The 57,635-nt window shown below is 33.8% G+C and overlaps 6 protein-coding genes across 7 annotated transcripts; 2 read left to right on the top strand and 4 right to left on the bottom strand.

Annotated features, from left to right (window-relative positions):
- The first annotated feature begins 2,973 nt into the window (after window positions 1–2,973).
- On the top strand, window positions 2,974–6,831 carry LOC132037048 (biogenesis of lysosome-related organelles complex 1 subunit 2). Its single transcript, XM_059427482.1, has 3 exons — window positions 2,974–3,120; window positions 5,661–5,766; window positions 6,365–6,831. Exons 2-3 carry the CDS (start codon window positions 5,689–5,691, stop codon window positions 6,629–6,631), a joined length of 345 nt encoding a protein of 114 aa, XP_059283465.1. The 5' UTR covers window positions 2,974–3,120; window positions 5,661–5,688; the 3' UTR covers window positions 6,632–6,831.
- A 1,209-nt stretch (window positions 6,832–8,040) lies between these two features.
- On the bottom strand, window positions 8,041–11,448 carry LOC132037037 (uncharacterized). The gene is made up of 6 exons (XM_059427476.1): window positions 11,143–11,448; window positions 10,705–11,018; window positions 9,374–9,410; window positions 9,056–9,292; window positions 8,902–8,949; window positions 8,041–8,674 (listed from the first exon to the last, which is right to left on the bottom strand). The coding sequence occupies exons 1-6, from the start codon at window positions 11,212–11,214 to the stop codon at window positions 8,384–8,386; spliced, it is 999 nt and encodes a 332-aa protein (XP_059283459.1). The 5' UTR covers window positions 11,215–11,448; the 3' UTR covers window positions 8,041–8,383.
- Window positions 11,449–20,524: 9,076 nt separating this feature from the next.
- LOC132048040 (GDSL esterase/lipase 7-like) lies at window positions 20,525–23,739 on the bottom strand. The gene is made up of 4 exons (XM_059438988.1): window positions 23,352–23,739; window positions 22,616–22,864; window positions 21,750–22,002; window positions 20,525–20,909 (listed from the first exon to the last, which is right to left on the bottom strand). Exons 1-4 carry the CDS (start codon window positions 23,712–23,714, stop codon window positions 20,695–20,697), a joined length of 1,080 nt encoding a protein of 359 aa, XP_059294971.1. The 5' UTR covers window positions 23,715–23,739; the 3' UTR covers window positions 20,525–20,694.
- Window positions 23,740–27,415: 3,676 nt separating this feature from the next.
- Window positions 27,416–36,510, top strand: LOC132037031 (E3 ubiquitin-protein ligase At3g02290-like). Its single transcript, XM_059427467.1, has 5 exons — window positions 27,416–27,621; window positions 28,514–28,866; window positions 29,508–29,931; window positions 30,049–30,158; window positions 36,172–36,510. Exons 2-5 carry the CDS (start codon window positions 28,750–28,752, stop codon window positions 36,196–36,198), a joined length of 678 nt encoding a protein of 225 aa, XP_059283450.1. The 5' UTR covers window positions 27,416–27,621; window positions 28,514–28,749; the 3' UTR covers window positions 36,199–36,510.
- Window positions 36,511–38,121: 1,611 nt separating this feature from the next.
- LOC132037015 (truncated transcription factor CAULIFLOWER A-like) lies at window positions 38,122–42,573 on the bottom strand. Of its 2 annotated transcripts, XM_059427452.1 has the most exons (9): window positions 42,372–42,573; window positions 41,836–42,047; window positions 41,654–41,735; window positions 41,114–41,178; window positions 40,143–40,242; window positions 39,771–39,881; window positions 39,094–39,135; window positions 38,864–38,994; window positions 38,122–38,416 (listed from the first exon to the last, which is right to left on the bottom strand). In XM_059427452.1, exons 2-9 carry the CDS (start codon window positions 42,018–42,020, stop codon window positions 38,305–38,307), a joined length of 828 nt encoding a protein of 275 aa, XP_059283435.1. In that variant the 5' UTR covers window positions 42,021–42,047; window positions 42,372–42,573; the 3' UTR covers window positions 38,122–38,304. The 2 variants fall into 2 exon arrangements, with proteins under 2 accessions (XP_059283435.1, XP_059283440.1); XM_059427457.1 differs by lacking the exon at window positions 42,372–42,573 and having other exon boundaries at window positions 39,771–39,812; window positions 41,836–42,097.
- A 7,550-nt stretch (window positions 42,574–50,123) lies between these two features.
- On the bottom strand, window positions 50,124–54,092 carry LOC132048038 (probable UDP-arabinopyranose mutase 2). Its single transcript, XM_059438987.1, has 4 exons — window positions 53,740–54,092; window positions 52,758–53,008; window positions 51,651–51,819; window positions 50,124–50,851 (listed from the first exon to the last, which is right to left on the bottom strand). Exons 1-4 carry the CDS (start codon window positions 54,043–54,045, stop codon window positions 50,510–50,512), a joined length of 1,068 nt encoding a protein of 355 aa, XP_059294970.1. The 5' UTR covers window positions 54,046–54,092; the 3' UTR covers window positions 50,124–50,509.
- Between the last annotated feature and the right edge of the window lie 3,543 nt (window positions 54,093–57,635).

Raw genomic sequence — 57,635 nt, 5'->3', positions numbered from 1 at the left:
TTGTAAAAGATTATAAGTTTTAAAAATTGTAATCAGTCCCAATTTAAGTTAATCACATTTTTAAGACAAGTTTGACCTTGGCTGGTCAAACTTGTCACCATTTCTAATTATCACACTTTTTTGTCACCACAACTAAAATTACCGATGTTTCTCCATAGTTGGAACAAAAAGATGAAAGAACTCGAAAGATTCTTGAATATATTGAGAAAAGTTAAATATCTCTTTTGCCCTTGAGCTAAATGACGGATTTGCCCTTGAAGCATGTTGACGATCCTATTCTCAAACCCATGCTTCTATTATATTATAGTAGACTAGCGGTCTATACGCGCACTTTGCCCAACACTTGCACATATAGTGCATCTACGTGTATATAGTTGTCTTTGAATGGTGATTATATATATATATATATATATATATATATATATATATATATATATATTATGTTCAAAGCACAATTAATATAACATTGTAGTTTGTGTTCCGTATCTAAAATTTTATTATATTAATGGTTGCTATTAATACAAAATCGGCAAATTTATTAATATTTTTTAAAAGAGAAGACTTGTTTAAAAAGAAACTATTTTCGTCTCTTTGAGATAAAATAATAGCAATATTTAAGACGTTGATACTTTTAATTTTAATTCGATTAATTTAAAAGTGTAAAATACTTATTATTTTTTATCAAATTTTGATTTGGATAATTCTAATTTAAATTATTAAATTAATTTTACGTGTTTAAAACAAAACAAAGTAGAAATTGATTTTCTATTTAAATGAAGAAATACTATTTTTTAATTTTTGGTAAATATTCTCGCTTTTTTAGCTCATTTTACTTGTCATGTTGTCTTTTGCATATTTTTTAAGAAAAACGTCGATTAGAATTATGATTTGACTAATTTACCTTATTCATTATTTGATTTCCATTTGATATATATTTTTCTACGACATTAATCTCTTTCACTTTTATTGGAGTAAGAATAAAAATAAAAAAGTAATTAAATTCTATCTTATTTTAAAATATAAATATTTTAAGTATATTTATTTTAGTAAACATAACAAATAAATGACATGGCGGAATAGCAATACAACGCTTAATAAATAATAGATCTGTGCTAATAAAAAAAGAAAGAAAATTGTATGGTTTGACTACCTAACCTTTTGAAGAAAAGAATTTCATTTGCTCCCACTTAATTAATTGATACGCACGCGCAACGAATCCATCATTATTGACTCAATGGATACTTTGAAATTACATGAATATTGTTTGATTTTTTAATATGGGGTGCATTTTTTTTTTGGACATTATTAATTTGCACTATTTTTATGCATATATATATATATATATATAAATATACACACACACACACACTATGTTCAAAATACGATTAATATAACATTGTAGTTTGTACTCCGTATCTAAAACTTTATTATATTAGTGTTACTACGAATACAAAGTCTCGTACTTTTTTTTTGACATTATTTTTTTTTAATATGGGGTCTCACTTTTTTTTATATTGCTTGATTTTGTTAATATGGGGTCCACTTTTTTTTATCGTGAGTTTGGAGATGGTGGAGTTCCATTTTTTACTTTTTTTTTTTTTATATATATATTGTGATGTTGTTTAGTATGGGGTCCACCCTTTATGGGGTGCACTTTTTTTTTTTTGGACATTATTAGTTTGTCTTATTTTTATGCATATAATATATATACATATATTATGTTCAAAACACGATTAATATAACATTGTAATTTGTTTCGTATCTAAAACTTTATTATATTAGTGTTTGCTACGAATAAAAAGTCTGCACACTTTTTTTTTAATATTATATTTTTTAATATGGGGTTCAATTTTTTTTTTTAATATTGCTTGATTTCGTTAATATAGGGTCCACTTTATTTTTTTCCATGAGTTTGGAGATGGTGAGTTCCAATTTTTTTCTTTGCTCCGTGTTATTTAGTATGGGGCCCACCCTTTTTTTTTTTTGGGGACGAACGGACGATGAAGCATGAGTCTAAACCCATGCTTTATATAGTTTCTTCCTTTTTTTTTATTTTCATTTTTTATATTACTTGGTGTTATTTAGTATGGGGCCCACCTTTTTGGACATTATTAGTTTTATTATTTTTATGTATATATATATATATATAGACTATGTTCAAAATACGATTAATATAATATTAGTTTGTCTTCGTATCTAAATCTTTATTATATTAGTGTTTCTACTTAATACGCATCGTGTTTAATATGGAGCCCACATTTTTTTTAATGTGTTTGTTTTTTAAATATGGGATTCACTTTTTTTTTTTTCAATATTACTCGATTTTGTTTAATATGGGTCCACTTTTTTTTTTTTTCCTTCGATTTTGGATGGTAGCCTTTTTTTTTTTAATGTTTTCGATGTTGTTTAATATGGGGCCCACAATTTTTTTTTTAAGGGCTTGATTAATATGGGGCCCATTTTTTTTTTTTTTTTTTTTAGGGGTTGATTAATATGGGGCCCTAAAAAATTTTTTTTTTTTTTTATAGGCGGTACACAGACGGACGACGAAGGTGCCACTTACTGGCTCTTCTAAAGGATAGAAGAAAAAATAATAATTTAGTACATATCGACTAACTTTGGAAAAAATTTCATGATTTTTATAATTATTTAGAATATTTTGACTAACTTTGACATGTCAAGTTTAATTATGATTCATTGTTAAATTTACTGAATGTTTTATACCATTCAGATTAAGCTTGATAATTTTAATCATAGTAATGTACTAATTAATGTTAGGATCAATCTATGCTCATCCAATAACCTGATACATGTAACTTGCGACCTTCTATCAGCATAGACGTCATTTTAGCCTTAATTTTGTACACTAACATATATACAAAAAATTTATACATCTAATTAAGTTGACCTACAATTATATAAAAAAAATTAATATAAAAAATCTAAAAGATTGAAATAATAATTATTTTCACATTAAATTGGATAAATAGTGGGAAAAATGGTTCTCTTCTCCTAGTTTGTATATGGAGTATAAAATGACTTAAATACATTCTTGTGTTTTGTCATCAGCGGAAGACGACTCTCCATTTCATACTTGTCTTTCTCCGGTCATCAACAAAGGTATTTATACTTTAAGCTTCGTATCGTCTCTCGATTTGTTAAGTGTTTCTGTTTTTCATCAAATGGGGGAGAATTACTGGACCCAATTGATAGCTAAATTAACTTTCCCGAACAAAAATGGGGAAAAAAAATGGAAGATTTGGTTAGAATCTCGTGTGCTTGGGGGTGTTATTTTTATTGTTTATATAAGGACTGTCAACAATTTTTTGTAGTTAGTATAATCAATGCACTAAATATAGGCTGTTTCAAGAAAACCAGATATGGGTTCGATAGTTGACCTGCAGTCCTGTACATAAGTACTGAAAATAGCCTTGTGTGTTGGTTGATGATTCGTTGCAGAATCTGCTTTAAAGAATATATTACCAGGGATGATTGTATTGATTAAATAGGAAAATTCCCCTGTATACAAGTGGTATACAAAAAGTAGAAACACTACTCTTAACATCCAGTCATCTATACTAAATGGAACCTCATGGTTTCACAAGAAACAAAAGGACTTCTCTTTCCATTTTTTTGGTTCAACTTGGAAAGAGGTTAAGAGTCTGAGGGTGTGTTTGGTATGAAGGCAAATGTTTCCCATGGAAAATGGTTTTCTAGAAAATCTTTTCTTGGAAAACAAGTGGATTTCTTACTTATTTTTTAGTGTTCGGTAAATAAGCAAAAAAATATTATCCCAAGGGAATTTATATGTAATCTAGCTTAATAGCGGGGTGGGGGGAGGGGTTGGAATTGTCAAGGGATGGGGGTTGGTTGGGTGGGAAGGAGACAATGAACTTGGAATGTCATTTATGGAACTCGTTTTCCCTACATCCATTACGGAAGTCATTTTCCTCATTTTGAAGAAACTTGTTTTCCTAGAGAAAACGTTTTTCAGAACATTTTGACCAACCAAAATGCCAAACACACCCTAAGCGTTCAGCTTGGGAAGGGATAAGAGTCTTTAGATATTCTTCTCTCCATCTAGTGGGATAAACTAATATTTGTGTTTGACACTAGTGTCTATGGTGTCCATGCCTGAGATAGTACATTACCAAGCAAGAACGAGTGAGTGTCAATCTTGTGATGTAGTTTAAGTTCTTGGGTAAATTGAAAGGGGAGATGTTAATATCACAGGTTCTTGCATAGTTCATGACAGATGATCCTTACAAAAAGTTGGTTCATGTTGTGGTGCATTTTGAGACATGAAACAAAAGCCTTTTGTGTACTAAATTTACACCTATAGTCTAGTTAATCTGTACTTATTCTTTTCCACTCTCAAATCCCTGAACATACAAATGTGTCGCTGTGTGGGTTGCCTTGTCTCCTGCCATCTTCAGGCACTCTTATTCTTGACATTCTATCTTTTTCTTTCTCCAGATAAGTAATAAAAGGTACAAAAGTCTGCTCCCCTACTGAGCTATGTAGGGAACTAATAAATTCCATTAAAATAGCTCTATCATTTACTACTTCTAAATTACTCGGAATAAGATAAAATGTTAGTACTAAATTTCAAACTCGCGTAGGGTCTTTCTTCTTCCTTCAAAACATCTGCAAGTCCTATCCCTCAACACTACCCTCAAATGCAAGCTGGGATTGTATACCTAAGATCATAATATGTACTTATTTACTATTTAGTTTTTCCTGCTTTCCAGCTAAGTGGAGTATCTATAAGTGTCTTAGGTATCACCCACTAGATACCATATAGATTCATAAGCATGCTCCGATTCTCTGTTGCTATTGAGCGGTGCAAGGGGAGATTAATAGGACTTTCCAACTCTTTTTTTATCCAGTTGTCCTTTGTTAGGCAAGCATCATGTTAACACAATTCAACCCAAGCAAGTTACTTTAAGTGGAGTTCTAATATTCCAAAGCGTATGGAAGGGCCAAATATCATGCTTGGACAGAGTGTTGTAACAGGCCTTCGCTATAAATGTTTCTCGTCTATCACCATTCCATCTTAAGGTATCTACCCAATCATATAACCACTCCACATGGCTAGGCTTTCAATTTACCAGTCTTGACAACTCTGTATAAATCTGATACCTCAGCTATTATTTTGCTTGTATTCAGCGATGGTGGCTTCAGACATGAGGCAAAATTTGTGCAATGGTAGCAACAACTGTTCTATACATACTATCTTGATGCTTTAGTATGAAGTTTCCCTCCAGTACTCTACTTATGCTCCAAACTTTGACCTTTGCCAGTAATTTTTCTCAATTTAGATATACCTTTTTTTGGTCTTGTATCATTAGCACTCCAGCAATAATTGAAGGTGGTCAAATGTACCCTTCAAAATGTTGTCTGAAGTTACCTAGTTATTTATCTTTTCCTTGTTTACCCCTTCGGAAATAATTATTTTACAGTCAATTTCCACATTAAAAATCCCATTCTTTTATTTTTCTTCGAACATGACAAGCTATTTTGTTTCTTTTATTTGTTTACAACACTCCAACACCAAGTTCCATATCTTTTGTTTTGGTTGGTTATAAATTTTCATGAAAAAATAAAGCAACTTTAACAGTATATCTACCAACATTAACCAAGTTTTCTCACCCCCTCAGGCTCCTAAACAGTGAATTTCTGCAAAAGATGGAGCAGGACCATTTGGCTGAGTCGCTCAATGACCTTTTCACGAATGTTTCCACGATGATTAGAGGCGAACTCCAGGTATAAGAAAGTCTTTGTTTTTTGTAAAAAAAATTCAACAGTGCTGCTTTGTATATCGTCAATTCCTTTTTTCTTTTCTTTCATTAGGGATGTGAGGAGAGGGCGTTCTCATTTACTGGAGTTGATAAACTTCTGTAGAAATTAGTTTTTCTTCCTTCTGGGATGTTGTCCTACCTCCGTGTCTTACTAAATATGCAATTAGTGTTGCACTTACGTGTAGCAAGCATGGACAGAAATTTCAAAGGAAATTAACCTTTTTTTACATGTTCCTCACTCTTGTTTCTCACGGTAATCATACTTGCAAATGTTGCCATCCCAATAACAACAGGATAGTTTTCCTTAGTAGGCAGCTTAGAAATAATTTGCACAGATGAAGTGGAAGATTGTTTCTTGAAGAGTCTGACAAATGTGTAGTTCAGAAATGATCAGTTAATGGTATTTCTATTTGTTAGTGATCATACCCAGTGATATTACTATTTGTTGCAGGGAGAAAATACTGGGAAATTTTTTTCTTTATAGTTTTCATTCCTGACCTTGGTATATTAGAAACCAATATTGCAGAATACAAGCTTATGCTGCTTTGTTCATTGTATCCCAGGAAACCGACAATGTACTTGGACTTGTGGAGAAAATGAATACAAGGGTTGCTGAGGAATATAAAGGCTTTGGAGACGTGGCTTCAGGATTGAGGATCTTTGTGGAGCAATTGAAGTCTAAAAGTGGCAGCTTTGACGAGTATGTTCAACAGATTGACACGATAGAACAACAGGTTACTGAATTTGAAGCTGTTATTTCGATGCTCGATAAGTATGTTTCTCTGCTGGAATCCAAAGTGCAATCTGCTTACCAAATTCCTCCACCATGAATCAACAGTTTTATCTTTTTTTTTTTTTTTTTTTTTTTCTTTTCTGTGGCAATACCTTAAGAGCTGTTCCTGGATCTTATCAAACTTGATATTTGTATGTTATCAAGCAATGCTGTACAGATTAAAAAAAAAAAAAAAAAAAGAATGTACCAACCGTTTAATCTCAAACAGGAGGAGGATGTCTGAATGAGTTTATGTTATGTGCACTCGCAATGCATATATACCATCAGATTAAGTTGATAAATAACAAAGATCTTCAAGCTTGATATGATAACTTAGAAATAGGTGGATTATAACCTGCAATAGCAGGTTAGTTGCATGAATAATAGTGTACAATGCTCTATACAAATAGTTTAATAACTTAAATCCTTGTTAAATATACATAATACATCCATCCAATGCCCGCAAAAGGGAAAAAAAAGCTGGCGATAATTTTTGTTAGAACTTCTGGTTGGATTTTTCCTTGTTTATCATTTTGCAGTTGTATGAATACTTTTATTGTTCTTATTTACTCGTTCTTTTAAATTTATAGTATTCTCAATTCTCGTATTTGCTTCTTGATTTCGCTGGAGGGCCAAAATCACTCAATTATGAAGATTGAAGTCCGAAGTACTAATAATTTTATCTTTTTTGCAAATGAGAAGAATTCCCATGAAGGGTCACCCATGAATTGGTGCTCCTTTTTGTTGGTCATGATAATGGAATCTCAATATTCAACTAAATGATTTTTGAATAAGTGATTTTAAAATTCACAGATCTCATTAGTTTACTTTAAGAAAAAAAAATTGATACTAAAATTGAACCATAATTACTCTACCAAATTAGCTTCTTCAAAATCTTGAGTTAATCAACTGAAATAATTTAATTGGCTCTGCCCAAAGGGTAAATTGAAGGAACCAAAGAACATTACTGTCAAATGCTTCTAAAATAATGTCTTTTTCGTTATTAATCAAATAGTAGTAGCTAATAACTAAAACATCAGAACCGAATTCATGGAAGATGACTGCAACAGGAATTTGCTATCGGCCAAAACAGCGCTTCCTGGTCCCTGTTTTGAGATAATTAAGTTTTATTTTTAGGTAAATGCACATACATAATCACATAGACAATTTAATAAAATGTATAGATGGCTAGCAATCTCATCTAGCTCACTGAAAAAGTGATATGGAAGATGACTACAAAAACAAGTAAACCACCAGTAGTATCTTTCATTTGTTAAAGCAGTACAACAACAGGGTATGTAATCCCACAAGTGAGGTCTGAGGAGGGTAGAATGTATGCAAAGCTTACCCCTACCTATGCAAAGCTTACCCCTACCTTTGTGGGGTATAGAGGTGAGTTTCGATAGACCCTCAGCTCAACGACGCAGTACCAAAAACAGGTTAAACGAAAAAAATATCGGCAACAAATTGGCAAGATAACACACCAATGAAGCAATCATTTGTTAAAGCAGTTATCACACTTTATACAAGATCATGCTAATTAGTACAAGGAAACAGAAGATGAAAAACACTCTTAGCCGGCTAATATAATATGACAGATAAAAAATGTTTCTTGCTTTCTTTTGGTAGTTCTGAATTGTTATCTGCCCTTTCTGCTAGATCCATATTTTTGCTTAACGTTTCTTTCTTGCCCATGCTGGCTCTCAATATATCTCTCCGGTGTGTGCTTGTTTGTAGTTTTTCTCTCTGTTCTGTACTAGGTCCAAATTTCTCCTTCTGGTCTCTGCATGGCCTGCGTCTACAATCTCTGCTATTTCGACGTTTCAAGGTTTTTATCTATTGGGTCCATACTTGGTGCATTTTCATTGTTAGAAACCGTCAATTTCTCACCATTGGTAGAAACCGTCGATTTCTCTCCATTGGTAGAAACCGTCGATTTCTCAATAGCTGATATGAACTTCTTCAGATGTTTTATGTACTCGGGGTAGAGCTCTAAGTCACAATGGTTACCTCCTTCAACCCACAACGGGTCATACTTTTGCTTACATAGATCAAACAACTGCTTACCATGGGAAAAATCCACAACATCATCCGCTGTGCCCTAGAAATGTCAAAAGAATTCATATGGGGAGTTAGCTTGTAATTGTAGAATCATAGCCACATTGTAGTTCTTGATGCTAAAGAGTCAATTCATCCAAACTACAGGCCTTCTATCTCTACCATTCCCTCTGGTTTTGCTAATTTATCAACAGTTACTAATCCGTGAAAAAAGAAAAAATCACTTTTAAGGTTATATGATATATTTATGAAGGGAATATGGATACTCACATGAATAATGAGGACTGGACATTCGACCAATGGTATCTTGTCAATGTTCTGCATTGAGAAAAGAAAGAAAAACAGCTAATTACAAGAAGGAAGAAGAAATACTAAAATTTGGTCAAATAGAGTTCCAGATAACTGCCATGAATAGAATGTTAACCTTAAATATGTCAAACCAGTATGTCTTCTTAACTGGATGCAAGACGCGAACTCCAGAGAGTATCGGGCTATGTAGAACCACAGCCCTCAATCTTGAGAAGCGAGATGCCAAATCTAATGTTGGTCCACTGCCAACAGACTGTCCATATAATATTATATCTTCCTCTTTCACCCCATATGTCTCTTCAAGACACTTATATGCAGCTTCTATGTCGGCGTAAGTGTTCTGTTCACTTGGCTATAGAAAAATAAGAATACAGAGTCAAGTGCTTTCATCTGGAACTGCCTAAATTTAATCATCTAAAGAAATATTCCATACCTTGCCAGTGGACTGTCCATATCCTGAATAGTCATACCTGCCAGAAAAGAAAGGACACTCAGAAATTTTGAGGTAATTTGGATTTCATATATGTGTATCTTTTTCAAACTAAGAAAAGTTCCCAAAACTAACAACAAAAGTTCCCAAAACTAACAACAACTCTTGAGAAAAGTTCCCAAAACTAACAACTCTCCCTTCAAGCTTCTCCCCGCCCCAAAGGTTCCGTTCAAATAAAATTAAGCACTCAGATTAAAAGAGAGGAGAGTAAGAAATCCAGTGAACAAGGAAAAGTGAGCATCTCCTCGACTTTGAATATCAGAAAGTCTCTGATGAGCCTGAGATATTTCCAAGATGCTACACATCAATGTTACATTTCTGTTATCTTTCAAAATCCACATAGCTAAGAAGAAAACACGCATTTCACCATAAAAGAAACAAGTTTCCTCAACATTAAGGCATATCCACGAGGTCGGTCAAACGGGAGTTCCTAAACCATGTGAAAGTATCACTGCAACATCAAATTTACAAAGGGGAGAGGGTAATACCAACAACAAAGAGATCATTTGTCCACTAGTGTTCTCTTTGCATGAAATGGGCATATACAAAACAACTGGTAATAAGATCATCTTCCTGGGGTCAAAATTTACACATCAGATAGTGATACTAAAAGATTTACTGTGGCAAGCACAAGCTTATTTCTGAATCACTAGATGCATCAACTACATTAGGCTTAAGGTAGCTTAACTCTATTTTAATTTGGCAAGCCCATACATAACAGATTCCCATAGTATTCAGACACAGAGTAGAATCCAGCATATAAACAACTCACTGTTTCAAATTCAGATTATATATGTATATAGAAAATTATATAGTTCAATACAAATTTTAAAATTTTCTTTTAATATGTAAATATGCGCGCACACTCACATTAAGAAGTGCACCTACTTCTTTGAAATTCCAAAACCTCCTTAGTGGAAGTAGAGAAAATAAGTTCCACAAGTGGCATTACACATTGATTCTGTCCTCCCCACCCTCCAACACACCTCATCTTTACCCCCACGCTGATAGCCCCCATCCCCTACCACCCCATGCCTCCACCCCAACCTCCGCCTGTCTAGATTATATACAAATGTTTTTAGGATAATATTTTTCACTTAATACCGAATCCAAAAAAATAAGTAGGAAACCCACTTATTTCCCAGGAAAACATTTTCCTTCATACTGAACACACCCTGAATCTCTATATTCATTCTGCTCTATTCGGGCTTGTTTTAATCCTAATACATTATATTCCGAATGAAAAATAGCAAGAGAGAAGAATATATATATACCCCATCAAATTGACCCGGAGATGAAGACTGAGTTCTGTGAACAAATCATACATCTGCCCCAAATCAGCCGCATTTCCATGAGAGTACAGCACCGTCACCTTCGCCCCTGGATTCCTCACGTACATGGCAATAATCTCTGTCCCCTTCTTCGTCCCTAGCTTCAATATGTCCACGTCTTCCCCTTGCACAACCTCTGTCATCTTAAGTTTTCCCGTCGTTTCTTCCACCACCACCCCATACGACGGTGGATTTGGCGGAAAAAACGCAAACTTTGCCGCCATAGACGACGTTACAGCTCCCATCACTTCCCCTATCTAATGTACGTATATTAAAAAAAAAAATCTCAATCAATCAATTAGACCTTTGGACCATCTATACGTTGAGATTATGTTTGTAAAGAATGAATCATCTAGGAGATATGTTTAATTGTATACGTACAGATATGTGTTTGACAGAACAGTTTCGTCTTCCCACCAATACGTGACGAATTTTTGATGCATATACGAACATGTATGTGTATGATTTGGACAAGCCTGCAAATTTGAATGTTAAATTATGTTGTATTCAAAATTAAATTATGGCTATGTATCCATACACAAATTATGCATATGGTTGTAAGGTTTCAGGGGAGTGATTATCATGAGGGGTTGAGACGTATGGGAGCTGTACGGAGAAAACGAGATTTTTTTTTATTTGGAGACAACGAGATTTTTTCTTTCTTTAATTTGGGTGGTGTTTTTGTCTTACACGTAAGGGTGTCAACCGGTTCGGGCTAACCGGTTTTAACCAGAATCGGACCGGTTAAGCGGGAAGCAAGTAGAAGAAGGTTGCGTTAACCGGTTAACCGTTTAATTGATACTCGTCCTGCCCAATATTTTGAATCGAACCGGAGCGTTAAACCGGGTTTAACCGGTGAAAATTAAAAAAAAAAAAAAAAAAAAAAAAAAATAGCCGTTGGGCCGGCCGTTAATGGACCGTTAACGGTCCATTTGCAAAAATGGCCGTTTCCAAACGGCCATTTTGTTAATTTTTTGCCCCCAAATTTTTTTTTTTTTTAACACTTTAACCCATCCCCCACCCCTATATAAACCCTTCTTCATTTTCATTTTAATTCACACCAATTCACTCTCTTCTTCATCTTTCTCTCAAATCTCAATCTCTCAATTATAATTATTTTGCAATAACTAGCCACAAAGTCTTATTATAGTTTCAACTTTCAATTATTAATTTTGCAATTATAATATTGTTGGTGGAGTTGGTGATTTTGCAACAATCCGAAGTAGCTTTGGTGGATTTGCAATTCTAGCCGCCTTGACTTTCTTGGAAATTAATCCGGCAATTTGGTACCTTCGTTCCAACTCTATCTTTATTTTTCGCAATTTAATTTACGCAATTTAATTTACGCAATTTAATTTGTTGTAATTTATTTTCTTGTGATTTATTTGATTGTGATTTAAATTAATTCTATTTAATAATGTCAAAGAGATTAAGACGTGGTGCCGTAGTAGTAGTCGTATTGTTAGAGGTGCGCTTAATGAGGAAACATTTGTGGAAGAAACACCTAATGTAGGTATTGATGTTGGTGGAAATAATCCACTTTTAGGTCATGAGGCAATGCAACAACATTTTACCGACACTTTTAATGAAGACTTAAATGATGATGATGAAACACAACCCCCCGAAAATCCCATAGAGATACATGTCCCCGTACAATCACATACACAAGACAAACCGCCTAGAACTCGTAAGCCAACAGCTAAAATTTGGAAATTTATGACTAAGAATAGGGAAAGCCAATCGGCTACATGTAACATATGTCGACAAGTATTTAGTTTTAAGCAAGAACGGTAAGGATGGTGGAACGGGTACACTAAATTCTCATATGAGAACCAAACATATGGATGCTTGGGGAGAGCAAACGGGTTCAAATGTGGGGGATTCAAATGACGATAGACACGAACCGGTAGAAATTTTAAGTATGACAAGAAAAAGAACGCGTAGAAATAGCTAAAATGGTAGCTTATGATTGTTTACCATTTTCCTTTCCCTCGGGTTTGGGGTTTGTTACTTACATTCAACGTTGTTATAATCCGTTATTTGAGGGTATTCTAGAAGTACTTGTAGAGCCGATGTTATAGATTTGTTTAAAAATATAGATTTTATTTGCGCCACGTATTTAATTCTTTAAATTGTAATGTTTGTCTTACCGCTGATTTGGGTCTTAGTATTAACCATTTAGATTTTTTTGCTATTACATGTCATTGGGTTGATGACAACTGGGTTATGCAAAAAAGAATTATAGCTTTTTTATATGACGAAGGAAAAGGTCGTCACGATGGAAAATTTTTAGCCGATTCAATGTCTACTATTATGAGATTTTTTAACATTTATAGAAAAACACTTTGTATTGCTTTAGATAATGCTTCTAATAATACAAAGGGTTGGTCTTTTAAAAAAGAAATAAACCCTCTCTAAAAAATATTTTTCATGTAAGATGTAGTTGTCACATTTTAAATTTAATTGTTAAAGATGGTCTTGAGCATTTTGATGATTTCGTTCAAAAAGTTAGAAATCTTCGTTGCGTTTCTTTTTTGTAATGCTAATAGGGGAAGAATTAGAGATTTTAAGAATGCTTGTGTGGAAAATAACCTTAGACCTAGGAAAATTCAAATAGAAATTGAGACTAGGTGGAACTACACTTACATTATGCTACAACAAGCATATGAGTATAGGATTCCCATACAACAAGTTCACAACAAATATAATACCGATAGTCAGGATTGGTTAAATTTTATGCATTGGGAAGATGTTAAAGAATGTATTGAACTCTTAGAAAATTTTAATAATGCAACTCTTGCTTTTTCTAGATAATTTTATCCACGGTAACCGGAATTTTAGCCTACTTAGCGGAAATAGCTAGAGTTTTACAAGAGTATAAACATAAACCCGATTATCAAGTGGCTATTTTTGAAATGATAATCAAATTTAAGAAGTATTTTTTTCCCATCCCAACTTTATTTATATTGGGTTCCCTTTTAAATCCTTGTTTAAAGCTGTCTTATACTAAAAATTTGGTTAGTCAAATTTATACATTTTTAGAAATTGAAGCGGGAACTCAACCATCTTTATTTGAAGCCGAACTCGCTATTGATGATGAGTTTAGAAAAGTTTTTACTCATTATTCTAGTTTGGAAGAACGTACGGCACCCGTTGCTCCACGCCCTACTACTTCTCAAAGTAGCAAAAAGGGCTTGTCGGGTTTTAAAAGTTTTACATTCACTGACCAACTTCTTCTTCTCTCGCAAACTTTGATGAATATAATTTTTATTTGATGCACCCAAATGTAGATATCAACCAACTCTTGGATGAGGTGGACGTCTTAGCATGGTGGAAGAAGTACAAGGCAAGCTATCCGGTACTTTCAAGAATGGCTCGAGATATCCTTACGGTTCAAGTATCAACCGTGGCTTCGGAGAGCGCATTTAGCCAAGGAAGACAGCAAATTGGAGACCATAGACATTCATTATCCGGCTTTAGCTTGCAAGTACTAGTGTGCATTCGAGATTGGATTAGATCGGAGCGACGCAACCAAAACTCAGAAGCGGAGGAAGGCGAAGAGGAAGAAATTGAAGATTTGATAGCTAGTGGACCGGACCAAATGGAAGACTTTGAAGATATTTCCATGACCGAATATGATGTGGGGGAAATTAACGAAATGGTTCAAAATTGGTGATTTTATTATTCTACTATTTTTGTACAACTCATGTATTATTTGCAAGTTAAAAAAAAATACAACTTGCAAATAAATGTTATCCAAGAATGAATAAAAATATGGCTCATTGAGCTTACTTCTATTTACTTGTGTTCATATTTTTACTTTTATTAAGTTAGGAATATACCTAAAATATACTAAGAATATACTTATAAGTATATTAAGTTATATAGTATACTTAAACATATATAAGTATATATAGTATATACTATATATAAGTATATATAGTATATAAGTAAGTATATATAGTATATATATTAAGTTATACATATATTTAGTATATATATTAAGTATATATAGTATATATATTAAGTTATATATATATAAGTATATGTAAGTTATATATATATTTAGTATATATATTAAGTATATATAGTTATACACATATTTAGTATATATATTAAGTATATATAGTATATATAGTATATATGTATATATATTAAGTTATACATATATTTAGTATATATATTAAGTTATACATATATATAGTATATATATTAAGTTATACATATATATAAGTATATATATATAGTATATATATATATATATATATATATAAGTTATACATATATATAAGTATATATATTAAGTTATACATATATTTAGTATATATAGTATATATAGTATATATGTATATATAGTATATATATTAAGTTATACCTATATATAAGTATATATAGTATATATAGTATATATATTAAGTTATCCACATATTTAGTATATATATTAAGTTATACATATATTTAGTATATATATTAAGTATATATAGTTATACACATATTTAGTATATATATTAAGTATATATAGTATATATAGTATATATAGTATATATGTATATATATTAAGTTATACATATATTTAGTATATATATTAAGTTATACATATATATAGTATATATATTAAGTTATACATATATATAAGTATATATAGTATATAAGTATATATATATATTAAGTTATACATATATATAAGTATATGTAAGTTATACATATATATGTATAACTTAATATATATACTATATATATATTAAGTTATACATATATTTAGTATATATATTAAGTATATATAGTATATATAGTATATATGTATATATAGTATATATATTAAGTTATACCTATATATAAGTATATATAGTATATAGTACATATATATAGTATATATATTAAGTTATCCACATATTTAGTATATATATTAAGTATATATAGTATATATGTATATATATTAAGTTATACATATATTTAGTATATATATTAAGTTATACATATATATAGTATATATATTAAGTTATACATATATATAAGTATATATAGTATATAAGTATATATACTATATATATTAAGTTATACATATATATAAGTATATGTAAGTTATACATATATATGTATACGAAAAACACTATTCGTATTCTTGACTTCTTTATTGAACATTAGTGATAAATATTTAAACTTTAATTATAAAGTTGTATAACATATGTAAATATACCTACAATATACAAATAAATACTATAATATATATATATAATACAAAAAACAAAAAAAAAACATATTTTAAACACTCCAAACCGGACCGGTTCCGGTTTGGAGTTTAAAACCGGTAAACCGGAACCGGTTAAGCGGTTCCGGTTTTTTAACCGGAACCGGCCGGTTCCTTAACCGGTTCCATAACCGGTTCCGGTTGGAACCGGTTGACACCCTTACTTACACGCGGCAGGGTAATATCTGCTTTATGTGTGAATGATCTCCTGGTACATCGTACTGTCCATCCTTTGTGAACGGCTTGTAGCATGTAGAAACAGCGTGACCTTTGTTCAGCTTGTTTTCAAAGATTAAAGAACAGTTAAATTTTGATTTAAGGAGCTGTTTGGACATGATTTCATCTCATGACTACAATTTAGAATTTTTAAGTTGCAGTTTTTTTTATAAATATAAAAATCCCACAAGTTGTGAAAACCATCAAAATTTTGTCAATTCTTATATAATCTTACCAAATGAGTAAATTATAGTTCATAATAAAATTAATATGCTACTAGAAGGCCTTTCTAAAAAATACAACATCAATTGATCAAACTTTAGTTCAATAAAAAGGAAAATTTAACATGAATAGTAATGTAACTACTCTTTAATATAATCCTCCCACATGGTAAATATGATTGGTAAATATATTTTACCAACTTGCAGATTAATATTTAATACAAATGGTTGGTAAACATGATTGGTAAATATATCTACCAACTTATGGGTCTTTTTTATAAAATATAAACGTATGGCTCAAATTTTACATTTATATTTTTTGAAATCATGATTTCAAATCCCAAATCATGCCTTTTTGGATGATTTGGGATTTCATCTCATGAGATAAAATCACATGTCCAAACGCTGATTTCATCTCGTGAGATGAAATTGCATGTCCAAACGCCAACTAAATGTGGCTTAATGCATATGCAGCCCCTTAAATTTGTTCTTTTTTTATTTTTATTTTGACACCTCAACTAAATATTGTTCTTATTGAACCTCTGAACTTGACCTCAAATGTGGCTATCAAACACAATTCAACTTACATAGTAACATATATGGTGAGTTTCATTTTCTCTAGCCTTGCACGTGAATGCTAATCGCATCATACATGAAAAATTCAACCAACTAAAACACCGCATCTATTTTAATTATACACATCAGATAAGAAGAAGTGTGCTACTGTGTTATACAAGTGAAGAAGCACCACTTAAACCAATCAAATAACAAAACTGGAAAATAAGAAATCAAAATTGGAAACTAAACCTGAAAATTGAAAAATAAGAAACCAAAAATGAAAATAAAAAGCCAAAGATATTAAGCAACACCAGATCCTATTATGTTATTCCAGAATCCCAAAAATGCTTCAAAATCAATCTCAAAAGTCTGGTCTTCAATTCTTGGTTGGCCGAATTGCTTGGTTCTTGAAAAAGGGTCGTTACACACATATTTTAATGATGTGTATAATTAAAATGCGTGGAGGGTTTTAATTGATTGAATTTTTCACGTAGGATGCGATTGACGTTCACGTGCAAGGCTAAAGAAAATGAAACTCACCATATATGTTATGTAAGTTGAATTGCGTTTGATTTGTAAGTTGGATTGTGTTTGATTGACACACTTGAGATCAAGTTCTAGGGTTCAATGGGAACAAAACTTAATTGAGATGCCAAAATGAAAAAAAAAAAAGTTTGGGGGGCTGCATATGCATTAAGCCTTTAAATTTTGTAAGTGAAAATTTTGTCATATACTGTAGTTTACTTTCTGAATTTTAAAATAATAACTATTTTTTAATCATCGAAATTAAAAAATGGTTATTTGAATTTTACTCCCCCTGTAGCACCGTCGTCACTATTTTTAACCATATGATTTAGACTTTAGAGGATGTTTAAGAAAACTTTTAAGCTGTTCAAATCAATTTATTAGTAGTATATATTAAATATCAAAAGTATTTACAAGTCAAAATCAATCAAACATCATAATTCTAAGTTGGAGGATGTTTGGATAAGCTTATTAACTAGCATATATAAGTAATTTTTTATTTGTCTATACAATCGGTAAATATATATATATATATATATATTTTTTTTTTTTTTGAATGAAATACAATTGGTAAATATTAAAAGTACTTATAAGTAAAATTAGCTAAAACTTATAAGTTGATCACCTTTTCAACTTGTAAATACTTTTGGTTTAACCTAAATTTTACTATCCCTCTCCACGCCATTTTCATCATTTGTCTTTTTTCGTGTGATAATACTCTTAAATTTATATTTATTGTAAATAACTTTATATTATCACCATGTATTATTGTATTAATAATTGGTTCAAACAAAAGATTGGGAAAATTACGTTCTATGTTTATTTTTGAAAATATTTACGCCATGTAGCCAGCCCATGTTTTGTGCATAAACACCCAATTTTCAATTTTCAACATATTTGCAATTTTCAACATATTTGTGTATAAATACCTTTTATACACTATTATACACTTTATACAAGGTTGATACATTATGTATTAGGGTCAACTACGTATATATACATCTTAAGGAGAAATATTTACGAAATGTGATGCTAGTTTTATATTTACAAAACATAATATTACAAACCCTATACAAAACATGCTTTATATTTTTTTTAAAATATATTTTTTATTTTTTTAAAAAATTAATTATTTTATTTTATTTTATTATTATTATTATTTTTAAAATACTTTTTTTCGCTCAAAAATTTATGTATGAAAGTTGTATGAAATGTGTATATCTCGCTCAAGACTTAAAAAGTTCGCTCAAAATTTAGTGTATGAAATGTGTATATCACGTTTAAGGCTTAAAAAATCCGCTCAAAATTATGTGTATGAAAACAGTATGAAATTTGTACCTCGCTCAAGTCTTAAATTTCGCTCATATTTTCGTATATAAAGTTCATGTTAGATTTCTGTAAAATTAATACAACTATAATAACATTGTATACAGCTTTGGTACAACATTCAAGGCTTAAAATAATCGCTCAAATTTTTGTGTATGAAATGTGTATATCTTGCTCAAGGCTTAAAAAGTACCCTCAAATTTTATGTATGAAGAACGTATGAAATGTGTATATCTCGATCAAGGCTTAAACATTACGCTCAAAATTTTATGCATGAGAATGGCATGAAATGTGTATATCTCGCTCAAGACTTAGAATTACATTCACATTTTTCGTACATAAAGTTCATATTAGGTTTTTGAAAAATTAATACAACTACAACAACATTGTAACAACTTTCATATAATATTCAAGGCTTAAAGTTTTTGCTCAAAATTTTGTGTATGAAAATTATGTTAAAAATTTCGATCACATATACACATTTCATACAGCTTTCATACACAAAAAATTGAGGTAATTTTTTAAGCCTTTGAGCAAAAAAATAAAAAAAAAAAATATAAAAATTATTGTTTTAAAAAAATTAAAATATTTTTTTAAAAAATATATATTTTCTGGAAAAAAAATAAAAAAATGAAAAATATATGAAAATCTGTCATGTTTCGTAATATATCATTATGTTTTGTAAATAACGAAAATTATCGTCACGTTTTGTAAATATTTCTCCTTAACATGTACATATATGTAGTTTTCCCTATGTGTTATGCCTCCCCCACCCCCCAGGTATAATGTTATCAGGGGCGGATTTACTAAGGCCCGTGGGGATGCCACGCCACTCGCAAGTTTCGGTGAAAACGCTATGTATATATGTGTACATACATATCAAATTGTATAAATTGATATACTGCCACCCAGGCTAACAAATGACTTAATAGTGCCAGTGGCAAAGGACAATTGCTGCCTCCTTGGTGATCAGGGATCGAGCCTCACCAGCAATCATTTTTCTGTCTAGTTGCAGTAAATAGACAGCACAGCACACGTACATAGTAAAATCTACGAATTGACTCCACAAATTTAGAAGGCCTTTTAGATCAGTTGCCTCTTTCATTTTTTTGTTTTTGTTTTTTCATTTCCTTAATTCCTCTTGATTTTTTTTTTTTCATTTCCTTAATTCCTCTTGACTTGCTTTTAAGGTAATAATACATGTCGCTAAATCAGTTGCTTTTATATTTAAACAAATTGGAAAGACCTAATCTGTGCGCCAAGTTGTTGTAATAATTATGTATTTTCGTTCTATCGTTTTATCTAATATAAATGGAAAAGACTAATAACCCGACCCGAAGCCAACGTAATCGACCAAAAATTTACTCTATTTGGATTCAAAAACAAAAATGGCACCTGGAGCCTCCAAATCCTGGATCCGCCTCTGAATGTTATATATATAATATTGTATATCGGGCTACATATTTTTCTAAATATTGTTAATTTGGTTGGATTTTCATGTTTACAAATCAAGATACTATAAATTGTTAAATGTTGATTCTTTCTTAATATCTTGTTTGTTAAACTTTTCGGAAATTTATGGACTCAATTAGAATCTATGAATAGAACCACTTTGTTCTTGCGTTAGCAGATATGCAAAGTCCCATCTAAATCCAAAGAGAGCCTCTTAACAAGGGCAGAAAGATCGGTGAAACTTTATAACATACTAGTATTAGGTACTCATCATATATTTGGACTCGTTTAATATCACTTATAATTAAGTCCTCCATTTTCCATGATTTGTAGTTGTACATATATAGCAGGAGGTCAAATCCCTTTTCTTAAGAAAACAAAGTCTTGTCAACCTTCCACAAGCTCACTAATATTGTTGGGAATACAAACAGATGTGCCGTTGAAACATTTAGTAGCGATAACCCTATATACGGTTTCAGTAAGATGATAACCATCCCAGAAGTAGTGTTTTTCTGCATTGCGGCACGGCACGAGTTCCGGTATGCATGCTGATGTCCCATTTGCCCAAGTGATGCAACACGGACTAATTGGATCCATTAAACCTACAAACACAGTATATTTATCATGGTTTACTTAAATATTTTAACTTGTCGGGAGTTAAATTCACGGATGATCATAAAAATCACAACAAAGTTATAAAATTAATTTTTGTAAGAAAAAATATGTCAAGTGTATATCTTATATTTTGCATAAAATATGAAAATCACCCAAAAAAAAAAAAATATCGGCATGGTACCGTAAATGACAACTAAGTTGCTGCATAAAAATAAAATTGTGAAATAAGCATCGCCACATCTCATCATCACATAGTTAAATTCAACTTCTTTTGCTTATGTCTGCTAATAAACTTCAAATTTTCAGTTTAAAGAGGAGAAAATATGAATTAAATGGAGGTAAAAAGTGGAAAGAAATAGGAAAATGATGACATGTGCCTAGCGATGTGAATATAGGTTTGATATGTTGAAGATGACGTAGTGGTTTATATAACAAATTTATCTATCGGGATATTTTTTTAAATATTCAGCTTTTGAAAATATTTATGCCACATAGCCCAATATACAGTATTATACTACATTAATTATATTTGGGGGAAAAAAAACATTATGTATAATGTATCAGCCTTGTATAATAGTGTATAAAAAGTGTTATACATATATGGGATAAATCGGGTGTTTATACAGAAAATATGAGCTACGTGGCGTAAATATTTTTAAAATTACCTAGAGTGTAATTTTCCCTCTATCTAATTTGACAACCTATTTTTAATTTCCATCGCCGGAGTGATGAATTTCCAGCGATGTATATTTGGTCACTAAAATTAATTTTATGACTTCTCTGTGATAATTTTTTGATTCAATGATCATTTCTGAAATTAATATTACCATAAGTAGAAGGATTGGTGACGGCTTCGTAGCCGAGCCAGTGAGCATGGCCAAGAATAAAAGCCGAGCCTTGAAGGGTGGAAGTAAGATTTTTGAGCATGTCACTTAGCTGGTTGTTGAAGATTACTGCCATATGGTTATATTCTTCAACACAAAGTCCATTTTGGCGAAGCTGCTTTTTAAGTGATGGAATACAACCAATTGGTCCTATCTCGAACATTATCACCTTTCTTGCTCCTAGCCGATATAACCTCTGCACAATCCATACAAAATAATATTCATGTGAGCCACTTTGTTTCAATCGTATCTCACCCTTACTTATATGAATTTAATTTATATAGCAAGCTAATATGTTATAGCATATTACTTATTACTTATAGGTTATCGATAGTCTATTTGATCAAGCTTTTAATATTTCAAAAACACTTTTGTCAATAATATTACTTATCCGATAATATTACTTATAGTTAATATGTTTAGTATCAATTTGTGTTTGACTAATTAATTCAAAAACACTTTTGTCAATATTAGATCAACTTGGCCAAACTTTCTAATTAAAGTGCTCTAGGAAATTAAAAGCTAGTACTCTTTTTAGCTTTTGAAAAACTATTTTTACTACTATTCAAAAACACTTATTTTTTTCAAAAAGCTTGGCCTAACACTTCAACTCACTAAAATAAGATTTTTTTTTTTTTTAAAATAAACATTTTTCAAGGGATCTGATCGATTAAATATTATTTATGTGTGCGTAGAACTTAAAACTCTTATATGATTTACTGGTAAGTTCTTTATGAACAAACATAAAATGGATGACCTGCAAAAGCTTTATCATATCCTACATATATACTCCAATAAGAAAGGCTTGCCTGAAATTGTTGAGAAAGTGCATCGAGGAGAAGTTTGGCAAATGACTCGGAAGTATAATGTTTGCTTGTGCCATATATATTTGCCTGTAGATAGTTGTTTACATAGTCATTGCTGCCTGTAGAGATGAGAAAAATCGATCTCGATAAATAACTGGTAAGCTCCTCAGGATCATCAAATTGTCTAGGCAATTCTTGCTCTACCGTTCGCTGGAATAAATCAACCTGCTCAGAAATATGCAGGCACTTGCCCTACCAAAAACCAAGAAAAGAAAATAATAAGTTAACTATTGGTTAGGATTTAACTACTTCTACATATTGACAGTACATTTATTTTTATAAATAGTGTTATTATAATTAATAGTATGCTATAACATGTCAGACAGCTTATTTTTCAGATAACCATTTACATATCATGGGCAACTATAACAGAAATTCTACCAAGGAGATTAAAAAAATTGTAACAGTATCATAATTAGGATTTGAATCCAGTTACTAAACGTTTTTTGAACCACCTTTACCACCACACTAGAAACTTTTCTTGAGTTAAGCATATTCAACCATTATATTTATGGCAAAATATAAAGTACTTCCAATGAAGAAGATTCTAATTGAACCTTCAGACTATGTAGCTTTGTTTCTGCCGTTATTAATAATTATGTTTTAGATAATTTAATACTATAAAGCAAATGAACAAAAAAACAAGTAGCTAACGCAAATAAATTAGAGCATATCTTACGATGAAGTTTCCTGTATAAGGTAAAATACCGCAGGACCCAGATGCATAATTTAACCCTGTGAGTTTTAATGATCCTCGTAAACTTAAGTAAGGTGGTGAAAACGGTAATCCAAGAAATTCAGCAATAAAATCAGCAACAGTTTTCCCATTTGTAAATCTTCCAGTAGCTCCTCCATTAAAATTAGAACCATAAGGCTTGAAACCAGCCTTAGCTAAAGTTGGCAAAAGATTATTATTCCCACTATCAAATATTGAATCTCCAAATACATATAGTGCTGGTGCTAGAGGAATTTCTGATTTGATTGACTGAACATAGACCAAGAGTGTAATTAAAGTTACTGGATACTTGAATTTCTCCATCATTTTTTAATTGTCCCCGAAAATTCTAGTGAAAATATTTTTTAAACGAATTGAGGAGATAACGGGGTTTAAATAAGCAAGAAATTAAATTAATACCTGATTAGCCTGAAATGCTGGGCTGGCACGCATGGATGAAATGTGATAGTAATCTTGGGTCTGTTATTATTTGTTCTCTTTTGTGACAAAGTTACACGATCTCCACGTTTTGTGCCTGCAATATTTGACTCGATATATGTTAAATTTTGTCTCATTGGCTATTCTCACATTTGCCTACACCAGCATAAAGCAAAATTTTGCATAAATTATTTCCGCCTAATATCCCACTTGATTTGTCTGTGACTTTATTCAAATTACTTTCAAACGAAGTAATTATTATTTAGAAAGGAATATTCTAATGAATTATCTCGGCCAAGTCATTTATGATACTCTCTCTTATTGAAGGGTGTGTCTTACCTCACTGTCTACCTAAGCTATGAAGCTGTAAAAACGGCACATTTATTTGAAATTTCCTTATGAAAAGAGCGGTTAGAGTTGTCCCTTGTGACGATTCTAGAGAACTCATCCATGTTGATTGTGTGGTTGGTCATATTTTATGCGGTTCAGTTCGACCTTTTGTTGTCGGCCGCACACTTCCTAAATAAGCTTTTATGTTGACATTCGTTGGATTAATGCTTAAATTTATCAAGCCATTTAGCTTCTTTAAGAATCATAAAATTACGTAATACCCCCTCCGTCCCCGTTTATGTGATACACTTTGACATATCTTAAAGAATAAGGAAGAAAAAGAAGCTTTAAAAACTTATGATCTAAATAAACCATAGATATTCATGTGATTGTAAATCATTCTATTAATGGTAAAATAAAAAGTTTAACTTAAATTGTTTCTATTTATAGACACGCATATCATGATTTTTGGAACAAACTTAAAAAAAAAGTATAATTTCTCTCCATTAAATGTTACTCTATTTATGTGTCATCTCTGTTATAATAATGACAAAATTCTACTAAGAGTAAAATGAGAAAAAAATAATTAATTGTGCCTTGAACTCCTAAAACGACAAATAATTTGGGATAATTATTTGTAATAATCACAATAAATAATTTGAGAAAGAGGGAGCATGTAACAGTAATGCTAGGAAGCAGGGTTAGGATCCCCACGATGATCATTAAAGCCATGTCACGAACTTCAGTAAAGCCTGTGTGAAGTTTCACTTGTTAAAGTGTCGAACTTGTACTAGGATTATTGTTTGTTCTAGTTAAAAATAGTTTTATTGAGATACTGTTTCCTTTCAAATATGATTATTTCTCAATTGCATTTCAAGCAATAGTTAAATATTAACAAGTGGTCCGGGAACTAGTTGTCTGAGCTAATTTTTACAGAACTAATGTTAAATTGAAGTCGAATGAGCTCGCAACAATTAAATGGGCTAGAATATCACGGACTAATTAGATATGGGAACTTTTACATGATTATCAAGATGGTTAAAAGAAATTACGTGTACCAATTTATAAAATTCGTCCGTTATGCGTTATATACCTTCAAAGCATACAATTCATATAACTATATACCCAGAAGGTATATAACATTAGTAATAGTTAAATCACATTATAGAGGCGAATTCAAGATTTAAAGTTTGTGAATTCCCACTCATCTCAAATTAAAAAATAAAAAGAGACAAAACAAAAGCCTACATGGTGACTAAGGGAATTTGATCACTTGACCAAGAGGAGCAAAGGCTTAAAGAGTTCCTTCTCTTTAAGCTAGACCAATAAGACTTTGTTATGAATTTCGAAGTTGTATATTTTACATATTTATTGAATTTTTCAATATAAATACAGAATCCGCGCAAATGTATGAGGGTTTCCAAAAACCTCCATAGAATAGTCTAAATCTGCCCCTGATTATAGTGTACTATTAAAGTATATAACATGTGAATTATATAATTCAAAAGTGTAAAATGAATACACTTACTGAATATTTTGGAAATACTTTTCACTAAATAGTATACCAAAGGCGGAGCTAAGTAGGCTCCAGGGGGTTCCGAACCCCCTTGGCAAAATATTACAGTGTATATATAAGGTTAGATTTTTTCTTATGTATATATAGTAGATGTTGAGCCCCCTTGCCTTCTTTATGTATTTACTTCTTCAGATTTTTAAACCCCCTAGGTGAAAATACTGGCTCCGCCAATGTAGTATACAATATACTATTTTTAAAATGAATATTTTTCTGATAATTTTCTTGCATCTGATCATGGGCACACTGTATACGGTTAAAACCGGATATGGTCCAAACCGGAGAAAGAGAAGGAGTAGGAATATACCGGATGTTACCCGGTCCTTTCCGGGGAAGGGTCTCTATCGGAGCAAAACGAGCCTCTCTCTCCGTTATCGAAACGGCCAAGTCCGCATTGCTCCGAATGTCCGTGGACGTGGTCCGCATGTTGTCCCGAGCGACCGTTGGTCCGAATAACCGGTTGCACGTAAGCCACGCGTCGATGGCGTCTGCCGCCATGGTCGCCCACCAACCGCGTGTGTCGGACGGCGCCGTCGGTCTAATCCCACCAAATCCGTTCAGAGCTGTCCTTGTTATTATTTTATTAGTTCACATTGTACGAAGCCCATGGAGGCAACACTATAAACATGGAGCATCCCCCTCCTTTGTGGGGGTTGGCTCCTTCATGCTTTCTAAGAACACTTGCAATAGAATAGATCATATATATATATACAATCTTTCCTTCAGTTTCTAATTTGGCCAAGGCTGTTTTGTTCAAGTTTGTAGAGTGATTTAATCCATCAACTATTCCGTATTGTCCATACGCGATCGTATTTGCAAACGAATCGCCGCCATAGGCCATTTTCACTAAGAGCACTCTTGAATATATATTCTCCCCGTTTCATATATACCAAGACCCAAGCACATATCTTATACCCGCTTATAAATTCAATTGATTATCCGATTTCGGGGTAAACACACACAAATTTCCCTTGAATATTTTCTGTGAATAAACTCGTTTGGCCCAATCAAGGTACTCAATGTAAATCAAAGGAGGAAACAACAAGCGACCAAGAAATGTCAAATACTATAAGTTAATTACCTGAGGCTCAAGTTGCAAATATAATTGAACTTTTAGCATATATACCAGCTAATCCCTTTAAGTAATATATTCTATTCATCTCTTTTTCACCTACCAAAGAATTGAGAGAAGTGTAGCACCTAAGGTGTGGGATCATATGATCAACTTGAGAACGCAATCTGTTATATACAGACGCTTTGGTATAAGACGAGCCCATCTCCAAATTCTCATATATCAATCTAGCATTATCTGTTTTTATTAAGATTAAAACATCCAAACTTAAAAGACATATCCGAATATTAAGATATGTATTAAGATTTAGATATTTGGATATGAATATACATCTAAATATTTAGATATTAATTAATTTTTATGTTCTAAATAATTAAGAGCTTCTGTTTTCTCAACCTCTCAATATATATGACAGCAGGAGATTTGCCTTCTGGGTCGAGCTCGTTGCAGGGGCTTGTCTTGTGCGAATTATCTCTGTTGTGTGGTTTGCGGGTTATTACACGGGAGCGGGGTTTATCCAGTCTGCCACCAAAAGGTAGCGGATGCGGGTCCATGGTCATAAAAAATAAAAAATAATCTTATTTTTATTTAAACAAAATAAAAATGGGAAAAAGAAGGAGAAGCCAGGCCTGAGGTATTCTGTATTGATTGAGGTATTTTCTATTGACGCGTATCGGTGCACATATGTTGACGAAAATTCAACATCGTCCCTTATGTACAAGCAAGCAAAACTAAAACAATCCAAAATCAAGAATTCTTGGCTTCTCTCTTTTCTCCAACACAATCATCCATTTTGTCTCTCCATTTTTCTTAAGTTTGAGGTGCTATTCTTTACCCCCATTCTTAATTAATTCTTTGATCTTTTACTTTATTATCTGCCCAGCAAATCTTGTAACCTCAAATGGGTATTATCTGAATTGGTTGATAATCAGATGATGTGTTAAAGTTATGTTCTTTGACTCAATAATGGATTAATCTGAAATTAAAAGTTACCCAATTCTTGGTTTGCCTGTTTTACCTTATGATTATGACCATTGAGCTGATCATTTATGGTTGCTTGTTTAGTATGCTTGTATGAATGAACCCCTTGATGTCCATTAAAGAAAATAGGAATCTTTTCTCTAATCCCTGGAAATTTTTGAAGTTTTATAAGTTGTATCTACTTTTTGTAATTTTCCTTTATTGTCTGTTGTTTTAAGTTCTCATTGAATAGTGGCTTGATTACCCCACCCAAAGAAGTAATTTTTTTTTTCTCTGAGTTTCACAATTGCATAAAAAGATATCACATTTAACTACTGTATTGGGCACTCTGAGTTTTGGAATTTGGAAGTTCCAAATAGAGTTGAATGAACATTGAGGATTCATATAGCCGACAAGAGTTGTTTGGAATTATTGTGCGTCTTCTTTTGTTTTAAGTTCTCATAGAATTTGGTGCTTACCCCACCTAAAAAGTATAAAATTTTTCTGAGTTTCATGACTGCTTAAAAAGATGTAACATTTAACTACTGTATTGGTCACTCTGAGTTTTGGAAATAAAAGGGTCCAAGTGGAGTTGAATGAATATTGAGGATTCATATAGCAGACAAGAGTTGTTTGGAATTAAGCTATACCTCTTCAAGAGATGCAAGTTTGGAAGTATTTGTCTTGTAAAGTACATATCTTTCTGTATATATATGTTAGTTCTGATGGTTTAAATTGTCTTCACTGTTACAGGTGTTGAGTTTAATACTTTTTGTTTCCTTAAGGCCTTGATCAGAAAGGGCATTCACTCATTCGGGGTCTCCTGAAGAGAGCGGGTGCCCAATTGCCTCGCTCCTATTTAGTTACTCCAAGTTCCGACCACAACAACTTTTGCTTCTACAATCAGGAAATAGAGAACAATTGGTGATTGTCGATGACACTTGAAAAGGTTTTTGAGGTACCAACATAGGTTGTAGGTGATAGATACCATGGGTGCAGTTTGTTGCTGCTTGCGAGACGAATGTGAAGATTTTGCCAACCCAAACAGCTCAATGTATAGGAACTGTATATGCCTTCAAGGTCTTGTTCAGAACTTCTTGCATGTGGTATGCTTTTCGACGACATTGTTTTATGACAGCCTTATAGTTCCTTCTTTTTGAATGCACAACTGCGGCTTATACAGTCATATATCAACGGACAGTACCTTTCATCGGACAATGTGCATTTGTAAGCGGCACTTGTTTTGTGAATTGATAGCATCAGTAGTTTGGTGGCAGAAATTGATACTTGAGTATTTTGGGCAGTGTGACGCAAACTCATTCGCTTCTTACACTGTTGAAATAGGAATTCTCATACTATTTGCAATGAGATGTTAGTTAACTCTGCCGTTACTTGGTAATCAGTCAGTTAGTTTAGTATTATTGGCTGTTTCTTTTGCCAAATTTTGCTTGAGGAGTTGGACTTTTTTCCTTTACTATTTCAATAGGCTCACCATCCAAAGCTTTCACACATAGAACATAAGGAACTAAATATTGTGAAATCTTTTGAGAGTATCTGATAGCTGAAATTATCTGCGTAATCTGTTTAGGTATATTTATCACAGAACATTATCTGTGGGTATAGTCTTGTATTTAGATGGTCATCAGCTTCATGTCAACACCTTTTTATTCACTGAATAGGCGCTGATGATAATTACTCTCCTTTATTTGCCATAGAATTTACATGTCTTCATTTTCGTATCTTGCAGTATGCATCACTTTTCCATAGAGGAGAACGACATGTCATTCCTTCATCTGAACAAGGTGCAGCATCATTGAGTTCTACAGCATCTCTTGATGACTCGCTATCTGACGTGTACCGTTCTCCTCCGAGACCAATGCCTTATGATGCTGATCCAAGATATTTCCGCTTGCAACAAGATGGACAAGTCTCAAGAAGGGGGGAGAAAGGCTCAAGCCGCTCACATGATGAAACTGAACCACTACAAAGAAGTTTCGATGACCCTGAATCGTTAAGTGATGTAAATAAATGGAGTCAGCCTACATTTGAAGAAGGATCAAAAGAATACAACAAATCTTCTGTGGAATTCTCAACAGCTAAAATGGCTTCTGGAGATGCTCATATCTATTATTATTCAGAAGATGAAGATGTCTGCCCGACATGTCTTGAAGGTAAAATTTTTGGAGCTTTTTGGCATACATTGAATGGTTTCTGGGCATTGTTTATCAAAGTTCAAGGGATCTTTTGAATATCAGTCTTCATGACCCTGATGATCCTGTCTCTTTCAGAATATACAGAGGAAAACCCAAAAATAATGACAAAATGCTCTCACCATTTCCACCTGAGTTGTATATATGAGTGGATGGAAAGAAGTGACAGCTGTCCAGTTTGTGGAAAGGTAATTTTGATATCGTTTATATTATGTGCCATCTCCTTCTCTTTTTGATGCTTGATTTGGTGTTATGGTTGAGCTTATCCTATATATTCTGCTATGCTACACAGTTCACTTCCCAGGCTTTCCAAGGGAAATGTCTGCATTTTTTTTTTTTGTAGTAGTGATCTCTCTGTCTTAGTGACAATCAATTATTTCCAAGATATAGCTGACAATATAGACTCAAATCCCTTATTGAATGCTGCACAAATCCTCCCTACATTGCCGCTCTTTAAAATGTGGATCCATAATAAGGGGACAGTTCCAGCCTTCTAGGAATCTTCATGGTGTAAAGACTAAATTATATTTCTATATGTTAAAAAGAAACATCTAAATTTCTTGTCTTTTTGTTTACATCTAAATTCTGTCTGCTTGTTTCATTTTGTTGAGAAAGTGAGAACTAGAAAAGGGAAAAATAGGAACGGGTGTAAGGTACTGTATGTTTCCCTCGTGTTTACCAGTTTATGATTATTCATGAATTACCCAGTTCTTATTCCCAACCACACTCCTGTATTTTTCAGATCATCTTCTTGGTGCATTAATAGGCACAAAAAGCATGACCTGCTCGAATTTTCTTTCTTCTTTCTTGATTCTTCTGGGAAAATTAATGATACGCGGGCCAGCTCATACAATTACATGCACATGATATAGCTACCATTTATCCTATCATCATTAGCTTGTTTTGACATGGAGGACTAGCTCAACAACAATAACATGCCCAGTGTAATCCCACAAGTGGAGTCTGGGGAGGGTAGGATGTACGCAAACCTTACCCCTACCTTTGTGGGGTAGAGAGGCTGTTTCTGATAGACCCTCGGCTCAAAAGAAGACATGCAGGACTAGCTCATTATTTAGTTATGCTAATTATACCCAAATGAGCAAAGTTAGCTTTTCCTGCACAATACTGCTTTATATGGAATACAAGTTTTCTATATCATAAAGATAGTTGTATGGGATAAACTCAGGAAAAGAGGTTACTGGGAAATCTCTAGGAGAGGTTTATTTCAATGAATGCAAGTGATGAGGTTGAAAAGAGCCGAATTGCAGTCAATTGTAGAAGGTTTAGTGTAAAATACCAAATGGAGAGTGAGAGCTTGAGCGGAAAAGTGAGCAGAAAGCTTGTCAAGGATTCTTGTAGCATTTCTAGGCTTGTCAGAAGCAAGTCAATAACATTAGATGAATAGTAGAATAAACTTTGAGGAAGCGTGGAAATCTATTCCAGAACGGGGTGGTAGAATGATACAACCTGAACATTAACGATTACATTGCATGTGCATGTTTATTTCAAAGCTTGTCCTATTCTTAAGAGACTTCTTATAGCTCTGCCACTACATTGGCTAACAACCTGCAGGATTTCTTTAAGTGCTGGCGATTATGGTGCCAAAGTCTAGTGACTTGCTACTTTTTTTTTTTTTTTTTTTTTTTTTTTTTTTGTGGAGATTGGAGTCTAGTGGCTTGCTATGCGGCTAAACATGTGGAAGCCCATGACGTGTGGTTATCTTGAGGAAGTGGGAATTTGTCTCTAAAAAAGGTTGATCAGACGGATGAAGAACGATGCCAGTAGTCAGAGCAAGAAGAAATTCACGATTAACAAGGGTAGTATCTTGACGTTTAGTAAAAATTTGGAGATGATACAAGATTAGAGAGAGATTATTGAAGGGGAGATGTGACATGCAACTTCCTTTGAAAAAGTTGATAAAGTTAGTGAGAGAATAAAAGATTTCGTTTTTATTAAGGGAATTATCGTTAATAAGCATCAAGAAGATGCTGAACAAAAATTACAAAAGTTACATTACAGCTAGATGGTATCTGCTCATATACATAAACTAATCTATATCTAAGGAGCAGGAAAAAAAGTTTTCACAGCTAGATACATGGGCCTGACTGAGCCAACTAAATAAATTCAGTAAGCATTTGACTTTAAGTACATGAGGAGTTGAGTTCCCATCAAAACATCTACGATTTCTTTCATTCCAGATGCACCATAGAATAGAAGCAAGCAATGTTAGCAAAAAACTTTATAGTGGTATTTCCAACTCTCCATGAACACCGGCTTTCAAATGATTCCTAAAATAGATAAAAAAACATACTCCATATATAGTTGCTAGTATCCAATGTAGAAAAAGATGCTTAACACTTTCTGATTCCAGCTGGCACATGTAACACCTATTCACTGTTTGTATACTTCTCCTGTTGAGGTTGTCCTCGGTGAAGCATGCTTCATATACTATCCAGCTGAAGCAGGTCACCTTAGTAGGTAGTTTAGTTCTCCAGATCAATTTCCATGGCCACTTGTCTAATAATTCCTTATTGAATCATAAATGTGCCTATGCTTCCTTCACATAAAATGCATGATGCTTAGAATTCCCCATAACAACTTATCCTCTCTCTGAGGATGCTAGTCCCTCTAGCTTGGCATACAGTTCCATTAATGCATTCAACGCCCAGTCTTGGAAATTTCTCCTGATCTGAATGTCCCATGAGTTATTCTACCAAACTTCTTTCTTTCCATTAATGCACTGCTCCTTTTTGCCTTCAAAACACCTCAAATTTCTTTCTTTCCATATAGTCCAAGCTATGCTAAGAGGAATAGCTCTCCAGATCTTTTTTAAGGATGCATCAGGACATTTCCCAACACTCTAACACGTTCCTGAACGTCATAGGACTTGTCCAATGAATGCCAAAGATAGCTATGAACATGGTCCACACCTGCCAGTAAATTCACAATGCATAAAAATATGGTCCACAGATTCACAAGCTTTCTCACACAAGTAGCATCTGCTGCACATTTTCCTACCCCTTCTCTTCAAATTTTCTTGCATTAGACATGCACCATGAGACACTAGCCAACCAAAAGAAAGCAACTTTTGTTGGGACTGTAGTCTTCCGGATGCCAATTGATAGAGAAGTTAAAATTGACTTTCTAGTTCCACTGATCCCAGCCACTTGTCCTTCTAAAATTTTATCTGTGCTTCATTCCCTACATTTAAGTTTTGAGTTAAGTTGGAACTCATCCCACAATTTAGAAATATGTCTCCAAGGACCTGTGCCATAGGGTAATCTGCTCTGCTTGGTGCACCAATTGTTCAACTCTCCACATTTTGCTTTGATCACTGCTTTCCCCAACCTTAGATTTTCCATGTTGTACCTCCAGGCTCCTATGCCATTTCATTAGCATACTTTTGCTATTTAGTGCCAGATCTTTCACACCCAGACCTCTATGCTCCTTTGGTAGGATAACTCTTGGGCATTTGATCAGATGAAATTTGTGATTTCTCTGGCTATTTCCTTCCCAAAGAAATGCACATCTTTACTCTTTAGCTGATCCAACTTCTTCTGTACTTTAATTGGTATTGGAGAAAGGGACATGAAGTATGTTGGAATACTGTTCAAGACACTATTAATGAATGTTAATCTGCCCCCAAAGATAGGTACTGCACTTTCCAGGATGTCAATCTTTTCTCGAACTTCTCAATAACTCCATTCCAAATTTCCTCTGACTTGTATCTTGCTCCTAGAGGGAGGCCCAGGTGTGCTGTTGGGAAGGAGCCCACATTGCAGCACATTATCTCAGATATAGCTTCCACTTCAGGGACTACATTAATTGGGTATATGGTGCTTTTTAACAAGTGCATATGTAGTTCTGATATGTCTTCAAAGATCATAAGTGTGAGATTCAATTACAGTACTTGTGATCTTTCAGCTCCACAAAATATGAGTGTCATCTGCGTAGAACAAATGAGAGACTGACAGAATTCCCAGCATCATTTCCAACCTTAAAGCCTTCCAACAAGTGTAGTTGATTGGTTTTCTCAATTACTAAGCCCCTCCATAGCTAACCAAATATGAATGGGGAGATGGGAATCTCCTTGGCTGAGACCTTTCTTTGTAGAGAAAAAGTCTACAGGTCCACCATTTATTAGGACAAAGTAACACTGAATTCGATCCACTTGAGCCATCTTTCTCCAAATCCCATTTTCCTCAAAATAGTGAAAAGATATGACAAGTCCAGCTGTACAACCCATGAACTGTTTTTCTCATTGTGATATATAGATACAGTTACCAGTTTCCAAAAAAAAAAAAAAAAGATATGACCAGTTCAGCTGATCAAGGGCCTTTTCAATGTCCAGCTTGAACAGAAGACCAGGCTGTCCAGATTACAACTTCTAATTCAACACCTCATTAGCTAACAACGGTGCATATGTAATCTGCCTTGATTTGATGAATGCATTCTGATGCCATGAAACCTGTTTCCCTATCTTTCTGCTAAAATTTTAGAGGCAATTTTATACACTGCCAATTAAACTATTTGACTTCTATTCTTTCAACTCAACAACCCCTTCCCTTTTAGGAATTAGAGCTATGATGATGCATTGCATGATCTGACCATGTGACTCAATTGATGGAAGTGTTGAAGAGCACCCATGATATCATGTTTGACACCCCCCCCCCCCCCCCCCCCAAAAAAAAAAAAAAAAAAAAAAAACACACCCACACGCACACACAGAGCTTTCTGGTAGAATGCCATAGTGTATCCATCAGGGCCTAGAGCTTTGTCGGGAGCACTTTCTGTTATGGCTTCAAGTATTTCAGATTCCTCAAAGGGTCTTCCCAACAACAATTTCTCATCCTCTATGATTGATGCCGCCTCTTCCAGCCTTATTGGCCTCCAATTCTCATTTTACAACCCTAATAGTACTCCCTTCGTCCCAATTTATGTTCATCCCAATTTATGTGACATACTTTCCTTATATAGAATGTCTTACTTATATAGAAATAAATTAACTATAAACTTCTCATTTTACCCTTAATGAGATGATTTATAGCCACACATATCGATGACTTGTTTAGATCACAAGTTTCAAAAGTCTTTCTTTCTTTCTAAAACTCCGAGCCCATTCAGACACTGCCACATAAAATTGGGACGGAGGGAGTACTTTCTTTGAAATGAAGGTGTTGAGGTCTAAAGGTGATAAGGTAGTTTGAGAAGATGAGATTCTCACAAGTTTTATGCAATTCCATTAAATTTGGACAGTCTCAGATATTATCGGTAAAGCTGACTAACAAAACTAGGATTCAGGTATTCAATCAAGCTACTTATGAATGATGAAAAATGGCAACTATTCTGGTAGTTTGCCTGGCCTAATTGACTTGGGCTTATGCTTGAGCTTAGTGAATTAGTCCATGGCTTGTTGGGCCCAAAAATATGCATGTTCAAGATAAGGACTTAAGAGTTTGTAAGGGCTGTTAAGGCAGTCTACACGGACTGTTTATTCCCTAGTTGTCTTTTTCAAGTCAAACTGTACCTGACTGCTGTCCGAGGACCCTGACCTGGTGTTGTCTTTAGCCAACCAGTTAGCCCTTTACATACCTTGATTCTGAGCCTGCTTCATGTTTATCCACACAACTCTGTAGGGCTGCTATTGACAATGCATATGGCAGTGTTCTTAGGGAAATTTCGCGACGGGACATAGCTTGAGAGTGATTGGAAGTTTCAAACTACGTTGATTTTAATAGATCTGTTGAAAAGGCTATGACGAGATTCATGAAAAGGTTGGGTAAATCTAGTTAATTTCCATCTCTTAACTTATATCAGGGTTTAGCCTGAAGGATAAGTGGTATTGGACACCTCTAATATAGAGGTAAGATAAAAAAAATCTTGTCAGTAAATTTGAAGAGGACCATGTTAAGAGCCCAGAATTTGCTATCTCGTGTCCACCAAGGTTTGACATCATGCAATATAAAAGATATGCATTGGGACTCTTTCAGTTCTGTTAACCCAAAGAAAAAGAGAATCAATGGGTCTTCCATAGACCCAACATTCAATTGATGCTAATGTTGCTATAATTTTGTGTTAACAGAGTAGACTAGATGTTTCAATGTTTCATTAGAGTTAATAAAGTAGATAATACATGTATACAGACATTGTTTCGAAAAGCATTTTGCTGATTTCCAATTTGGCCGTCTTTTTTATTTCTAGGTGATGGCATTTGATGAATCGACCTGATCTTTGCTGAAGAAGTTACAGTTGGGGGTGAAACCAGCAGTAGTAAGGGATTATAAAATCGGAACAGATGAATTAAAGTCTGTGTGAATACCATTTTGCTAAATATGTTGTGTATAGTGAATACAAAATAAGTAATTGCTGAACATATCCCTGATTAATGCTTGAGTTTCCATGTTGTTATTGTTTTCACATTAATATTGCACCCCCAGTTTGGTGGATTTTCCAGATACATTTTCACTGCTGTCACAGGTACATAGTTCAGAGATGCTTATCTTGTTATAATATTGGTTCGTGGAAGGTTTCTTCATTGTATCCATATTTCTTTCTGAAAATAAAATCTACTAAGAGAGAAAAGTATAGAAATATTATTTATGACGGATGTACAGCCTACCAATTAAACAGGATTTGAAATAATTGTTTAGCAGCAGGTCTGAATAGCACACGGAGGATAAAATAAGAGAAGATCGCTTGAGATAATTTAGTTATGTCTTATTTCGACCTCTAGATGTTTTGGTGCATAGATGTGAAGCTATGGTAATTGAAGGTGTTGAAGGGAAACCTTAAAACATATGAAGTGGCCTTGGAAGACTTACAATCTCTTGAAGTGCAATATAGACTTAACGAAGAATAGGACATGGAAACAGAACGAATCATTTAACGTAACATTAGTTGAGATTAAGGTTGAGCCATGCTTATACACTTACTTTAGGTCCAATTTATGCCAAGAGTATACAATTTTTTTTTTTTTTTTTTTTAGCAATTATCTTTGGGTGACCAATTAGTCATGGCCTCACGGATTCGAGCCGTGAAAATAACCACTGATGCATCAAGGGTAGGATACCTTCATCAAACCCCATTAGTGTCTGACCTTGCCCTGGACCCTGCATGAATTGGGATGCTTCGTGCACCGGGCTACCCTTTGGAGAGCCAAAATTATAAGGTGGGTCTTAAGTGGAGTGATATTGATCGCGAGGACTCCTGTAGCGGACTCCAACTAACTTGGAATTGAGGAATAATTGCTGTCATTTTAGATATACGTGTCGGGTTCAAACAGTTTTACTGTAAGTTTGAATGTTCGAGCTACTGAAACTCTAGCTTTGAATGCCAGAAACTCATGGTGAAGCTTCAGAGCTTGACAACCTCCATCTCATATTCTTATTATTCTGTTAGGATTGAGTTTCAAACTGAAGGAAAACAACAAGAACGCACAATATTAATTCTAATCCATATTCATGCAAGTATTCCAAGATTCGCTAATTTGTTTGCTATAAAATCAACCGTACCTGAGTTACAGATAAATTTCAATGTTTCGTAGAAGGTTGGGTTCCTTTTAGGAATCATTCACAAAGAATTTAGGAAGAAGAGAGGTTGTCTTGTTTGTAGAACGAAAAAAAATGTTAGGATACTTTAAAGGAGGAGGATTCCTATTTAAATATTGCACCTCTTATTTGAATGATATACCTATTAAAAAAAAATAGTCATGTTTTTTCTTTACTTCCTCCTTTTTGACCTTTTCTTTTGTCCTTCGCAAACATATTGTGCAATACAAAAGGATTTCGTAAGTTTTAGTCGACTTCGCTCTTCTGATTTAGGCTTATCATGAGAAGTCCAAGCCCCAAGGTATGCCTCATCGACATATTTCAAACATTATGGTTAACCAGATTTTTTTACCTTAACAGTAGGAAAATGGGTTCACTAAGAAATGAGTTAACATCGACCACACCACTTAAGTTCTCCTAAAGGATTAGTGTGTTTGGTCAACTATATCTCGGTAGCCTATATCTTCCCTCACATGTGGATGAAGTCATTTTCCTTACAACTAGCACTTAGATATTATTACTATTAATCTTTAACATATACTACCAAAAGATACTTTCCACAAACATTGAAAATATTCTAGAGAACATATTTTCAATCGCAGTAAACACAAACGGAGGAGACAGTTTTAATAGGTCATAAAAACTATAAGGCTGTTTGTTAGCTCCACATCTCTGCTCCATATTGAGCAAGTAGATGCAGGTATTACAGATAGATTACAATTAGTACAACAGAGCCGTACAATTATATATTCAAATATACTCGAGTAGAGTGAGGGGTTTTCAATTTTCACCCTTTGTTGTGGACATGAGGGAGCATCCATGGAGGCATCAAGGTATTAACACCATGGCGACTTTGCCCTTCGTCCGTGCTCGTGAAAGTCGTTGCTTGGAAAGGACCGCTGAGATCCAGAATCCAGAATTTTGATAATTAATTAGCTTAAAATAATCAGCCAAATACAAGGTAAGACTATGTAAAACAGACCCTCTATGTAGTTCAATCTTTCTATGGATCATGCGCATAGCTAAAGCTTAATGCACCATGGTCTGTCCTAGATGTGTGTGTGTTTATCATTATGTGTATATATGGTATACATACATAATAAAGGTTGCACTTGGTCCCATTTGTTTCTATTACTATCAAGACGTCTATATCTTAATACACATTTGAATATTAAAATGTGTCTTAAGATTAAGATATCTGAATCTGAATATTAAAATATTATTAAGATCTGAATATTGAATAATCAAGACTTTGTTTTCTTCATCTGAGTATATAAAACTTATTTTTGTTTAAAATTATAAAAATATAAACTCATATAAAGTATCCAAAAGATAGAAAGGAGTACCCAATTGTTAGATTAGGGTCGGGGGCAGATTGTGATAGAGGTTGTTGTAACATGAAAGTCATAGAGCTTTGGCCTGGATTTGTTTGTCCCCACTGCGGTTGCACAGTTTGCTTCTTCTCATTTTCTTTCAGCTGTTTAATTAACAGTTGACAAGTAGTTTATTAAGAGCACAAGGATACGTTTCTATATTCCACATTAATATTAAGATGTCAAAGAAACAGGTTGTATACCTTCTTGGAAATTAAGTTGTTTCGCTCCTGCAGCTCTTTTTCCTGCGATCAAGTTCCAACAATCATAAAGCACCTACTGTATTTTCAACTGATAGCTTAACCTGGTTGTCGAAACATAAACACTGTAGTATTTTCTACTTATTTCCTTTCTATCGGATCCTTTAAAGATTGCATAATTTTACACTCTATAACAATAAAGGCACAAAATTATTATTTTATCACGTTAAAGTAACTGGATTTTTTCCCACTTAATGGTAAAAGCACAAAACTATTTATTGTCATCTTAAAAGTAAATGAATTATGCATGAATTGATCCGAAAAAACCGAAAGGTCAATTTCTGATTCAGAATTAAAAAATTCACTGTGTAAAATTTTGACTACGTACATTTAAAAAAAAAAAAACCAAAAAGGCAATTTAAACGACTTTTACAAATCGAAGAGTACTCCGTGCTAGAAATTTGACCTTTTAGTCATTTTATGTTCTAAAAATTCACACATAGTTCATTTACTTTAATGTGACGAAAAATAGTTTGTCGACTTTACCATCTCATATTAAATAAGGTTATGAAGTGTTAAACATAATCTTATGAAATCAACGTCATATAAGTGACGTCATTTTTGTAGGAAGATCAGCATTACATCTTAGTAGCAATAACAAGTTGAAGAAAGACTTTCACCTTTTTCTGCAGCTGGGAAATGGACTCATGCATCAGTTGGTTCTGCAAATTCAAGTGACAGACTTGTTGAGCACAATGCACGAGTCTAGAGATGAACAATACTCTAAATGACTGCAATTTACAAACTAAGATAAGGAATAAGTAGATTCATTTAACTTGTATACCTCGACAATGTTATACTAAATGTTTTTCACTGTCAATGTAATTTAACATATTATGTATTGGAGGTGATCACTTGTATTGTTTTTCAGATTACTAGTTCCACTTATTATGAGTAGTCATGTACAATTATTTTTTAAATGACAGAATAGTGTAAAAATTTGCATGATCCGTTTATAGAAATTAAACTCTAAATAGAAAAACAAGGCCTACCTTCCTGGTTCGTATTCGCTTGAGAGCTGTATCGAGCTGTTGCTCTAAACCCTGAAATTCTCGCAGATTGAAGGTATCCAGATCCTCTCCCATAAAATGCCTGCATTCAATTTTGGAATGTGCACATATAATTTTATATGAATGCAACAAAGCTAGTGCTACTCATAACCGAGTGATTCTTGATCGAGTTTAATTAATTTTTATCTACTGATAAAGAATTTTTGCATTATCAAATCACTTAAAAGATAATTATAAGTAACTCTCGATAAAAAGTGGAACTAGTAACTTGGAAAATGAGACATGTCTATGGGTGTGTGGAGGAAACAATTTTAGTAAATGTTTTCCAATTTTTCATGTTCGGTTGGTCAAAATTTCTGGAAATATTTTCCAATGGAAAACAAGCTCCTTAAATATGAGCTAAATCACTTCTCTAGTGAAAGTAGGAAAAACAAGTTCTACAAGCGGCATTCTACATTAATTTTATCCTCCTCACCCTCCAACACATCTCATTTTCACCCTCACCCTCGCAGACCCCATCCCACCACCTCCCATAGTATTTGTTTTGATTATATACAAATATTTTTAGGATAATAACTTTTGCTTACGAACCAAATATAAGAATATAAGTATAAACTCACTTATTTTCTTGAAAAACATTTTCCTGCATACCGAACACACCTTAATTACATCATGTTAAATTACACCGGTATTATATATTATGGCCTTAAACATGTCCTGACAAATTTGTGCCAATAAGAGTTTTTAGAAAATATAAAAATGTGTCATTTTTTTTTTTTGAATGAACTAATTATAAAATAGCGTCAAACAAAGAGGAGCAGAAGGGAGTTCGGCCACTCCAACAAAATATAGACTCATTTATCAATCTTGATCTATCTAAAGAAGCTGTGACACTGGTTGCAACGTATCGAGAAGGATTCACTTTGTGCTTGGTATGAAGTGAAGTAGGTTACCTTATATTTCTTTGCAGAAGTTCAGTCCTTGCCCTGAGCTTTGGGTACTCGAGAGTCCAATTTTCCTAAATCATGTAAAAGGAGAAAAAAGTACTTAAAGAGTCAAGACTACACATAAATTGTTTCCAATCTATTCTTTTCAAAAGCTCTTTAATGTTCTTATTAGCTGCTTAAATTTTCTTTCTGGGCAACTGTCCTCCAATATTGACGTTTTGGAACCAACTGATGCTTTTCCAAAATAAAAAAACATAGAGATTAATTGCTTGATACATTTTAGAGAAGTGCAACAACCTACTAAAAATAAAAGCTTATACACATTGTAATAAATTATTTCGGTCATACTCCAATTGAATCAGATGCAAGACTTGAGAACTTAATTTGCATCAATTCAGATATTACTAGTACCAATATTTTTCAATATATATACTATGCTATGTTATTCATACTCCGGAAAATGCCACCGCCTCTGCGTTGACTCCTTCAAAGTGATGCCTCAATATTTAAGAGAGAAATGAATGAATAAATTGTAAAATACTCCACCTTATAAGTTTGAGAGTCATTTGCATTCAACTTCCTCTCGGCAAATGAGTAACTTTCGTATTTTTCCAGGATACTTTCCATGCTATACAAACAGAAAATTTTAAGGTGAACTTAGTAAACGAAATGCTTGAAGAGAAATTAAAGGATAAGTAATTACATTAGTGAGTGAGTAGGAATTTAACCTGGAATCAGTGGAGTACTCAAAGAGTTTGCCTTTGGGGGAGAAGACAATTAATGCCACCTCAGCATCACACAACACAGAGATCTCGTGTGTCTTCTTCAACAAACCTGACCGCCTCTTTGAGAAAGTAACTTGCCTGCTTATTTTGTTCTCAATCCGCTTCATTTCAACCCTACCCCTCCCCATCTTGAAGACGCGGATCTAAAGCGAGTTCTGTAAGTTATTCTAGACCTAAATAATAGTGGCAGAGTCAGGATATTTAACAAAATAGATTAAAAAAAGTGCAAGAACGTCGCATCTAAAAAGAGAACCTATAACCTAAATAATAGTGGCAGAGTCAAGACCGTCGCATCTAAAAAGAGAACCTGCAACCTAAAGAAAAAAATTTTGAACCTTAGATTCAAAGATTTATATATATATGTCCAAAATATTTATTTTAAATTTACTCTAATTATACAAGGATACTCTTCTTTAATGAGGGGAATTATGCAAGAGATATATGTGGGAAAAAATGTATACATCTATAGAGTAACACACTGTTATCTTGAAACTCACCGTGTTTTAAATTTTGAATCTGCGTATGTTATGTCAGATTGCAACAAAGAAGTCAAGAAGAAACCCTAGTTATAAAGCAGCTCATTCCTAAAGGGAAAGTAGCGCAAGGGAACCAAGGTTCTATATGTATAGTAGGTTATTTGTATATTCACGGTAGCAAGTGTATATATGGAGAAGACGCAGGTATTTTAATTAAGGGCTGGTGAGAAGAACTGCATAATACTATTAAAAAAGTTGAAAAAAGTATGTTGTTTGGAGGGACATGTGCTGTCAAGTAGTAATTGGAGAGGACACTGTGAAAGGACTGTAGTTGTTAGTGTCACATGTGAATTTTAAGATAAACGTAGGACAATCGAAGGCAAAAAGATTCATGGGAGCACTGGCACTACAACTTAACTAGGAAACCCCATGCCTGATGCCACAGTAATACTGCCATTACCTAGCTAGCTATGATCAATCTACTCTCCAGTACTGCTACAGGCTACAGGCTAGCTACGTAATGTTTTGTCGTCTTGCCACAAGTTGTGCATTATATGTCCAACACGTTAAATATTGGTAGTCCCAATGTACAATGATCCTAGTACTAGCAAGTTGTCCCTACGTCTTATTTGGATTAGCTCCACTCCAGTTCAGTGAAAAATCGACTAGGATTCAGTCGGCTCAATTAAAATCTAGTCAGAGTTTAGTTGATCAAGCCCGAACTCAACTGAGCCTATTCAATTGAGTCATTTAATGATTACTTTAAAGCATAATTGTTTGTTTTTCAAAATCTAAAACAAATTAAACCCATGGATGCAGGTGAAAATGGGAAAAATAAAATCATAAATAGTCACTTTTTGACCGTGTAACTAGAAAATAGTCATCATCCCGTGTTTCAAAATTAATAAGACCTGGTATCTTATTTGTGAAAGTTAAATTTTTAGTACATTGATTATTTTTCAAAGATAATGCGGAAAAGCGTCAATAGGCGCTATTTCTACGGTGAAAATGGATCATGTGGCGATACTATTGACTGGCTTATAGCCTGTTTGGCCAAGCTTCTAAAATTAACTTGATTTAATTTTTTTTTTTTTTTAAAGTACTTTTCAAAAAAGCACTTTTAGAGAAAAGCAGTTTGTGTTTGATAAATTAATTAAAAAAACACTTTTGACCAGTCATTAGTGTATGGCTAAACTTTTAAAAAGTGTGTCTATTTGTATTTTTCTCAAAAGTGCTTTTGGGCAAAAGCTGTTTTTTTTAGCTTTTGAAAAAGCTATAGCAACAAAAAAATCTTATTTTTATAAAACTTGGCCAGCCAATATCATTTTTTTCAAATAAGTACTTATTAAAAAAAAATACTTTTGGAGGAAAAATAAACTTGGCCAAACAGGCTATTAGTCCAAGCTGCCGTTTTCTCATCACCCAAATAATTTCCAAACGAATTTATTTTATATTCTTTACTCTTTGTAGTTCATCCCCTTATAGTAGATTAGTTATTATTTTTATCAGATTGTTAATTAGTAATTTATATTATTTATTGATTATCTCATAGTTGACTTGACTATGTAAATTCTTTTATACAGACCAGGCATAACACACTTGTTGTCTTTTCAATATTTGTTGTCTTGTGATAGTGGTCCATCCTTTATAAGAGCTACACAACTAAAAGTATTTTTTTTTTTTTTGCCATTCAAGTGGTCCTTCTTGAGTACGACAAGTTGTCTCTCTGTAAAGATACTGCACGCACTATAAAAACAAAATATTTTTGAACCATATATCGGCCGGGACCATGACATGCAAGAGGCAATCAGGCACATTAGACTATAATACACATTAGTACGTACATTAACAAATGGTTTCAAATTCCTTTAAATTTTCCACATACCAGGCTTTAAGTCGGGGACCATGTAACGCACACAAATTAAAGGAAGTTAAGTTAACAAAAAATAATCTAATCTAAGTAATGAAAAGAATATAGATGGGAGACCAAAGCGTTACAAGTTCAATTCATTCTATTTTATTCTTTTTAAGTCATTTATTTTATTGTTAATAGTACTACATAATAAGGAGAGACATTGCTCCATAAATTCTGTAAAACATTCAAATTTAGATCCCCATCTCATCTTGTTGGGCGTCAGTTAATTAGGAAAACATTATTAATTAGACCATTGTTCTAGATATTATTTAACCTTGTATCTTTTTTAATATCATGTTTAATAGTGGCGAAATATGTATCATTCTTCTTTTAGAGTATTAAATTATGGCAGAGAATGGCGCCAATGTTTTCATTATCGTACAGATGTATTGAAGCTCGGACAAAACAAAAGGCACTACTCCTCGACTAATTGCCTACTAACTTCGCAATTTTGGTTTTATTGATCTTGTATGCGGGTGAAACCGAGGACATGGTCACGCTCGGTTTCCCGTCGTCATGGTTATGCTCGGTCACAATACGACCTTCTCGGGAGCAGGGTCCGAGCTCGAGGCGGGATGAGGTGATAAAGGAAGGGTGATTGGCTGCCATTAATTCGAGAAGTACGAAATATTCGACCTCACTTTGGGATATTTCGGCGTCAATCTCGGCGATACGGTATGTCACCGGATTCTTGCTTTATTTAGAATTGTCTTAGGTTTGAAAGCTCTCCTACTATATAAGAGGAGGTCGTCGTTCATGAAAGGGGTTAGCAACGATAAGGAGAGAAATAATTCATATCAACAATCATAAAATTTTATTAAATCGGTTCCGTACGATGTTCTTGAGTTTCATTTTATTTGTGCCTCGTGATAGCTCGTAACGAAAGGATAACGACCTCGGTTTTCCTGGCAGGGTCACACGTATCCGACACTTGGTTAGATACGATTCTTTGTAGTTTTTCTTATATATCTCGTTATTTAAATCCTTAATTGAATTTAGTCACATATCTTTGGCATCTCGTATAAATTTAAGCGTTCTACGTATTTAAGGTTAAACGGTTTGGCTCCGTGGGGCCTTAGATAGTAGTGGCGGTTCGATATAACATTACGGTCGCGCTCGATATTTTACACTTGTTCTTTAGGGTTTGATTTCGGTTATACCGAAATGTCGGATTCACGTTACGTCGACTTCCAAGTGGAACCAAGCCGTCGCGAGCACGACGACGGGAACGTACCGAACAACAACGCGCGCGCCAGATTAATCTGCTCGAAGTCGGGTCGTCGGCGGGGCGACGTGCCGGTCGGTGAGAACAACGGGGCCATCTTTGCCGCGCCTCGGAACCGATTAGACATGACCATGGCTCGATTACGAGCCAATGAGAGATCGTAGTGCATTGCAAAATCGGGGTCGGGCACCGTGTTGCCCCCGTCGGAACTGGAGACCCGGGGATACGGAGGAAAGACATGTCTCGCGAGGTAATGAGGGACTCACCGGACAAAATACCGACTTGAAAAGAATGCTCGAAGAAGCCCGACCAAACGAGTCGAGAATCACGGTGAAAAGAAGATAGGGCGAACGATAAGAAGGTGGAGAACTACAACTCGAGGGTCGATCGAATCCGGGAGCTCACTTCGATGTTGAAGGGTCGGATTCGAAAAAGTTTGTTCAAATGCGTTTCCACCAAGTGCGGCGCGATGAAAATCCCCGAGATTTCGCATGCCGATATCCGAAGTACGACGGGACAACGGACCCCGAAATGAAGCGTGTATTTGCGTATACGTGCGCTGTCAAGGACAACGACCTCGCGGAGTAATGACGAACGGGGAATCGGTGCTTGAAATTCGGGGGAAACTTTGTCGAAGGGAGCTATGATTTGGTATCATAACTTGCCCGAGCACTCGATTGATTCATTTGCCATGCTCGCTGATGCTTTCGTAAAGGCCCATGCCAAGGCCATCAAGGTTGAAACCCGAAAGTTGAATTTATTCAACGTCAAGCAACGAGATGACGAGACCTTCCGCGAGTTCGTGGCTCGATTTCAAATGGAGCACATGGACTTATCAAGAGTTCTGATTCAAGGAGGATTCCCCAAAAAGATTTGGCGGCTGGGTAATAAAGACCCAGCATCGGGCAGAGTGAGATTTGACTTAAAGGTTCCATCCCGGGTAATTAGAGCCGACTGCACAGTTCATTAAAGGTCCATTCCCCGCCGTCAGTAACTGCACCACGGGAAATAGGGGGACTATCTGTATGCGGGTGAAACCGAGGACACGGTCACGCTCGGTTTCCCATCGTCATGGTTATGCTTGGTCACAATACGACCATCTCACCGGGAACGAGGTCCCAAGCTCGGGCCAGGATGAGGCGATAAAGAAAGGGCGATTGACTGCCATTAACAGAAGTCGAAATATCGGCCCTGCGCACCGGATATTTCGGCGTCGATCTTGGCGATACATTTGTTACCGGTTACTTGCTTTATTTAGAATTGTACTAGGTTTGAAACTCCTCTACTATATAAAGAGGAGGTCATCATTCATGAAAGGGGTCAGCAACAATAAGGAGAGAAATAGTTCATATCAACGATCATAAGAATTTTATTAAATCAGTTCCCATCTGTTCTTGAGTTTCATTTTATTTGTGCCTCGTTATAGCTCGTAACGAAAGGATATCGACCTCGGTTTCCTAGCAGGGTCACACGTATCCAGCACTTGGTTAGATCTGATTCTTTGTCCGTTTTCCTTATATATCTCGTTATTTAAATCCTTAATTGAATTTAGTCACATATCTTTGGCATCTCATATAAATTTAACTGTTCTACGTATTTAAGGTTAAACAGATCTATTGAATTTAGCCTAACAAAAAAAAGTATATTATCCTTACAGTAAAATATTTTAACTTCCTAAATTGATTTCTTACTTCCCTAAATAAATGAGCATAACTCTTGCTGAAGCATTCCAACATTTTATTTTACGAGTCATATCTTCACGGGAAAATGTATAAAAATCTCAATACTCAAGAAAGAAAGAACAAATGTAATATTTGTTTAAGATTAAAGTTTAAATTTACTTAAGATTAAAGTATATAAATGATCGATGTTTGGACGGGGAGAGGATCGTATCATCAAAGAAGAGAAGTACGTAATTAACAAAATGGATGGTATACTTTCGGAGAGGTATGAAAGGGTAAATTTACGATTAAGAATGAAAATTATTTTTTAAAATGTTGTAATTTATTTTCTCAACATGATTATTTACTTCAAAGCTCAATGTTACATGCATATTAAAATAAAGCCATATTCCAAAAATTGAAATAAAGGGAAAATGGTCATATTTTGCCCCTATACTATTCAAGATTGAGCAACTTATTTAATTTCCCCTCCACTAATTTGGTGTAATATCAACTCCCTGGTTAGGAAACAGTTTTGTCCTTGATCCTAACGAAGCTTCAATCTGGAGGCAATATTAAACACATTAAGAAGTTGAGGGAGAATCTGAACACTTTTTCTCGAAGAATTCGGACACACAGAGTCAATTCATTTTCCGTTATAGCTCCATTATTAGTGACAAGGAAAACTAGGAGATGATTTGCTAACAATAAGAGTATGAATGAACCAAAAGTGTAACAGACAAATATGACCTTTTTTTTCCTCAAATAAATAAATAAACAAACAAAATGGTAAAAGGGGTGTGGCTAAATTGGGCAAAGCATGAGTGTTTTCATGGCTGTTCTAATTTTAGTAACCAATTTTTCCTTCTGGCTTCTAGCTACTGAACATCAACCTGCACGTAAGAGAGAGAAACGTAGCTCAGATCAATATATATCATCTCCAAAAAATGTATTCCCATTCAATTATTTTCTAAATATGGTTCCTGTTCTTTTCATATGAGCATAATTGTGGCCAGCTTCTTCATGTTCTTTTTTAATGAAAGTCAGTATTAATTCCTTTGTGCCTTTCTTTTCTAGTTCGAACCTTTTGTACAAGAATAGAATGCTACTATATATGCTATCTATAACCAAGTATGGAAACTTCTTTAGATTCTCTCAAGTCTTTGTCACATTCATTATATAGCTCATCTCCCTCATTTTTTTATTATACTTTGAAAAATACAAGAAAAAGAAACCCTAGAAAAAAGAACAACATTTATACCTATCTTTATTAGGAGCTACTTTAAGAATTCTATATTTAAAAGGAAAGAATATTCCGGGTTAATCATGAAATTCTTTTACATAATTGAGATGTAAGTATATAGCAAATTGACGACCACAGAAACTTAATCAATCACACCCTCAATATTTAAGTCAAATCAATGAATGAATTATATGTATTTTATACATACAATTTTAGCACTTATTAACTGCAATTAACTGATATATAACCTCATACTGATTTATAATTTAACTATAGTAAGTTAATGTGGTTTGGTGCGAATATTTGATCAAAGAAGGAAAATAAAACGAAAGGAAAAGAACAAATTGTTAAGGCCCCAATCAGACAAGTTAAATTATTCGATACTTTTTATAGGCAAGAAACCACATTAACATTATTGCTAAGGAGAATTTAGTTAAAAACAGATTTTTCATAAAGAATTTTATGCGTATCCTAGCAAACATAGCCCTGATTTTGTAAATTAAAAATCAGAGTAGTGGCAACGGCGGCTGAATGTAGACAGCAAAACAAGAAGGAAATTGCAGCACTAATCGAGCGGAATATTACTTTGTACTATACACTCTTAGCAGTACAAGTTATAGTAAACCAAAAAGAATGTTTCTCTCTAAATAACGAGACTTAAAAGATTAAAACAAATCAAAGAAAGAATATGATACGTGGAACAAGTGTATGTATTTTAAAAAAAATTAGAATTGCAGAAATCCATAGGAAAGGGATGAATTTGTATGAGTACTTAATTTATTTTCAAGATTACAAATTTTAATTTTTTTTAAATGGAGAATGACGTGTAAAAATATATTTCTGTAGTTAGACTCCACGAGGATGTCGTTTCCAAATGCAAAATACATTTGCTTTTGGCAACCTTGATCTATTTGTTTTTTTCTTTTGCCATTTTGGTGAAATTTCGTAGAATTTATTCTTTACGTTTAGTTGTATTGTATTCGTAGGACTATGCGTTTACAAACTTAACGACAAATGTGTACTTTTGTTACATCATTCATAATTTTGTGAGTTTCATAATATATACTTCTTTCTTGTCATAAAATTTTTTGCTCATTCAAAGTATAGGTGGAGGTTAATTTTGTATCTTAACTGGTGAAAGAGTTTAATTTTGTATTCTTAACTGGTGAAATGATCCAGCCGAAAAGTATTCTCTCTTTGAGCAACTCCAAAAACATTTGGCTTAGTTGAAAGACGATTAAGCTCGAGTTACAAAAGCTCAAGCGGCAAACAATTGAATTCTGTATGAATCTTATCAGTATAAGGGAAAACTTACCTACATTCTTTAAAGAGATTTTCACACTATACAACAGGTCAAAGTGGTCGATATAAAAAGATGACCTTAGTCGTTATTTTTATAGACTCTAGTCAGTATAATTTGTGTAAAATCAGCGTGTAGACAATATGCATTGATTATACAATTAATATATATTTATTATATACTTGATATATACTTATTATACGTTGAATATACACTTAGTCACTTACGCCAACAAACTCACAAAATTGTGAATGATGTAACAAAAGTACCCATTTGTTGGCGAAAAGGTAAGTTTGAACCAAAGATTGTTCTTAAATTACAATTATCGTCATATATAATAAAACAATAAATCTGCAACAACAGGGAAGTAAAACCAGTCTTAACCTCATTCCCATATCTAAGTCAAAGACACAGGGAAAATGCACCATTAGCATATATAAGTGTACATAACCAGAGTAGAAAACTTACATTATGGTTCATTACATTTTACAAGAACGTAATAAAAGAGGACTACATCCATTGATATTATCAACATACAAGTCGAAATATCGCTAAACCTAGACCACAAAAATAAAGTATGAGAAGGATACAATTGACAAATCAACTAAGTAATACAATTGAGAAAATCAAATAAGTAAACTCAAAGAAAACTATTATTACTACAAAGTAAACATCCAGGCAGGCTTATATCACTACGCTCACGGGAAGACAATCCAAACCTTAGTCGGTGCCTATTATTTGATTATAACACGTGATCTGCTAATCGCATTTAATCACAATTAATGATATTGAAAATTTCATTTTGAAGAACCAGTAGGAAGTTTAGCTGAGTCTTTATTAGCAGGGTTGAGCATATCCCAAGCTTCAATCCACGTGACCATCGCATCTGCAAGCTTCAGAAAATAGGGGTCTACTTTACCGAGCTTTTCTTTGACCTGCTTAGACAGTTCCACATAGCACTTTTGCACAGAAGTACAGTCTTTGGAGAAAGTATGTGACTGGAAGAAAGGAATGATTTCTTCTTGCCAGAAAATGCCAAGGTATTCCTTCTTCAAGTTCACAAAGGGATTGCTAGCCTTGCTGTGATAGATGTAGGGTAATCCAGTCTTGATTCCCAATCCCAAGTGATCACAAATTACCTGAAAATTGTTCAATAAAATAAAACTTTCTTTCAAAATCACTTAAGAGTTTAGCTTTGCATACCGACAATGTAAGAAATTTAACGTTATCAGATCACTAAATGATAACTATAAATATAATCATCCATAAGAAGTAAAATTATTAACCTAAAAAAATAAGACAGATTACCTATTACGACATGTTAAATACATTATAATGTAAATATTTATATACTATTGATGTATATAATGAAATCTAAATTACTATACCATCTAAATAGAAGAATTGAAAAGTAAAGCGGTTTTCACATAGCATAGCAGCCACAAGCACACAATAAAATATATTTTTGATTTTAGTTTTTAGCCAGTATAATCATTATATAATTTGTGTATAATTAGTGTGTATACATTATAGACGATTGCATACTTATTATACACTCAGCATACACCAACGATGACTACAAATGGTTATGACCAGGCGGGTGAATCTCTTTTCTAATCGCCTAACTGAAAACGTTAAGATTGTAAAAGTAAATGACAAAGAAGAAATTGCACGATTTTCCCTTCAAATGGGTTGGTCTTTAATTTTTGACCTTCAAAATTGAACTGATGTCTTGCAGGCCATAAGTTCTTCAAGTGTGTGTGGCATAACTCGTGGGATATTATGGTGCGAAAATATAATCAGGGGCAAATTAAAGACCGGCACAAAATAGGGACAAAGTTCTTCAAGTGTGTATCGCACAACTCGTGGAATATTAGGGGCAAATCTTAAAGACCGGCACAAAATAGGGAGAAAAGTGAAAATGACCCAATGACAAACCTTGCAGCACCAACCAGCCCACATATCATCATAACGTCCAATGGGCTGGCCATCTCCCATGAGTCCAAAGTACATTGCTGGGCCGATAAGCTCACGGTCAAATGCCAGATTCATACCACACATTGGGAAAAGGGTGCCCTTTGGGATTGTCAACACCATATCAACGTACCTGTTCAACCAATATTTACCACAAGTTAAAAACTGGGATTAAGTTGGATGGATCTAAGTTGTTACATATCACAGAAACGAGAAAGCAGAGTTGATTAAGTTTTACAAATTAGCGATGTTAAAATATTTACTCAATTACATTACTTGTAAAATTATTACAAGTAAATTCTTATAATAAACACTATAACTGATAATCTAGTAAAAATGATACTCCAATTAACTTGCTATTACAAATAGAACTACCCTGATAGTATATATTTTTTTATATTGTCGGAGTACATAACTAAAATCAAAAAGGATATGTAAAGAGTCTTTGGGGTTTATTTTATTGATACTGAATTTATACTACTAGGGCTCGTTCGGTTGCTAGTTAGAGTTTTGCATGTATTAGTTATGTGGGGTTTAGACGCATTAGTTAGTTATGCATTAGTTATGTGGGGTTTAGACGCATTAGTTAGTTATGCATTATTTATCCATACATTAGTTAGTTATGCATTTTTTATCCATACATTAGTTATTGCATCTTCTATCTCGTATAAAATAAATATAAATTGACTTATAACTTATACATATTTTATTTATATGGGACTGTAAAATGATAACCAGACACCATACGAGGTGTGCTGAATTTTATACAAAGCAATAAAAAAGCTATTAGACATGGTGTTAACTATACTGATTTTAATAAATGAATAATTCCCTTTCTAACCAACAATCAAACCACCACTCAGTGTATTGTAATAGATTATAACATGTTATATATTGCACCTATAGGCTATTAAATTAGGTAATTTTAAACTGATAACGTAAACACTTACACAATCAGGTCACTTGTAATTAATTACTATAACCACATCTCTATGATCAGCTAGCATTGATGAAGATAATTGCTAACGTGGCATAATAAGTTAAATTACACTGATAATGTGAAAAAGGGACCTGGTGTTCCTCTCGAGAGGCTTGACGAGCTGTGTAGGTGCATCATAATCAGGGATGTTGAGCCACAGGCCATGAGACACTGCTGTCGGCACGCCCTCCCTAAGGCTGAAAGGGTATCCACGCACAAAATCAGCGCCATCCCTAAAAGGGTCATACAAAGTGTTGAAGAAATTGGGAGTAGATGGGCACAAAAGGTTCTTTATGTGCTGCTCCAGCGCGTTGATGTCTTGCCCACTTGGGTCCTTTGCAACCTATGCAAAATTTCAAGTTTTTCCAAAACACAAATAAGATGCATTACTAATATCTATTCATCATAAGATTTGTAATTAGTGCAGATTCAGAAGAAGTGTAATCTTATCGTACATATGTACTTTTAATTTAATTTCTTTTCGTTTGTATGAATATTTTTAGCTAAAAGTAATAATTAAGTTTGATTGAACGCACATGATTTGATAAGTTATGGAGACACCCTTCTCCAAGGGTGTCATCCTACGCTGCTTCCCTGAAAGTATATATCCTAAACTATTTTTAATGAAACCTATGCATTTATATATTTGACTAGCATCGCTTTAAATTAATGTAAAATGAACACCAATTTGAGGCATGAAGTAAAGATTTATTAACATTTACAATTCCCGTCGACCTAAAATTATAGACAACTTGAGTTAACGATAATAGGTCAACATAACATGCACGAGATCTTGCATACGTTACTGGACTCGATCTAGATCCACCTTTTGCATTTGTCCATGTAAGCATTATTACATTCTAGTGAACATGTAAAACTTCGATCTAATTTATAGATCGACACCCATAGTATCGATCATAATTTTTTTTTCTAGGTTATAACTAATCTCATACTTTATTGACTGTTATTTTATAACTTTTAAGTGATTTGAATAGTGTAAAAGTTCTTTCACACGGAGAAATAAAAAAATACATGCTAGAATGAGAGAGAATGGAAGGTGGAAAAAGAGCTTACAAAGCAATCATCATCAATGGTGTAGATATACTTCTTCTTGGACACCATGTAACCGAAGCAGCGGCAAGCAGAGTCCTTGAAGGAAATGCAAGAGGACCTAGGACCCAAGATCTTGTTAATATCATTGCGATTGTATAGTTCATAATCAAAGCCATCAGGGACCTTAATGGTCTTTGAAGGATCACCATCTTGAACGATGATAAGATGGTATGGTTCAAAGAAAGGCCTCCACATTTCCAAGAAATCCAAGTTTCTTATTGTTGGTATCACGATATCTAGTTCATCTTTCAAAGCAGCAGAAGCCATTGTACTAGCTAAGTATTTTTACCCAGAGAGAGAGGAAAGAAATAATATATGAGTGTGATAAAGAAAAAGAGTGGTTATATTTATAAGAATAGTGAAGTGAGGTGTTGGCATGAGCAGAGGGATTGGCGGGGGACGTTCAAAAGAGACAATGATCCGTTACTTACGTTGGTGGGAGGCCTAGTTTTCTTTTCTACAACTAGTATTGTACTTTTATATCTTTTTACGTTACTTAAAAGTTATAATTGTGGAATTTGTTTATAATTACTCCATGAGTTAATAAACTAAAAAATGAGAGAGTAGTAACATGAATATAACTAGTTAAATAGTAAGATCCCAATAACATAAATCAGAGCAGTTTCTAACTAATTACTTTATTCGATTTCGATAATTAGAAACGTATTCCTTGTTTTTTTTTTTTGGTCTGGTGCGAGCACGTACAACTTGATAATTAAGCATTACATTGCATAAGATCCAAATAGCTCTTCAACTACTTGCAGCTGATCTTACAAAGTGTTTTCGTATTTTATTTGTCGATCTCTGCGCGATTTTTTATCAATCATTCGTAAAAATAACCATATAATTACAAGCACATTTGCAATGAGTCATACTATTTCATAAAACCGATCTCTCCCATTGACAAATGAGGTAGAGCTTTTGGCTCGAGATTTGATGTGCAATACGTGATGTTTAAAGAAGGCTTTAAAACCATGAGGCGCGCATGTGATATTCTTTAGATTAAAGCAAAGGGAAAAATAGAAACAACAAATCGTGAACTAATAAATAAGTTGACTGGCAAATCGTTGGGGACTTTTAGTGGAGTTGAAGTAGGTACAATTGCACGTTTATATTCATGGCCAGATACAATGGCGTTACGTTTAAGACTTTAAGTGTTCTAAAACCTTTTTTCTTTTAACTTTTCTAATTTTTTGAAATTTATTTTCAACCAAGCAGATAATATAAATGTTATTTAACCAAAAAAAAGTATAAATGTTAACTAGTTTATTTTATATTTACGATATGCTCAAATGCTATTAGACCAAATAGAAGTGAGACAACACTTTTTAGTGAAAACAATGGTACTGAATTTATATTGTTATGTTCCTAGGTCCTTTTTAAATAGTTCTGTTTTCAGGTTACTAGTTATGAAAATTCCCCGTGAGATTTGTTACACCTTGTACTTTTGTACGTCGAATTTTGCTATAAGTTAATCGACGTAGACATGGAAAATGAGACTATCCTTGAAGCTATGAGAGACTAGTCATGCTAATGCTAAGTATACGAGAGTTTAAAACAAGTATCGGAGGGTTTGAGGCTATATTGAAGGGTTTAGAGGCTAAACGAATCGAAGAGAATATGTTTCGACGAAAATCGAGTTTTGGACAACCTTGTACGGGCTGTACAAATGGGATACGGCCCGTATTTCTCGGGCCCTCCACCGTATGTCTTAAGCAGAATCTTGAATATTTCCTAGACCAAGTATGGTCCAACATACGGCCCGTACAATTGACCGTACATTGTGGCGATTTAATTTTAGTTTTGCTTATTTAATTCGTGGATCACTTTGTGATTTCATTTCTCATCATTTACAGACCCAAAACACTCCCTAACCCTCTCCCTAAGTTCCATTACTAGATTAGGTTAAATCCAAGGTGAATCAAGGTGATTCACACTCCAAGAAGTTAAGGAAACTTTGCTAGAGTTGAGTTGGTCTTTCTTGTGGCGAAGTTGGAGTTCCTTTATGGTGAAGTAATTTGGAGTTGGGGCTGTCCTTGCTTATTTAAGGTAAGATTTCATCTCTTCTACATGTAATTAAGTTTGTTTAGGCTTTGATTAACGTGTTGGATGAAGAAATTGTACAAAGAAAGCTAGAAATTATATTGGATTTGTTATAGGTGTTGTGGACTGATTTGTGTTGTTCTTGGTCTATGATTTGGCAGGAAATTATGAGGGGTGATTTGGAATGTGTTATTGTGATTGTTGTGGTTGATGTTCTCCATGTTTATGAAACAGGAAAATTAAGTAGTATAGTTGGTATATTATGTATATTGAATTGGTTGTGGTTAGGACCCTTGAAGTATAGTTTGACTTGTTATTGATGGCTCTTCTTGTTGTTTTGGTTATTAAGTTTAGGGTTGGAGGAGAAATAGAGGAGATGATGACCGAATCATTGTAGAAAGGAGCTCGTCGCTCGATATACGTGTTACACCTCGAAAAATTTCATGTCGTCGTGTGGTGGATAGACTAATGCAGGGTGAGATGTATGCGATGTCCCTACAAGTAAGAAAGGTTACTTAACGGTTATAATTAAGATTCCAAAGACGTTTGAGGCAAGAGAAGAAAGCTCGTTGAAGAATGCCAAGTATAAATCGAGTCTTGAAAGAGGTTTGAAAGTACCGAGCTAATGTTGATTTAATGATGTCTTGAGGAAAAGTTATAACGCTCCCTAGGTTGTTAATGAAGTGCTAAACAAGTGCTAAGAAGGTTCCATAAGGATTGAGATCAAATGAAACGACGGAAATAATTTCAGACTAGTGGAGTTATATGACCACTTATACGGTCCGTATAACCCAACAGAAAAGATGTTTTCCCTGATGGTGAAATACAGACACTTATACGGGCCGTATAGGGTCCGTATAAGTCCCGACGGGCCGAATAATTTCCAAGTATAAATACATGTTCCCACTTAATTTTCGTTATTTTCAGCTATAAAACCTGGACCTGCAAGGTTCTCGTATTTCACTAGCATAAATCCAAGGCAACTCGGGATCCAACATTATTAATCGAAATCAAGTGTAAGGAAGCTCTTTTGGAGTTGCTAGAAGTCAAAATTTCTTTGGAAGAAGAACTAGGGTTTTCTTGAAGTGAAGCATTTCTATCCAAAACCCGTTTCCCATGCTTGATCAAAGGTGATTTTTATGATCATTCATGTTATTTAGAATATTGAAGGGTTGAAAGACTTAGATTATGGAAGGAAGTAGGAATATAGAGGCTGATTGTGAAATAATCTTTGTTCTTGAATAGTAGTTTGACATGAACCATAATTCTTGGTCTAGAAGCAGGTATAATCTTGTTATAAATGATATTAAGGATATTGGAGAAGCATTATATGAGGATGAATGTGGTGTTGTGTTATGGCCATGGTTATGGATGACCTTGAGAGGGAATCGAGTGTGAATAATGATTAACTTAATGAAGCATTGATTATGATATTGTGGATGTGTTGTTGATGTTTGGAAGTTGTTATATCATATGGAGGAAGTTGTAGAAATAAAAATCTTTGCCCAATTTTCGTTAGCTTTAGCTTAAGCTTAAGTATGTTTCCGATTATCTAATCTTAGTACGAACTCTCTTGAAGGTAGAATCGTGAACATTGGAGGAAAGCGCTTAATTGATAAAGTTAGAGAGACCTGTGAGGTATGTAAGGCTAGTCCAACTTCTTTCTCCTAAGGCATGATCTGCAATATGACTTCCTTATCTTTCTATGACTCTTTTATATTTCGGAAACTATGAAGTCTATGATTAATAAAGGCTTCTGTGAAATAAAGACAAGAGATGCGTTATGAATATGACAATGATGATGATGAGCCTAA

Source organism: Lycium ferocissimum, chromosome 2 (assembly GCF_029784015.1).
Source record: "Lycium ferocissimum isolate CSIRO_LF1 chromosome 2, AGI_CSIRO_Lferr_CH_V1, whole genome shotgun sequence".
NCBI classification, from domain to species: domain Eukaryota; kingdom Viridiplantae; phylum Streptophyta; class Magnoliopsida; order Solanales; family Solanaceae; genus Lycium; species Lycium ferocissimum.
Note: the sequence above shows the minus strand (reverse complement) of the source record. Positions and strands in the feature narration are given on the sequence as shown.

Coding starts and splice junctions, on each gene's coding strand:
- LOC132037048 (XM_059427482.1), top strand. CDS start 5,689: ATGGAGCAGGACCATTTGGCTGAGTCGCTCAATGACCTTTTCACGAAT. Junction 5,767..6,364: donor TGATTAGAGGCGAACTCCAG/GTATAAGAAAGT, acceptor ATTGTATCCCAG/GAAACCGACAATGTACTTGG.
- LOC132037037 (XM_059427476.1), bottom strand. CDS start 11,214: ATGTTCGTATATGCATCAAAAATTCGTCACGTATTGGTGGGAAGACGA. Junction 11,019..11,142: donor GTTCTGTCAAACACATATCT/GTACGTATACAA, acceptor TACGTACATTAG/ATAGGGGAAGTGATGGGAGC. Junction 9,293..9,373: donor ATGGACAGTCCACTGGCAAG/GTATGGAATATT, acceptor ATTTTTCTATAG/CCAAGTGAACAGAACACTTA.
- LOC132048040 (XM_059438988.1), bottom strand. CDS start 23,714: ATGATGGAGAAATTCAAGTATCCAGTAACTTTAATTACACTCTTGGTC. Junction 22,865..23,351: donor CTTATACAGGAAACTTCATC/GTAAGATATGCT, acceptor GGTTTTTGGTAG/GGCAAGTGCCTGCATATTTC. Junction 20,910..21,749: donor CACCAATCCTTCTACTTATG/GTAATATTAATT, acceptor CTGTGTTTGTAG/GTTTAATGGATCCAATTAGT.
- LOC132037031 (XM_059427467.1), top strand. CDS start 28,750: ATGGGTGCAGTTTGTTGCTGCTTGCGAGACGAATGTGAAGATTTTGCC. Junction 29,932..30,048: donor CTGCCCGACATGTCTTGAAG/GTAAAATTTTTG, acceptor TGTCTCTTTCAG/AATATACAGAGGAAAACCCA. Junction 30,159..36,171: donor GCTGTCCAGTTTGTGGAAAG/GTAATTTTGATA, acceptor TTTTATTTCTAG/GTGATGGCATTTGATGAATC.
- LOC132037015 (XM_059427452.1), bottom strand. CDS start 42,020: ATGGGGAGGGGTAGGGTTGAAATGAAGCGGATTGAGAACAAAATAAGC. Junction 40,243..41,113: donor CTTCTGCAAAGAAATATAAG/GTAACCTACTTC, acceptor AATTGAATGCAG/GCATTTTATGGGAGAGGATC. Junction 38,995..39,093: donor ACAACTTAATTTCCAAGAAG/GTATACAACCTG, acceptor TTAATTAAACAG/CTGAAAGAAAATGAGAAGAA.
- LOC132048038 (XM_059438987.1), bottom strand. CDS start 54,045: ATGGCTTCTGCTGCTTTGAAAGATGAACTAGATATCGTGATACCAACA. Junction 53,009..53,739: donor CCATTGATGATGATTGCTTT/GTAAGCTCTTTT, acceptor AATTTTGCATAG/GTTGCAAAGGACCCAAGTGG. Junction 50,852..51,650: donor GGGCTGGTTGGTGCTGCAAG/GTTTGTCATTGG, acceptor AACAATTTTCAG/GTAATTTGTGATCACTTGGG.